Source organism: Drosophila montana, unplaced genomic scaffold, assembly GCF_035044405.1.
Source record: "Drosophila montana isolate Dmon_TW-CO22-7 unplaced genomic scaffold, ASM3504440v1 contig_3846_1, whole genome shotgun sequence".
Lineage (NCBI taxonomy): Eukaryota > Metazoa > Arthropoda > Insecta > Diptera > Drosophilidae > Drosophila > Drosophila montana.
Genome location: NW_026998718.1, coordinates 912,025 through 972,972, shown reverse-complemented (window position 1 = coordinate 972,972; position 60,948 = coordinate 912,025). Strand labels below are relative to the sequence as shown.

Below are 60,948 nucleotides of genomic sequence, written 5' to 3'. Positions count from 1 at the left end.
TGACACAAGCTCTAACTCCACCTTCGGTGATGGCAGTTATCAGAGCTGACTATCTGTGGAGAGGGGCGAGGGGCGAAGGGCGAGGGCAGGGTCTGCCTGAACCTAGCAAAGTAGTGCGTGCGGCAGGGCCATAAACAATGCCAACTACACTTTAAGCCAGCCAATTGCATTCGCATTCTCATGTCGCTGCTGGCATGTTTTTGATGGAAAATAATTAAGTTAATGTAAAATGCATTTTCAAATTGTATGCCGCAGCCTAATTATCATAGCGAGCCATGCTTAGAATTTTAATGCAGAACTTGCCAAATGATATATATACATACATTTACTCGCACAATATATATTATTAATAATGTGAAAGCTCGGATAATGATAGGCACCTCTTAAGGCGTTGCTCAAGTGAATGTTAACGTTGAAGACTTTCAGTAAACTGCAGGGCAACTAATTTAAGGGTATTTCGCCCCTTTAAACGATCAGAGTTTCGACCAACTTTCATCACCCTGCAGTTACCTTTATGATCTGCACAAAATGTTGTGTGCTTTCATCGCATTTGTTGGGGATATCTCCCCATAATCTGAAACTGGTTCGAGCTATTTATCGTTCGCATTGTTTGCCAGTGTGTCAGGCCATTAATTTCATTAAAATTGCATCAAAATTTATGGTAGAGTTGCGAGCAATTTGCTTGTAATCCATCAGCGTGTCGCATCGCGCTGCCAGCCCTAAAGCTCTTTTGTGTACTTTTCCGAACTGGCTCGAATATAAATTACAACGTGGCCCTTAACATGTTAATAAAATAAAATGCTACATGCAAAATACTGAACAGTCAACTCTGGACTTGACGCGTATTCGGCGCAAATTCAATTAAAGCCAACTCATACGATAAGTGGCAGTGGCCAAAAGCCACAAGCCACAAGCCCTAGATAAGCTGGGGCCATTATCAGTGAGGTCGGATCTGCGGCCAAGTGGCAGCTGCAACTGCTCCTACAGCCTGAACTAGCCACAATGGAAGATTTTCTGTCAGCCCTTTAATATTCATGCACGTGTGAGAAACGAGCTGAACGCGTAACGTAATAAGCAGGCGACTAGAAGGAGCCATTAAGAGTTGTGGTTCGCATTCGCAGCGGGATTAAAAGAGACGACTTTACACTGCTCATAAAATTGCAACTTAATTGTTAATTAAAGGGCGCGCAGTATGTGTTTCCTCGTTTGTCCAGTACCAAGTCCTGCTTCTGCTCTTGCTCTTGCTCCTGCCAGCCTGCGGCATGTCACGTCGCAGCGTTGGCAGCTGCCTCTTGTGCAACGTCTATCAAAATAATGACACTGAGTTACATGAAAAAATGATCAGCATACTGAATAGTTTTCAGCTTTCAAGTTCGACTCGCGTCTGAAGTGTGGAAATTATAATAAATTTTAACTTTGGGCACCGCAATTATGCAGACACCTTGCACTGGCCATATATTGCCATATTGACAGCTTGATTGATGCCCGGCCTGCCCGATCCCGACATCTGTTTAGCATTTTTACGCCTAATCGCAAAACCGATCGAATGATTTTGCATAAGTTCAGCGATCACAAACTACGAACTACAAACGACCAACGGGTGGTCCCAGCCCCAGCCCCAGCCCCAGTCTTAGTTAACCAACTGCCGTTGTTCATTGAATGCCATCAGAGACAATAAATTTCATAAATAGCTTATGCATAAAATACCAAGCCCGCCTTCCGTGCCCCACACCTTCATCAGCCGCCGCCCGCTGTGTTAATATTAATTGGACGACATAATTGCAGCGCACCGCTGCCCATAATAATCGACCCAGCCGAAGATGAGGAAGAAGTTTGGCCACCACTCTCTTTATTGGCCAGTCGAAAACACGTTTCGGGGCAATCTTCATAAAGCAGCAGCGCTGACCAGAGCCCAACTCAAGTCCGGTAGTTGGCAGTCGCCAGGCAATTGGAATTTGTGTAAATTTGGCAAACGTTGCATTGACGACACCAAGCTGGGCAGCCAACTGGACAGCGTACTGGGAGGAGTGCATGTTGTTCGCTTCCATACATAATTACCGGTTGCATTTTATATACACTGACGCGAAGGGTACAATATTTCTTGAGTTTTGCAGCAGTGAATACCCTTTACGGAACCACAAATCGTCAATAACGATAACTAACTTTGGAAACAATTCAATTTATTATTTATATAAACTCTAGAAACCTAGTACATGCCTATTACCAAGAGAAATTAGACAATGTATTTCTCACATTCAAATTAAGTAAGTGAAATGTAATTCATGTAAATTAATTATATTATACTTAAATCAAAGAGCATTTTAGTTTCGGTGCAAATAAAAGCAGATTCTAAATTTCTTTGTTTTTTGGGGGGCATATGCAACGAGTACGACCAGGCGCAGCATGTGTGCAATTATCGGTGTGTGTCCCGGCTAATTTATTGTCTTTGGCGCTGCCCTAAATCCAAATGTAATACAATACGCGCATTTATCATATTTAAGTACCGAGTCCAAAAACACATCCTGTATTTATGGCCTGCTAATATGCGGTTTTAGTTTAATGGGTGCAAGGATCGGGGCGCGATGCAGCCTAAATACGAACTCCAATGCGACTGGAAAGGGAAATTGGGAAAGGGCTAAGCTGGGGTGCCCAACTTGAGACTGGTGACGGGCTGTCGAGTGCAGTCTGATGCGCCACAGGAGTCGAGGACGAGCCCAGGGAAAAGTACAGCCTGTAACAGTTGTAAATTAAAATGCCTGCGCTTCAAGTTGTTTGCTCATCATCAGCAGGACGCACGCCCCCGCGACAGCACATTATTTTCTTTGTAAATATTTATTTTGTGCTCTGTTTTTTTTTACCCCTGAAATCAGTTAAATGGACTGTGCTGTTTGTTTTGTTTGGTGCGACAGTTTTACGCGCTGTCTCTTAATAAGCCCCATGAATAATGGCTGAGGCTTAGAGCCAGGCCAACAACTGCCCATGTGGGTGGGTGGTGTGTGTAAATCTCATGTGTGTGTAGACCAAAATGGTGAGACACATCGGCATACAATTGGCTACTGGCTACACATAGAGGGAGTGGTAAAATGAGAGTATGTGACAGGGAATCGCCCGCCAGCCAGAAGTACATACAACGCAGAAGGAAAACAGATAAAGCTGAAAAACAAAAATATTCGAAACAGAAGATGTTACAACTGCGGGCAAATGGGCAGCACAAACGCCACAAAAATTGCGCACAATTACGGGGCTAAAGCCCAGGCAACTCCTCCAGCCCTCCCGCACTCATTCCAATCGCACCTTATCCGAGCGGAAAAGAATTATTACGTTGAATTTTCTTTCATTTTTTTTGTTTTTGTTCTTTTTAAAGTAGAAAGAGAAGAGATTTTTCGTTTTTTGATAGCAGCAGACCAAGTGTGCCGTAAGGAGCAGCCAGGACACGGCGTTGTCCACGTCTCACGTGCACATGACAGTGGAGTAAACAATTTCATTTCGCGCGGCCAGCTCAGCAGGACCGAAAGATAACTGCTACAAACGAGGCACAAGATGCTGCCTGCAATAACAACAGCAACAACAAGAACAATGACAACAGCAGCCAGGACAAGGACAGTACTTGAGTTTCTTTATATTTTTTTTTTTGGGGCCAGCGAAAGCAATAACAACATCGCCAACCACCACAAAAGCATAAGAAGCTGCGTAAATATATTGTCCCGTCGGTTTTCGGAGTAGAATGGGGAAGGGGGTTACCTACAAACAGGGCACTATCCAGAAACAAGCCGTGGGCGTTGCGCAACTGAACAAGGACGTGGACGCGGATGAGTGCGACGCAGTTAGTCGAGCGTGCCTGGCGGCTTTTAATGCGTGCGTCTATAAATTTTGCACGCCTTTTGTGGCTGGGCGGACGGTGGGCGGTGCACGTGGCCTGGCCAGTTTTTGAAACTGTCAAATTGTTACTGCTTCTGCTCCTTTGGGGGTAGTCGAGCAGTGTTATTGCTACAGGAATTATTTATTTATTTCATTTCGGTTTGGTTACTTTTTTACAAAATCTCAACAGTTTAAAATGCGGTTCGAAATTAGAGCTTCATGTATTAAGGAATTGTGCTATTGGTGTTAATATATATCGCCCCTCTCTCCTAAGGTTAAGATAGTTTATACTTTTACCAATTCCACTCATTTTGATCGTTATTCACCAGCTCGGCCCCATTACTCGAATGTAGTTCTGCATCATCATCCAAAGCTTTAACTTTGGGATTCACAAATGTTTCAGAATTTTCCTTATTCTATTCCCAGCAGTTTTTTAACATTTTTGACCCTATATGATCCGAGGACTTAACATCAAAGTTCTTTAATTTTGCTTGCATATAAAAATTCGAAACACTTGATCTTCCATAGTTTTAACATCGGTCCTTGTTAACATTTCTAACCCTAAATGAAGGTTTTAAATGATTCTGACTCTTTATTATCCATTGTTTCAAGATCCAAATCAATCAATTTAGCTGGCCCTTTATCAGCTTTCAAGAAATTAAAAGATGTCGTCTTTTCTGTTTCTGATTTTTCTACAACATTTCAAACATTTTTGACTCTTCCATATCCCCAATGGATTGAACATCTATATATTTAACTTCGGGATTTCTAAATGTTTTTGATTCAATATCATCGTTTACAGATTGAACATGTAGATTATTTAGTGCTACGTGATTTTCATGCCATTCGTAAGATTCAACGGGATTGTGTAATATTTTTAGCTCTTCGGGACATCTTATTTCTGAATACTTAGTAGTTTGTTGGTCTTCATCTTTATCTAAGCATTCATAATCAATATTGTAGACGGGTTCAGCATTGGGTTTATTTAGTCGTTCTGTATATTTATTGTCGTTAAATGGTTCGACATGGACTTTCTTCAATGTTTTTGATTCCTCATCCACATTTAATTCATCATCATCATCCTTGACGAATAGCTTAACTTCTGTTCTTTCTTTGCCAAATATTCCAAAAAATTCCTCAATAAATTTAACATCAGGATCCTCTACTGCTCCTAAAACTTTTTCATCACTCTCCATGAACAAAACATTGGTCTTCTTTACTAATAATCTAATATAATACTAATTACTTCTTTAAGGAAATCAACATCGACATTGCTTAATGGATCTGTCCCGTCTATATCATCAAGGGATATAACATGGGAGGACAAGGGATGTCTCATGTCATCCTCCGTGAATTTAACATGGGGAATCACTTCCATTTCTAACTTATTTTCATCGTTCTTCAAGTACTCAACATCAGAATTCTTAACTATTTCTGTCTTCTTTTCATTTTCCTTAAGGGACACCGGTCCTTATTTTTTGCTCCTCTTTATCATCTCTCATCACCCTTTCATTTTCCTCCAAGGAATTCCTTGAGGATTCTGCCTCTTCAATATTAACATAATATAATTTAACATCGGCATTTTCAACAGTTATTAGCTTATCTTCATCATTCTCCTCTTCTTCACTTACATCGGAATTCTGTGCTTCTTCAGAGAATTCATCAGCGGAATTCCTTAACGGTTCCGTCACTTCTTTATAATCATCAATAGATTCAACATCAATTTTTGACTCTTCATTATCATCCATGTTGTCATCATCAAGATTCCTTATTATTCCAACATCATCAATTTCTTCTGTTCTTATCATCCCTTTCTCACCGTTCATAGTTAGCTTCTCGCCATAATCCATTTCTTCCTCTTTCTTATATTTGTTTTCTTCAAAGGATTCAATATCGGAATCCATTGAAGTTTCTGTTAAGACTCTATCATTATCAAAAGATTCAACATCGGTGTTCTCTTCTGATTTTAACTCTTCTTCGTCATTCTCCTTGTTCTTACCCTCATGACTCAATAATTTTTCTGACTGATCTTCATCTTCCTCAATGGTTTCAACGTCAGAATTCTGAAGCTCTACCGTCTCTTTATCTGCATCAAAGAATTCAACATCGAAATTATCTACCTTTTCAAACTCTTCATCATCGTGTGAGTTCTCAGCATCAGAATTATTTATAATTTCCAAGTTTTCTTCGCCTTCATCTACCTCTTCTTCATCTTCATGATCTTTTTCATCATCTTCACCTTCATCACCTTTACCATCTTCATCATCTTGGTCAGGTTCGTTATCTTCGTCAACTTCGTCATCATCATCATCCTCTTCCTCCTCATCATCTTCGTCTTCTTCTTCATCGGAATTCCTTAGGGATTCGGCATTTTTATCAGAATTAAATGATTCAACATTGATATTCTCTACCGTTTCGAACTCTTCTTCAATATTCTTTGATATTTTTGAGTCGTCCGCATTACCCCGATTAGTTAATGGTTCTGTGTCTTCTTCATCATTAAAGTCATCGGAAGTCTTTAGTGTTCCTAATTCCTCTTCGTTATCCTTATAGTCAACATTGCGATGCTTTAAAAGTGTCGTTTCTTCTTCATCATTATTTTGGGATCCAACATCGGGATTCTTCAATTCATTTGAATCTTCTTCATAATCCTCCTCTCCTTCATCATCGCCATCGGAACTCAATATTGGTTCTGTTATACCTTTTTCATCTTCCGAAGATCTAGCAGCCAGACTATTTACTGTTTCTGATTCTTTATCGTCTGCTACAGATTCAAGATCGTACTCTTCATCATTTTTAGAGCATTCTTCATTGGAAGTTTTTACTTTTTCTGATACTTTTTTATCATCTTTAAAACATTCAACACCCCGATTCCTTAGTGATTCTGAGCCTTCATTAACATCGCTATTCGGTATAATTTCGGATTCTTCATTATTATTCTCCAAGCGTTTAATATCGGGTTTGTTTAATTTTTCTCTTTCATCTTCATTTTTATCCAAATATTCAATATCGGAACCGCATAATGTTTTTGTGTTCTCTTGATGAATCTTAACAGATTCAACATCGGCGTTCCTTATTCTAACCTTAGGACTCTTTAGTTTCTCTGACTCTTGGTCATCATCCTCAGAATATGCAGGGTCGGAGTTCCGTGATAGCTCATGCTCTTTATTATCATGCTCAACATAAGAATCTTCTTCATTATTCTCATTACTGGGGTTTTCTAATGCTTCCAAGCATTCATCACTCTCAAAAGTTTCACCATCGGAATTCTTTTCAATATCGGAATCTTCTCTGTCATCGGAAACATATTCAGTATTGGAAATGCTTAATGTGTCCTCGAAATTATATTCCAAGGAATCTATATTATGTTCTATCGTTTCTGAATCTTCGTCATCATCCTCGAAGGATTCTACATCGGGACTACTTAATGTGTCTGAATCTTCATCATCCTCAAAATATTCATACTCAGAATACCTAAGTGACTCCATATCTTCTTCATTATCCTCAAAGAATTCTTCATGTCCATACTTTAATGAATCTTCAAGGTCATCATCAGAGGTTTCGACATCGAGATTTATTAAGTGTTCTGGCTCTCGCATCCGTTCGATTTCATTTGATTCCCCTTTGTTTGTCTGTGCAAAGATCGACTTCAGCTTTAGAATGTCCAAAAACTCGAGCCATTCTGTGTACTTATTATCGTTAGTAGATTTTTGCTTTGACTCCTTTAATGCATAATCAGCTCGTTTGACACAGAAACCTAGCAGGAGGTTTCTTCGTGTAATACATAATTTATAGAATGGGGTTCCCCTGCTGGCATATGCCTTGATCAAGAAATCTTCACTGCTTAGCTCTGCTCTATTGGGTTCTGTTGCCGCGACGCTGCCATTATGGCTGTTGGCCGTTTTTGGTTTCTCAGGATCATATTCCTGAATTAAGCGCTCAAAATCCCAAATGGTCATCTGGCAGTCATTGCCACCTACCATTAATAGTTTGTTATCCAGCGCAAACTCAATGCAGTTAATGGGTGCAGTGTGATGAGACAGACAGCGGACCAATTCCTCTTTATCAGCGTCCCAAACAATAACAAAGTTATCGTCAGCTCCGGAGGCCAAGTAGCGTCCACACATGGAGTAGGCCAGATCATTAATAGTACTTCTGTGACCACTGAAAACGCGTACCTGTACGGCTTTTACAATGTCCCACATGCGCACAGTGCAGTCGGCTGAGCCAGTGGCCAGGTAATGCCTGTTTGGATGGAATTGACAGCAGACAACCTCCGCCAAATGTCCGACGAGTATGCAGACTGACTTCTTGCTATCCTGCGTCCAAATGCGTGCCGTGCGATCATCCGAGGCGGTGGCGAAATAATAACCCAACGGTGCATAGCTAACGCTGTAGACGGCCCCACAGTGTCCCGGATAGACGACAACACAGCTCCATGAGAGCAGACACCAACAGCGCACAGTGCGATCCTGCGCGCAGCTGAGCAGGAAACGATCGTGTGGAGCAAATGTGCATCCGTACACGGCTCCTTGGTGACCATAGAGTGTGCGTCTCGTTTTTCTTTTGGTCGCGTCCAACATGCTCTCGTCTATGCCGGACATGCTTGTGTCAAGCCTCTTAAGGCACTTGGCCGACTTGATCTGCACCAGCTTTGAGGCTGTCAGCGCGAAAACGTGAATGGCGGAAGAGGAGGTGCCAATAGAGAGCATTGTGGTTTTGTTGGAGAATGTGGCACAGATTATAGTCTCAACACTTTCAAGTGCCGTGTATAGATAGGTCGATGGCAGGTTGTTGCGGCCAAGCGGCACCCGGCGTTCCTCGTCGTCTTTGTGTCGTTCCAGATCCCAACGCTTTGGAGTAGGAGTATAGAGACGATTGCCTGATGGCAAATGGACATTTCTAGTGGGAGAAGGTTTGTCCTTCTTAAAGCGCCTGCGCCGCATTGGTCGCGGACTGCTCTCTTTATTGTCTTTGACGGTCTCGGGAGTAGCCCAGAATATTTTATCCAAAATAGCAGAACCAATGCGACTGTGCTGACGAGGTTCGCCGTTGTTAAAGTCCGGATATAGGTCGAAATGTCTTATGAACGTCATCTGTAGGGAACGACTCCAGGACTCCATGCAGAGTAGCAATACATAATAGGTCTCTTCAAACATTGAGACTGGAACCTGTGCGTTTTCATCGCTGATCAACTTTCTAGCTTTATTCGGCATATCCCCCGGGGTTTGCAATACCATTAGCTTATCCACACGAGCCATATATGAATGATCAATATAGCGTAGAGAGCTTTCCACAAACGCCTTGCCCTTTCGGTACTTGCCGCTGGAAATCATTCGGAGATAGACCACTGCCAACGTTGGATACAGAAGATTGTATATTTCATACTTAAAGCGATTGGGTACTCTATCGATAATCTTGCGAATCTCATGAAAGAGTTGCTCGTAGTCGTTAAGCAGATTTGAATAGGGTAGATCCGAATTCGTATGGTCTTCATCATCGTCAGAGTTAAGCTTATCATCTTCAAATGTGCTATCATCTTCGTAAAAATCCCTGTGACCGTCATTTTTTGACGCTTGAGACTTACGTCGCCAAACCGAATCATCGCTGTCCGTTTCCTTAGCTGAACGTGGCGAAAACATATTACTGGCTGGTGATATGTTGTACTTCTCTTCTCTCTCCTTCGGAGTGCTTGACAATTTCGTTAATTTCTCTTCGAGGTGTCGTTTTTTCTCTGCGCAACTAACAGAAGAAGATTCTCTGCTTCCTGAATTTCCTGGGCTATTATTATCGCCACTTTGCGTGCGTGAATCAATGTTCTTTTTTTGTTCTTCAGCTGACTGACTTTTTGGAGATGCACTGGATTTGATTGGGGACTCACTTGTTTCCGTTAATTCCATAGGTTTTAAATTGGGAAATAATGGGTCTGTTGCTTGCATTGCCTCTGCGATAAACAAAAGCGGTTCTTGCGAAAGCGGTTGGCTGAATTATATGAGGTTAAAAATGAGTTATCTGAGGTACTAATTATAAATTCATATGTGAATCACCTCTTGTGAGTGGAGTTATTCTTTCTAGATGAAGTTTGTTGGTTCAATAATCGTTGCATCAGTTGAACTTTTGATGGTGTCGGAATCTTCGTTGATTTCGAACTCTGATTCGTAGCTTTCGGGGCAGTATCTATAAGGAGTTGGTTAATATTCGCGTATGACATGATATTATGGCAATGCCTCGTCACAAAAGGTTCTCACCAGTAGTGGGCCCAACGTCATCCAAATTCACAAGGCCTGAAAGAGCGGCCTCTATGTTTAAAATGTTTGGATTTTTATCACAGTTCGGGGACAAGTGTTTGCGACTTAATTTCTTCACTCTCCCACTAGACTCGCCCTCCTTTTCCAAATTATCGTCAGAATTTTCAAAGGAAATGGGTGAATATGATGAATGTGATTCGTCATTGGAATCTTCTATCTGTCCAATTCCCGAGGATATATCCGAATCGCTAAATTCGAAATCGGAATTATCGCAACTTCCAGCATTAGATTTGCTGCTTGCCACCTTATCGCTTGATTTTTGCAGGCGTGATTGTTTCCTATCCTTGAACAGCGCTTTTCGTGGGAGCTTTGCCAAAGCCTCTTGAAAATCATCAGAGGAACACAGTTCGTCTTTCCTCGACTTTGTTCTTGTTAGTGTTGCCAATAACTCTTCTTCAAAACTAGAAAATCGCTGAGCTGTTAGTTCTTTATTTTCGTTGTCCTCTCTGATCTTGAGAGCAATATCAGCTTGATTAGTTTTAGAACTGTATTTATTGACCTGTTCGTCCACCGAACCTTGGAATACTTCCATATCACTGAAACAAATGGGTTGTACGATTGTCTCTAGCTCAACATCTGCTTCTGAAGGCTTGAATGAATTATGCTGCTGATTATCAACGTTTTTCGACAGGTCAAATGATTCCACAAATTGCATATCGTCGTTGAACATAAATGGGAGTCCAAAAGTATCCCCAATGCCCACATCTGACGATAAGGGCTCTAGAATGCGTTCGGTTGTTGGCATTGAAAGGTTACTTAGATCTGGCTGATAGTCCTTGAAGCTACATATTTCAGATTCTTGGGATGACGTTGAATCTTTCGGGCTTGTTGTGTTCGACGATAACTGTAAACGGATATGTTAATTGTTGTCGATATTGTTCTTTACATTTTATTATATTTTCAGACTGTGATATCCTTGCCTTGGTGCACGTCGTGCAGATACAACAGAGCTCTTACTTACTGAACTTTCTGTGTCTGCTCTTTCGCCATCACCAATTGGATATTTCTCTGTTTTTGTTTTCTTTCGGGATTTATTTTCATCTTCGGTAACTGATCGCTTTTTAGCGCTTTGTTTTTTCATAATTGAAACACCTTTTTTATAGCTCTTGAGCAAAATTTCAGCGTCTGTATAAATTTACTGTAGAAAATAAGCAGGCTGTCAAATATAGTACATCGATTCACACTGCGACTAACTATCTAAAGTAACAGCTTTGGAATGATTACTATAAATATTACTATCGATTTAAAAAAGTATTATGAATGTGTCACGACTGCAATTTCTACAGTGATACTCAAATCACAATTTTGCTCATCTCTAGTTTTAGCACGTAGCCAATTGTTTCCACGTTCCACGTTTTTATTATACTGTTGATAGCCGCGGTCGGTAGATAAAAAAAATTAATATGAATAGCACATATATATTTAAATAGGTCTTATAATAGTTGAACGTTTTTATGGTATTTAAGATTCATTGATTAATTGCTTTACATGGTTACATGAGGAAATCTATACAATAAGTTAAGTCATATAATCCAATAAGAAACCTAGCAGCTCCCAGTAAACGGCTGCTGCACTTTGAATGTGATTCAGTGTGTATCATGACATGATTTAATTCAATGAAATATTACAGCATCGCGAAATGTGAAAACTGTGTTCGTGGAGGAAATAGATGCCATATGTGGATACTCCTAGTTTGGCAAGGCAGCTGGAGCTTGTCTTTTGGACAGTTTGAAGGAGAAATTATAATGCATATGTATTTAATTCTACGAGTACATATGTACATGCAAATTTCAAAACTCAAGGGCTATCATTAGATACGGACAATTAGAAACAAAGCCTCATTATTTGCAGCAGCAACAGCAAAAACAACAACAAAGGCAGCAGCAGCAGTTGAACCGCAAGCGAATCACTTGAAATGAAATGCAGCCCATAAATAAATCACATCACATTGGACCGCATCTGTTTGGATGGGATCGAATTTATGCAACTGCAAAATAATCCATTGTAAAGTGTCGAAAAAGTGCAATTGAAATGCAAATCAATGCAAATCGATACTTGAATCATCATCAACAGCAACAGCGATAAATGATTCATGCCCCGCACGCGAGCCACATTCAAATGCAAATGCGAATGCAAAAATTTGCAAGCAAACTCGATTTTGGGTGGGTCTTTTAGAAGCTGAGGCCGGCGGCTAAGGCTACCCGCTGATGTGCGAACAATCAAATCAAAAAAAATGCACCGCACCACAATAAAAACTGCAGTGCTAAATAAACACAACAAACAATGAGATACACACACAGGCACAAAGGTGAACGCGGTGGCAGATTTTTGCACTTCCGGTTAACTGTTGCTAATTCGATTAGAGAGTTAGAAACAAAGTTCTGAAAGGGCAGCCAAGGCAAGCGTGCACTCGTTGTACAAATTTGTTGGCGCCTATCTCATATTGGGCTGGCAACTTATGCAAATGTTGCTGTGTGATTCATGTACGAGGTCTGCCTGGCAAGTTTACTCCTTGGGGACAAATATATAGACAGTCGAGATTCTGTAAATTGAATTGAAGAATTTTTAGTTCGTTAATCGTTTCACACGCGTTGCGCTTTTGTACCTTTATTGCCAGCACAGACGGGTTCTCATATTTAAATTCAAACCCAATCATATCCTGTCATAAGGCTCAAGCCTCTTTTGTCTGCCCATCAGAACTTGTTTGTGCTTTAGCTTAACCCCTTTCAACATTATGCCCTCGCTTCCTGAACTTATCCCAGACATTGTCATGCTAATTGCCGGCCATGAGAAGGCTGAGATTCGAATCTGAGAGTTTTCTTTGCCAAGAGACAATCAGCAGTCAGGTAAGATTGTCGCTGATCGAGTTGAATTTGTTCAGGATGTGTTTATTCAGTTTGTTCTTACATGTCTTTGCGCGAAGTTCTTTGAAACTTTAACTTGTGAGTGTGTTCGAAAACTAAACAGCATAGCATAGTTTAACGAATTGTTTAAAAGAAATGCGGGGCTATTTTTAATTCTGCTTTAACGTTAATAAATTATAGTCTTAATAAAATGAGCCCAAAATCGTGTATTCAATATTCCACAAAAAATTTAGCATGTTCTGTTTTTATAAAAAATGTCGTAACCACGCCCCCGCAGCCTTATAAACGACAAGCAATAACACGGCCTCTGGCGCAATTTAACACCAATTACAATATCCGTTACATCTAATTATTGTAAGCGCGCCCACAAGCAAGCCACTTGGCCAGGAAGAAAATTAAAGAAAAACATCCAAGAGAGAAATACAGAAGGAAACCGCAAAAGACAAACCAAAGACCGGCCGTCGTCCGTTGTGCTGGTGGTTGGGCGCAGATTGGTCGCCATTTGTGGTTGCCAGGACATTAACAATGGTAACTACTCAACAAAAACAACAACAGCAAGGACAACAACAAGTCCAAATGGCGCCCATAAAACAACAGAGCAGAACCCGGAAAAGCCATGAAATATGACGATGATGGAACCTGAACCAGGGGGCATCAGAACTGCGGCTGAGACCTCAGTTGTGTAGTTGGTTAGTTGGGTGGGTGTGTTTGTGTGCGAGCGTGGAGTGTGGAGAAACATTTCTTAATTTCCAACAGTTTACGCTGAAAGCTTTCAGCGCTCAAATGACGCACACTGCTGAGCGTTCGTCCTTAGCCAGTGTCCTGGCCAGGGAGACGATGATCTAACGCCATTATTTCGCTGCCAAACGACAGGCAGTTGTTAATGGGGCTTACCACTTAAGCGCGACGGCATAAAATAAACACGCAGCTACAGTCCTGCCGCCCTCCTCCTTTCTCCCCCCCATTCTCGTCACGGATGTCCTGGCAAATTAATTAACATAGCGCGCGCTCGCCTGCAGCTTTCCTTCGGCATTGCTTGGGGTTTTTTTCTTTTTTTTTTGTACTTTTTACTTTTCTTGTCTTTTGGCGGTTTTGCTGGCGATGTTTAATTGTGTGGCACTTCGTGTCCTGTGCGCAAGGATGTCGGCCAGCGGCAGTTTGACAATTAGGAAACGTTTAAAGTTTGCCTAAGCTTGAGTTGGGGCGCGGTTTTCTCGGGTTTCGTTGATTACCGGACGGAGCCCACAAGCTCCGGCAGGACATTGTGCATACGCGGCACGTCTCTACATCCGTTTGACACCTTTGCGACCCGTGGCCAGGAAATGAGCTGCCCCGTACGTGACTGGCCTCAGCAAAACCTATCTATGAAAATATTCGGTTGATTTTTTCGATGCGAAGTTTTGGCAACATTTCTCAAGAAGTTGCCTGACTTGCAGTTCTCTGGTGTCTGAACACAACCAAACGAGTTATTCACGACAAGACATGCCACTTTAAAATATTTAAGCCCACTGTTTCCAATTGTCTCTGATGCCACTGTTTAAAATTCCAAATTTGTGCACTCGCTCAATTTCCTTGAGTCCATAAAGTAATTACCCCCAAACAAGTGAAAGATTCGGCATAAATTTGTTGCCGTGGCGGCTAGCCAGGTCCTGCCGGTATAATTAGTGGCCCATTGATGCTGCTACGTGCCAAGCACAACGCCTTGTGGCAAGGACAAGCCTTGAGTATCGCCGAAGCGTCGGCCTTCCATAATTGCAATTAAAATGTGCGCCGGGATGCCGCGCGTGCAGAGCAAACACTTTGGGGCAGTGCGCGAAAAATAAAAAAAATAAAAACGCACAAAAACTGACAAACAGAAACATTGTGCAAATTAAAATATAATTAGAGATAAACAAGCCAAAACAAGTGGCAACGAGCTGGCAATTAGTAGAGACGAGTTTATGTAGACGGTGGCGCCGCCTGTCGGCCAGCGGCAGTTGTACACGCACTTTCCACTGGAAATGTGTGACTGGAAATTAGCGTATCCTGAGGCTCAGGGCAGCAACCCTGCCCCTCAACCACCGTGAGGCCTGTGCGTGTGCGAGCGAGCAAGAAATAAACGCACATTGTGAGAGAGCATGTGAGACAGGAAGTCGCTGTCGTTGTCTCTGTCGCTGCGCTGCCGGCGTCGCTGCTACCTGGCAACTAACGAGCCAGCAATTTTGTGAGGCAGCTAATGCTGCCTCAAAGGCCTACGTCGAACTTCTGTGGCAGCTTCTTCTACGTCGCCTTGGCTACTTTAAGCCAGCCTCGTCATCGTCTTTCATATTAAGTATACGCCGTGCCTGGCTCATGTGGGCACAGGACTGGGCAGGGAGGGATTTGGGCTGGGAGCACGCACAGGCCAGGGCTTGTGAGGGTCGTTTTTTTCTGCTGTTTTGTTGTTGAGGCCACACCTTCCGCAGGGGTGATTGAAACTGAAATTTTCTGCAGGCGCCGTCGACGCTGCGACGTAGCTTTTACTTTTGTTTGCTTGGATTTTCGATAGAAAAAAAAAGGAAGAACATTTTCGTTGTGTATAAATAAAAATCTACATTGGGTGGGAAACGAAATCTGCTTTATGAAATGTCAAAACTTCAAAGCAAATTTTAAGTTAAATGCAAGAAAATGAGAAAATATACACTTGAGTGCGTATGAAGAATCATTCTCAACTCCGCTGCCAGCAACGCGTGCTGCTTCTTCTTCTTCTTCTTGCTGTTTGTTTTGCGCCAGTTTTCCATTGTCCATTGCACGTTGTTAGGACTTTGTTGTTGTTGTGGTTGTTGTTGGTGCTGTTTGAGCTGTTGTTGATAGCCTTTATTAGTTGTTGGGCCCAAGCTTAGGCGCTTTACATTTTCTTTTTCGCTTCCGGTTTGGGAGAACAAAATTTGATGCGAGATTTGGAAGCAGGCAGAAGTAGCAGGATTTGCCCCGGAACCGTGTGCCTTGTATAAATATATTGTAATATAAAAGCAGTTTTTAGCTAGACTTTGGCATACTTCTTGATGAAGGAAGGTAAACATATCTCTACCAAAAGTCGCATATTTTAAGTTGGGCTTAGATTATAAAATACCAACCAAAAAACAGTTTGACTATTCTCATAATTTTCTTAATTTGGTATGCCAACTAAACAAAATTCGCGAATCAACTCCTGATTAAGTATACTTTGAAATTCCAGATATTTTAGTTATGGTATATGGTGGTATATAATATAAATATTTTTTAAGGTATTTAAGCGTCGGTTTCACAACAAAAATTTGTCCAATTCATTTCTGTTTTTCTCGTTTTCTTTTGGCTTACATTTCTTTATTTCGACAACAGATTTTATTAAAAAATTGTATATTAAATCAATTGCGTGCAGCTTTTGTTTGGGGTGTTAAATGTGCTCATGTATAAAGCGGGTGGGCCCGAAAGCGCCCCACGTTAAATGGTATAAATCATATTATGGACAACAGAAAGCAGAGCATTTAGTGTGGTTCCTCTGCACCTTAAAACAATTACAACTATTACGGCTAAGGCAATTAAAACTTATTTAATTGACCCATTATATTGTTTAAGAAAAGAGAATCATTTTGGCCTATTAAGTTGTCAATATTTTGACATTTTATGTGAGGTTCTTGGAGCAATAAAAGGAATGTTCTTGGCGTATTGCTTCTCAGTCATTGGTTAACGCGTCTATTGTGGACTGTTTTATTTGATTATAATTTCTACAATGGCCAAAACGGCTGTATCCCGGTTCCGTGCGATCGTGAAAGTCATTCGCTTTTGTGCAAACTTCTGTGGCACAGATGTCTCCGATCCTAACTATCGTATGTGGGCACTGACTTATATTGTCATCACCTCCGTTATCTTCTTTTTTGCCTGCACCTTATATACGGTTTATGTGGGCGTGGTATTAAATAAGGACTGGACGATAATATTGCAGGCATTTGCCGTGGCTGCCTCAGCCATTCAGGGTTTAACGAAGCTGTTGTGCTGTGTGGCCAATGCGCCAGCAATGCGTCAGATACAGGGAACCTACGAGTACATTTACAAGGAGTACGAAGGAAGGGACGGCGAATATACAAAATATCTGCACAAGCACATCAATACTTTCTGGAACCTAATGGTGGCCTTCATATGGGTGTACACGAGCATAGTGACCGCTATGATCTGCTATCCCTTGTTCTACTTTGTCGTCTACAACCAGAAGTTGATGGTCTTACATTTCCTAGTGCCGGGTATCAATCACAATAGCGACAGCGGACATGTGATGCTGATCACACTGCACATCATGTGCTTGATGTTTGGTGCATTCGGTAACTTTGGTGGGGATATGTACCTCTTTTTGTTTATCACCAATGTGCCGCTACTAAAGGACATATTTAAAGTGAAATTCCAAGAGCTCAACGAGCTGGTCCTGCAGACCGATAAGTATGAGGAGATGCACAACATGTTTTGGGATCTGCTGGCCTGGCACCAAAAATATGCAAAGTAAATGGTCAACATTCACGTCCCCTATACGACCTCGTTAAAAGTTAAAATTTTTTAGAATTCTGCACGGAACGAAGAAAATCTTTAAAACTGTTATGTTCGTCCAGCTTTCAACGGCCTGCGTCAGCATATTGTGCACCATATCTTGCATTTTTATGAAGGTCTGGCCCACTGCTCCCGCCTATTTGATGTATTCGTTTATAGTAATGTACACTTTTTGCGGCCTGGGCACCATAGTAGAGACTACGGTAAGGCTGTGTTAGTTTCAATTATCAGCTGAACATTATCAAAAATTCCTCTATAGAATGAACATTTTACAAACGAAATCTACTCGACTTTGTTGTGGTACGAGCTGCCGGTTAAGGAGCAGAAGATCGTTATTCTCATGCTAGCCAAGTCGCAGAATGAACTGGTTCTAACTGCAGCTGATGTGCTCCCACTGTCGATGGCTACTGCCCTGCAGCTGACCAAGGGAATATATAGTTTTAGCATGATGCTACTTACCTACTTGTAGAGCGGGAATTTAACAAGAGCTACTCGATTTGCACATGATTAATCTGATTTATATAAAGCTGTAGATCAATACAAGTTTAAAGCTCTTAATAAATAAATATCTTTCTTATATATCATCAGAATAGTACTATAGAGAGTCACGTTTTAAGGTTGGATTATAAAATACCAACCATAAAATAGTTTGACTAGTATAATTATTTTCTCAATTTGTTATAGCATCTTAAATAAATTTGAGTATCAAAATCTGATTATTTAAACTTGAAATTCCAGATATTAAAGTTATCTTCAAGCGTCGGTTTCACAACAAAAATTTGTACAATTCATTTCTGTTTTTCTCGTTTTCTTTTGGCTTACTTTTCTTTATTTCGACAGCAGTTTTTATTAAAAAATTGTATATTAAATCAATTGCGTGAAGCTTTTGGTTAGGGTGTTAAATGTGCTCATGTATAAAGCGGGTGGGCCCGAAAGCGCCCCACGTTAAATGGTATAAATCATATTATGGACAACAGAAAACAGAGCATTTAGTGTGGTTCCTCTGCACCTTAAAACAATTACAACTATTACGGCTAAGGCAATTAAACTTATTTAATTGACCCATTATATTGTTTAAGAAAAGAGAATCATTTTGGCCTATTAAGTTGTCAATATTTTGACATTTTATGTGAGGTTCTTGGAGCAATAAAAGGAATGTTCTTGGCGTATTGCTTCTCAGTCATTGGTTAACGCTTCTATTGTTGACTGTTGTATTGTTTATATTTTCTTAAAATGGCCAAAACGGCTGTGTCTCGGTTCTGTGCGATCGTGAAAGTCATTCGCTTTTGTGCGAAATTCTGTGGCACAGATGTCGCCGATCCTAACTATCGTATGTGGGCGCTGACTTATGTTGTCATCACCTCCGTTATCTTCTTTTTTGCCTGCACCTTATATACGGTTTATGTGGGCGTGGTATTAAATAAGGACTGGACGATAATATTGCAGGCATTTGCCGTGGCTGCCTCAGCGATTCAAGGTTTAACGAAGTTGTTATGCTGTGTGGCCAATGCGTCGGTAATGCGGCACATACAGGGCACCTACGAGTCCATTTACAAGGAGTACGAGGGAATGGACGGCGAATATACAAAATATCTGCACAAGCGCATCAATACCTTCTGGAACCTAATGGTGGCGTTCATATGGGTTTACACGGTTCTCGTGACCTTTATGATCGGTTATCCCTTATTCCATTTTGTCATCTACAACCAGAAGTTGATGGTCTTACATTTCCTAGTGCCGGGTATCAATCACAATAGCGACAGCGGACATCTGATGCTGATCACACTGCACATCATGTGCTTGATGTTTGGTGCATTTGGTAACTTTGGTGCCGACATGTACCTCTTTTTGTTTATCACTAATGTGCCGCTACTAAAGGACATATTTAAAGTGAAATTCCAAGAGCTCAACGAGCTGGTCCTGCAGACCGATAACTATGAGGAGATGCACAACATGTTTTGGGATCTGCTGGCCTGGCACCAAAAATATGCAAAGTAAATGGTCAACATTCACGTCCCCTAAACGATCTCGATATAAGTTTTAATTTTTTAGAATTCTGCACGGAACGAAGAAAATATTCAACATTGTCATGTTCGTGCAGCTTTCAACGGCCTGCGTCAGCATATTGTGCACCATATCTTGCATTTTTATGAAGGTCTGGCCCACTGCTCCCGCCTATTTGATGTATTCGTTTATAGTAATGTACACCTTTTGCGGCCTGGGCACCATCGTGGTAACTACGGTAAGACTGAATTGATTTCAATTATAAGCTGGACATTATCAACGATTCTTCTATAGAATGAACACTTTACAAATGAAATCTACTCGACTTTGTTGTGGTACGAGCTGCCGGCTAAGGAGCAGAAGATCGTGATTCTCATGCTAGCCAAGTCGCAGAATGAACTGGTTCTAACTGCAGCTGATGTGCTCCCACTTTCGATGGCCACTGCCCTGCAGCTGACCAAGGGAATATATAGTTTTAGCATGATGCTTTTCACCTACTTGTAGAACGTGAAGTAAAAAAAAGTTGCTTGATTTGCACGATATTATAGAAAGCCGTAGATCAATAAAAGCTTACAGCTCTTTGTAATATAAATAAATATCTTTTTTATATCTCATCAGAAAATCAAAAATCCCTGGCGAGCGATCTCATATCTGATTCGAAATTAATACTACTAATATTATGGGTAACAAAGTATTTAAATTATTCCTTCTTGAAGGGCTACATATAGCCTATTCTCTAAATTAACATAAGTAATACTTCTATCCGAGCCGTGTTTTCTCCCTCTCCGTGGGCAATATTTTGCATTCTATGTCAGCACAGTGAGCTGCAGCTGACACTGGATGTCTACAGTATGGCCATGCGACTGCTAGCTTACAAGGAGCATGAATGTGACGGGGAGTGAGTCAGTCCTGCTCCGCTGATTAATTTCAGCTTTTTGTCTAATGAACTTGCCCGCAAGAATTTAATAAACATCGGTCTGCAGCTTTATTGGCCACAAAAAAAATGACGGACGTCTGCCACAAAGTGTGTAAAGTGAAATATAAAAAAATGTTTAACGACTCGACTACCAGATACCGCGTGCTTAATATATCCGCTTCCAACTGGTTTATGTCATGAAAAGAATATTGTGGCACAAAACAAGGTTTTATCCTTCAATTTTCTTTTAAACTCCGTTTTTTTTTTTCTCTTTTGAGAAGTTGAGTAAAAGCAGAGAATAAAGAGGCTTAATTGCATTTTATTTTAACGTATCAATCCAAGGCACAATTTTATAATACCCTACATCAGTTGTGGCCCCGGGGTATAAAATGAACAAGCAAAGAAAAATTCATCTCTGGTAAGTTGTAAAAATTGTCTTTTAATGCCACGAAAATCCAGCAGATTGCCACGTAGTGCTAATAAAATAAAGTTATGTCCAGGCGTAAAAAATCTACTGAAAATTGTGAGAAATAGTGTGCGCTGCGTTTTTATTTTCCTTTTTCTTTACTTAGAAAAAAAACATGGCGTAGAAAATTGTGTGCGCGCGCAAGTTGCCCCGCGCTGGGGCGCTAAACGCATCATTAATCAAATGTCCGGCGCCTAAGCACCGTTATTCATCATTGCCTCGGGATAAGGCGACCCCAAAGCTGTTCAAGCGCCGCCATATTTGTTCCTTCTGCGAGTATTTTTGTGGAGAAAAGTTGGAAATTTCCACTTTTGATGAGGCATATTAAACGATATTATACACACTCTTCGGAGGTGTTTGATTGGTGGCCGGAAAAAGGTATCAAGAATTTTTAAAACTCACTGTAAAAATTTGTATTATGTATAATCTTTCAGCTCTGGAATTGATTCAAATCTAAAGGGATTTCCACATAAATGCCATTTTCGATTATTTTAAATCGAAATATTTGTTTTTTATATTTTTCGTTATTACATGTCTTTATTTTCCGAATTACATTTACCTGAGAGTATATTAATTTTAAAAAAATTCCATGCTTTTTATTCAAATATAAAGACCTTTCAGATATCGGTTTTCTTTTTAACAACTGCTGTACAGATTAACGTAGCTCTCATAAAGTTCGCTGCAACCCCACAAATTGCCCATTTAAAAAGAGCTCGAGAAAAATCCAAGGAGCTACACGTGTGTCTGGAGCATTAAGCCGAGGAAAAATCAGCAAAAAAAAATATAAGAATTTTAGCCACCCTAATGGCCCATATCAATTTGACTCGAACGCATGCTGCGGCTGATGGTTTTCTTCTTTTTTTTGACTATTTTATCCGTATTTTTTTTTGTCAAGAGTGTGGCCACTTTTAATGTACTAGACGGCATTTGGGAAACGGCAACTTGTTTTTGTGGCCAGCCCGTAAATTTTTTGCATCATAAATCAGGCTTATATTTCAGTAAATCATCAAACATGCGACTACTTTTAGGGGCCACTGTTTACGCTGTTCCAATGCTGACTGCTAATGCTGCTAATGGAGTTTTTACATTAGAGATTGCTGCCCGTTGACTGTAGCTGATGTTTTTTTTTATTTTAACATTATTTTTTGTCGAGTTCGGTTATCACAACAACATCAAATGTTGCTTGAACACCCCTTCAAGTGTCAGTTACATATTGTCGAGACAACAAAATGCTTCACTCTTCATTCAATCGGGAAAGCGGGTCCCAAAATGAAAAAATGAAATAATACTCGTAAAAAGGTTGCTAACAAAACGAAAATGTTTCAGGAAAAAATTTGCATACGCAGCAGCCGATGAGGCAGCAGCTGAGCAGGATGCGGCTGCGGATGCGGTCCTTTTGCTATTTGAGTTGTTGTTGTTGTCGTAGTTTTTTGTCTATGCAGGAAGTGTGTGCACATTGGAAATGTTGTTGAAACTCAGGGAAAACAACGTCAAAGAAATGGCTACAAAAATGCCGCTAAACTTTGCCAGTCATTCGACAGCTGTCCAGCCAAAAAAAAGAAAAAAATCAAAAACCAAAAAAAAGTTCGACTTTCAACCCAACCTCCCCTCAACCTGGGTATACATATATTTTTTTTCGTAAATTAAATAGAAATCATATGCAAATTTAAATTGAATTTTCGATTAACCCTAAAATTCCAGTCGAACCAACGAACAGCGAAATCATATTTAGTTACACTTTGACAGGGTCTTGGCTCTCATTCGGTATTCGTTTTCACATCACGTCGACGTGTTTAAGTACGCATCATTTGCTGTTTGCTGTAATTTAATTGGTTTGCTTTTTGGCAGGTAACTTGCACCAGCCCCAGCCCCAGTATCTGCCCAACCTCTCTCTCTCTCAACCGCTGAGCGGCTGCCAATGAGGCAACTAATTTATGCGCTTCTGAGATGCCGGGCAGCCAAGGGGTTGAAGATTCGTGCATTACTTTGCTGCACGTGCAATCTACTCAAGAAGCTGCTTTATTAATTATTATTCTAATTAATAGGTAGAAGCAGACGATGTGACGGTGAAAAAAAAGCAGCCTGGCAATTTGCATATGAGTGACACAACAGGACATTTGCTTCCTGTCACGCAGGCTGCTGGCAGCCACTGACAAAGGCCAAGGCGACGATGAGACCGAAGTCAGGGCACGTTTTCTAAGAGTGGCTGCCTCCAGGAGCAGCGGGCCTCATGCATTATGCAAGCGAAGCCAAAGACGCGTGAGAAACTCCCAGGACGCTAATTGTCACGGCTACCTACGGCCGATCTATGTCTGCAGCTGCTACTACTGATGCCCAAACAGTTCCCCAAGAACACAACTAAGTATTAGCTAATTAGCAATGGAGCTCAACAGGTTCCAAGGAGCGGGCTCTATTTGCAATAATAGCAAAAACGCCCCGACAATTTGGCAAATCCTCTCATTTATCCCCTCGCTAAGGGAAAGGCATCAACCCTCGTTTGTTGCTGTTTGCCAATCGTTTATCGATCTCTTGCAGTTTTGCCAAATTGACAGCGTCAAATGTCAAAGCAATTAAGTCACAAAGTCGAATTGAGGGTCGCAATCCCTGTGTGTGTGTGTGTGTGTGTATGTGTGTGTTTGTCTTTTGTGTCATTTACATTGTCATGTTTGCTAATTCCCTTTGTTGTGTGTTGCCTTTTTGCGCCTATTTTCGCAATTTCACTTTCACCGCAAGCCGCTTTCTTTTGTTAACGGCCATCGAGGGTTGGCCTCTGAACAAAGTGTGCCAATTTTGGGTGTGCTAATTATGAAGTGCTTATGACAGCCACTGAAAGTCAGTTCATGTTTTGTTTGTTTGGTGTTAAATTAGAAAACAATACGGATCTGGGCTTCTCTCCGAAAGGGAAGTTGCACTTAAATAGGCTTAACATTATTTAAATGACATAATTTTTACTTCTTTTGTATATTTGTACAAGCAAAACTGCAATAACATTTACTATATGTCTGATCATATTATTGTTGCTTGGCTTCAATGAAATTCTTACAAATTCAGCACAAAACAATTTCATTTATGGCATTTTTTCTTCTATTTTTTTTTTTTTTTTGGTACCAACTCCTCTGCTTTGGCCAGCAGCTATGGCAGCTACTCGGCCCGCTTGTGGGGCGGCGGCTAAACGAAATTGGTTTTTAAAAATATTTCACATTTCAATTTTTCGCTTTCACTTTCCCCTAACCGCTACCGCCCTACCGGGTGTGTACAGGCCATGGCAGCTACCTTCGTGCAAGTTATGGGTGCGCATTATAATAAAAGCGACTGCCACTGTCAGTATCCTGTGTGCTGTATCCAGCGTCCTGTGAGAGCCTTGCTGGGCCGCAAACACGGCGTTGGGCCGGCCAAGCGATTTGGCTCTTACTGTCTCCACAAATAACAATCAAAATTTCCTGGCGTTGCTTTGGCAGCCGTTTCGTAATCCTGGAGCAGAGGATAAGCGAGGCTGTTGGCCTGGAAATTGCCATTGCGGTTGCCAGTGCCTATAGTCCTGCAGAAATTACAGGTGCCTAATGCAAATTTGTGTGTGGCATATTTTGGGCTGGTGTTTGTAAATTCAAATAAAAATAATTCGAAATTTTTTGTGCCACGTTTGCAGAAATCAATTTTTTGTTGTTGTGCACAACTAACTAAAAAATAAAGTCGCTGTCTGATGCTGATTCGATTTGTGTCAGTCTCAGTCGCAGTCTTCTGGCTGATTGTCATCATTCAGGCTGAAAAACAGATTTGGCTCCAATCAACGTGCACTTAATTTCGTTTATTTGATTGGATTTGTGTTTACATGGCTGCCTAAGCAGAGACGCACACACACACACACACAGCCAAAGGCTGAAACCCAAATTCAAATTCGTTTTAAGTTTTTTGGTCGCTGCGGCAAATTAGGAAATCAAATCAGTTGCCCACTTGCTCTCTGCGTTTATGCAACAAAATTTATGAATATTGAAAAATGTAATAGAAATATTTGCAAAAAGTCTCGAGCAGCCCCACAAGCAGCTACCCTCAAGCCCAGAGACTCAGACTTGCCAAAAAAAAAAAATAAAAAATAACATGGCCACGGAAGTTGTGCGCACATTTTTTTTCGACCATTTTTCCAATGATGGATTTTCGAAATTTTAATGGTTGCTCGCTGCTCGGCTGAGCAGGCGCCGCAGAGGCAGAGCCAAGTCCCGGCAAACAGTTCCCAGTGCTCACTAGCCAGTTCCCAATCCGACTCACAGTCAATGTCAGAATCCCCGGCGCCTTCGCGAGCGTCTGGCATTGTCAGGGGTGTGCCTGTGCCCGCCTGCCTGTGGGTGGTGTTTTTTTTCTCATTTTTTTTTTTTGGTTTTCCGTATTTTTTGCTTCGTTTTTTTCATTTCCTTTGTTTGGTAGCCATTGAGGGTAACGATATGGCTGTGCCACCACGCTGTGGGTGTAAACTTAAGGGATGGAATCGATATTTGTTTTCTATAACAAGCAGCAGCCACCCAACAGACGTCCGCCTAATCTAATGCGCCTCGTGCGCGTCTCAGGGGCACATGACACAGCCCATGCCCAGGACCAGGCCCAGGCCTCGAGGCCTGCTGATGTTTACTGTTGTAGCTGCCGACCCCAACCCGGCAGTCCACCTACTAGACACCACCCCCGCTCGGCTTCGGCCGCTTCGGTCCTAATCAATATGCGCAAATGATAATTTTTAATGGCTTCCGAACGCGTTTGTTTATCGGCAACATTGCTGATTTGGCCATATTTGATTTTGCGCGCCCAGCGCAAATTTAATTTTAATGCCGCCGTCGTCGTCGTCGTCGTCGTCGACGTCGACGCCTCGGCAACTAAACGGAAATTTAATTTCCAAGCAACTTTCGACGGCAACCTGAGCACTTCTCAACTCTGGGAGCCAGAGATCGCCCAGAGCCAGAGAGCTCCACTTAATGCCGCCCATATGCGGCGATTTTATGCTGACTGGTGGCGCCTCAATTCTGACTCCGCGTCTCTGGTAGCGCCCTTTGTCTTCGGTCTGTAGCCCGATATTTAAATGCTAATTGCTTTTTAATACGGTAATTTTGGCTGCTCGACTGCTGTTCGAGGCGAGCTTATTGCGGATTAATTTTACAAGCTAATTTCTTATGTAAATGCCGCATTGCATGTTGTTTTTCCACAGAGCTCGGCGGGGCAGCTTGTCTTTTTGGAGGTAGGGTTGGGTATCGGGCAGGTAGAAATGCTAATTTGAGGGCGTTCGCCGTAATTAGAAGGTAATTTAAGTTATAATAAATATTTCAGTTGCAGCTTAAGTTGCGTGTTGCAAGTGGTGGTTGGGCGGGCCGATTGTCCTTTAATGATATGCATTGACGGCGTCTGTTGTGCTTTAAGCTAGAGCTAAAGACACAAATCGTTTGCCATTGATAAGAAAATTGCGTGATTTGTTGCTAAGGATTTAATCTTGGCCATAATTTAATCAGTTCAGTTCATAGGGAGTATGCTGTCTATGTGGAATGTCCATTCGACTGTGACTTGACTCGTGAAATATATGTTTACTCATCGCTATAGATAAAGTGCTTAAGACTTTTGCTTCTCCCACTGGGAACTGGGCAATCCGCGAGGTTACAGTCTTAAAATATTGCAGGGGGACAGCTGCTGACCTATTTTGAAAGTCCTTGCTAATCACTTATCCCATAAGTACTCAAAATAAGTGCCTAGTACTAAATAAAATATTTAATAAAAGTTTAGCAAATCTAAAAATACTTTTACAAAGAACATGTTAATGCAGTTTTTCGGTATAGCCCTGACATCATCAGGCGCAAAGGTAAAGTTCTTTCTATAAACTGATTTTATAATCAAAATATGTACACATATATATTTACTCTTCTTACAAGCAGAGTGAGATCAACAATTCCCAGCGTTTAACTGACTGCCGCCTCACTTTTAGCTCAATGATATTTTATACAACTGCCAAACCGAACCTTAACAAAACAAAACAAAAAATCGCCGCTGATTATAAAAGTGAAATCGTATCCATGCTAATTTCGTGCCATCATTCAAAAAACAAAAACTGAAAACGAGCTGACAGGCCGAAAACTATGGGACAATCCCCCAAAAAGGCCCAGGCAGACGCAGACCGACAGATGCACGGCATATTAATCTCAAACAAACAGATAGCGTCGAGGCATTTCCTATCGCACAATCACACACACATAGACAAAACGCCACTGCATAATCGTTATACAAAAAAAAAGGAAATCTCGCTATAAAATCCTTTTTTTTTGGCCTGTCTCTGGCTCGTTTAATGCTAAGTTATATCCGTATGCAAATAAGTTTTTTCCCTTGATTTTTTTCATTAAATCATGACGATTTGACAGAAAATGCTGAAAAAACAAGCGACGAGAAAAAAAAAAAAGAGAGAGAGAACTGATTGCCATGCCCTCGATACGGGCACTGTGCAAAGAAAGGGTTGTCTAGCCTTTGTGCCCGAGGTCATAGGGCATAGGTACGGCAAAGGGCAAACGGGATAGGGGTAGCGCATTTAAAGCGACCTGAGACACATTTAGTGTGTTTGTTTGCTTGGCCCTGTTCGCTGTCATTTGTGCTGGGGGGCATTATCTGCAGGAAGAATGTCGTAGATGGATATGTCGATGGAAGCGAATGCGATAGATAACACAGTCTAATGGCTTTCGAAATTGGAGCTATTGTGAATACGGAGGAACGCTGCACTTAGATCTGCGTTAGTTTTTATAGGGTAAGACAAAGAATTTGAGATAGTTTGTGGAAATAGAATATCTTATTCTAATTAATTTGTATCCTTATGAACTCTTCATTAGCTTAAGCTTTGATCTCTGTCTTATCTCTCTCTCATCTCTCTCTGTCATCTTTCATTTTCCAAAAACCTGCCCAATGATTCTATAACTGCACTCCTCCCATTCGTTCATAGGTTTCCCACTCCAGCTTTGCACATTTCCAATACCTATTGATCTCCCAATCAACTAAAAGCAACCCCTAAATCAATATTCCATACACAATCTGGGCACTGCAGCGCCGCCTAGCGTTAAGCGGCATCCGGGCCAGTGCTTGTCGAACTGTAGACAACGCCTCCGGCTTGGTTTACCTTTCGATAATTTGGGCTTGCGCATGGTCTTATATAGGACAACGAGTGCAGTGTACTGCAGACTGTCATTACACTCAACTACAAACTCATTAATGCAAAATAAACAACTGCAACAGGGCAAAATGTGTGCATTGTAATTTGCATGGGTCTCGCTCTCTCTGTCTGTGTCTCTCTCATCATATACATAAACATATCGATCCATCATCAACGAACCGCCAACTGACCCATAATAAGCTCGAAATTCGTATGCGTGTGCAACTGAAACTTGCAACTGGACCTGGCAGCCAACTTTCGATCAGTGACACAGGTTGCAAGTGGCGAGTTGTGTAAGCGCAATTTACAATTTGCAGTTGCCATACTCAAGTTGCCGGTTTGCCCGTTGCTGGTTGCCGGTTGCCGTTACCCAAACCGCCCCACTTGGCGGCGAATGTCGCCTTGCAATTAACACAAGTGCCCAGCGACGATGTTCCCGTTCTGAGAAGTGCCTCCTCATCTCGTTGTCCTTCGCGTATTCAGCGGTTGCTGTTGTTGTTGTTGGAGTTGGGCGACGTCGTCGTCATTGTCGTTGTCGTTGCCGTTGCTATCCTCGTTGTCGTACTTAATATCTGAGGCGTGCGTCACAAGCAGCGTGCGCGGCACTGTCATTAAAATAATGCATGCACATGTGAAGTATGTGGGCAGTCGGGGTTGCAGGATGCATCGCAGACAAAGAGTGAGTGAGAGCGTGAGCGGGAGGTAGGTAGGAAGGTGTTTATTAACAGATCGTTTGCCCAGCGTTGTCCTCTGTACACTCTCGAGGGCTGAACGTCATTGAAATGAAGCTTCTGCTGTAGCTCCTCCTCCGTTCCCTTCTACAAATTCTGCAACCCATTCGACTTAATCAAGCATTCGAGCAGAAAATCATGCAAAGTGTCGACCAGCGCGCAATATGTTTAAAAATAAATATAATAACATGAATTATGAAATGTGTGTAAGTACTATAGACACACTCACACACACACACACCACACCACAGGCTATTATTATTAGTAGTTTAGGGCCAGGTTTTTTGGCCCAGTTTACATGGCCCGGTTGCAGCTTTTAGCCTGATTGTCATCTTTATGAAGACATAACGACTCACGCAGCCAATGAAGCTCCTCCAGAAACGGCATCTGGCCCGGAGTTGGACTTGGCTTCTTGCGTGTAAAGAACCCAAGCATTGTAATTAGAATGCACAACACCAATGCCTGGGCCATTAAGTATATGGCAAAATTGAATTATGCGCTTTTGATGTTAATTTTTTGGCGCTTGTTGTAATTTGTTTTTGACATGAAATACCTCACTAAGCTAACCAAGAAACAGGAAGGTTAATATAAATAAATATATGTAAATATTATGTGTATAAATACATAAAAATAGCGTCAAGCTTTTTGCTGTCAATTGTAAACTTCTGTTTTATACCCATATCCTGCTATTTCTTGAAACCCCACCTGCCTCACTCTTTTGAAATATATATATGATGTAGCTAAACAGAAGGTATTAATTTATATATGTTCATAGGAAATATATATATCAATATATATAAATATATATTTTCACTTAAGCTCTTGATACATGATTGTGAATAGAAAATTAATTCTTTTTGCGATTAAAATCGACGAACCTCAGTTAAATTAAAAATCTTCTTAAAGTTCAGACTTCCTGAACACAACATCAAAACCAGTTTTGAGCCTTTGCACCTTTTACCTTTGAGTGTATCAAATGAAGCGCCATGCAAAAAACAAGAGAGAGAGAAGGCGCAACATGATTCGCTTGCCACGCCCAAAAGCAAAAACTGGGGCTTTCCATGTGTCCATTCACTAGGTTTTCTGTGCTCAGCTCGTACCGATGTGCCTGGCACATCGCAAAGGTTACGATGATGGATGCATTGCATTTTGGACGGAACTCAGAAATAATTATATTTAATTTGATGCGAACGAATGTAAGGCGCGCTCGAGAATGCGTCCGACAGCATTTTGTGAATAGCCCCTGCTCCTTGCCTGAAGTCGATTTGTTTGCTTAACAGTGCGAATCCTAACGCCGGCCAGCCGGTTGCTCAGCTCCTGCGCCCGCACCCGCTGCGGCAGCCTCTGCTGCCTCTGCTGGCTGATTGAAGGGTTTCATGTCTTGTGGCATCGGCACGCAAAGTGATGCATGTTTACACTGGCGATTATCCCCGTGTGCTCTTGTTTGCACCCCAAAAACTGCCATAAAAAGAGGAGATAATTTGCTGGCCAAAACTGATCGATTGAACACCGATCCTGCGAGCTTTGTTGCTTAACGGCTTAAACATTTCTTGTTTGTTTTCCTTTAATTTCTGTTCCCTTCTTTTTATTTAGTTTTTTTTTTTTTTTGTATTTCAAGTCCCGATCGTTAACGCAAATTAACGAGCAATCATCAAATCGAAGTCGGTCGATCAGCTCTCTACTCATCAGACCCGTTCCATTGCGGTCTCCACTGCCCCCCATGGACAGCGTTTATTTTGAAATTAATGCGCAAATGCAGTAGCAGCTGCAGCAGTGCAGCAGTGCAACAGTGCAACAGTGCAACGGCATCAACCTGCTGTATTTTCATTAACCATCGAAATTGCAACGGCTCTGGCCAGTCGGCCAGTCGGGCTCGGGCTTAACCAGACTGGCCAGACTGTTAGTATGCGCGGCATTTACAACATAATTCATGGGGCGAGCTGCGCATCTCCATGCCCCATAATTACGAATAGGCATTTGGACGGTTTATTAATTGCTTTTTAATATTTTCAGTCTTCAGAAGAATTTTTACCATTTTGCTGTGGCATCTTGTTGAAAATTATTAAAATTAATTTTTGCATTAACAAGTTTTACGTACTCCTGTAAATTACAATTATAATTGTTTATTGCGAATCGTTTCGTAACATTTAAGCAGGTATATTTTATACTTTCCCCGCAGCTGCATTCATTAAAAAACAATTTTGAGAAATTTATTAATAAGTAAAACTTTATTTCGAGGCATTTTTCTTCATTCTTGGCGTGAGCAGCGCAGCGGCGCACTGCTTGCCGCCTGTAGCATCCTTGCACTGCTTGTTTGTTCAGCGTGTCCTTCGTGTTTTTAAGGCTAGGCAACAGATGGCGCCAGCAGCAAGATTAAGGGAGCTGACTGCTGCTCGGTGGTTGTTTGCTGGGAGTTTGTACAGACAATCTCTAAATGGATTTATAAAACTCAATATTTCTTAATATTCAATTCTTCGAATCCTTTCGAAAGCAAGGACAACAAGTCGGATTTGCCAAAACTATCCTAGATATCACGATCGAATTACTTATCACAGCAACTTTATAGCAGTCAGCTTTTACGCCGTAAATAAACAGGATTATTTTGCACAGCAGCTACCTCTGGCATGTTTTTCTCTCAGTGCATCATCCCTTTCTCCTTTGTGCACTAATTAAACAAAAGAAACCCCTTTCACACCTTACAACAGAAAAACTGTTACAACTTCCTTTGTGTGTCATGTAGTGACAAATTTGCATAAATTTTGCGCAATGTCAGAAATAGCAAAAACCAAAACGAGCCAAAATATTAATTTTCACAGTGTGACGCGTCCTGTATCCTTTCCATGGGCATTCGGCCGGCAATTCAAATGCAAATGCAAATGAGGAAACAATGACAACAACAGCGCCGTCATTTGATCGTTTTTTTTTCTGTTTTGTTGATCCTCGCTCAGGTTCGGCGCACAGACTTTTCCTTCGCGCAGATTTAGCATATAAATCATTTTTCTTTTTAGCTGAAAGGATTGCAACCCCGTGTGTCAAGGAATTTGCATAAGGGCTGCCCTTCGACTCAACTTACACATGTACATGTGGAAATAGTGAATGAACCATTAACTCGAGGCGTGTGAATTCGTGCAGTGATTCAATTAGAGCTGCTTGGACTTTGAGAATAAGGGTAAGAATCTAATGGAAATACAAAAACGCTGGCTGGCAACTTTGTTGATCTTTTATCTAAAGTTTTGCACTTGGCACAACTGTTTATGTATTGCATTTTGACTGGCTGCTAAAATGATTTATCGAATGTGGCGGGCGAGCCCAATCCGTAGCTCAATTCACCTGCCTAAAAAGTGCTCAACTACACGTGTGCCAAATTTATTTGCATGCCATCGGCGGCGACTATTGATGTGAGCTGCGCTGTTGTGGGTGTGTGTGTGTGTCTGTGTGTGTGTGTGTGCCTGTTTGCTAAAGGATAACAACAACAAGGACAGCTAATACACAATTTGCATATATTTATCCATCAAATTGATGGATGCTACTGCACACTGAGCCAGGATGAGGCAAGAGACATCCAAGCGTGGCGTTGTTGCTTTGACACGTCGCAATACCCCCAAAAGGATAATGACAAAGACAGCACCAGCCACGACAATACCGAACACACACACACACACTCATACAGCTAGATACACACACACACACACACACACACACACACACATACACATATGCACAAGACAAGCGTGAGCAATTTGCAAGGCGCTGGTGAAAGAGGGCAACAGGAAACTGCCGAGGCGAAGCGCAAGGAGCACGGAGCATCCTTTAAGTTTCCTTTTCGACTAGGTACCATGCCGGTACCAAGACAGACGCAGCCAACCAACCAACCGACCGACACTTCAATCGTGCGACGTTCGACGAGGATAACAACGACAACGAGGAACGAGGTTGACTGCCATGAGAAAATTACATTTTCTCCGGAAAAGCACTCAACCCGAAGACATTTTCCGTTGGCAGTGGCAACGCCAACTGAGAGCGGGCTCTGCATTTCGGTGCGGGAATGGGGCGGTAGCAGTGCGGTGAAAGCAGCTTCCAAGCAAGCACACCCACACACACACACGCTTACACCCATATGACTACAAAAGCGTGCATATGAGTGTGTTTCTCTCTGGGTGTGTGTGTGTGTGCTGCTTTATATCCTTTCGCCGTTGCTGCCTGATAACAAAATTTTCTATTTTATCTCATAAAAATATATGTATATGTTTGCATGTAGCACTGTACCCAGTGTGCTCGACGAGGCCGTGACAAAAAAAAAACACACTTTTACATATATTTTTTATGTTGCGATTTTCATGCCGTTGTCCTTTGGGTGTCCTCGCCGCTGCTGCTACTGCGACGGCTAAGGCTAAGGCTAAGGCTACTGTTCTTTTTGGGCAACAATCGATATATCTTATGCGCACAATTAAGCAGCGAAAGACTAAAGCGTGCCCCAAATCCGACCCATATAGACTCCTGTAAGCATTTGCGATGTTCCATTGCCTACTTTAAGGCGTAGGCCAACCCTTTTTCGGCTTTTCATTTGCAGATGTTTAATGAACAGCTGCTCGACTTGCGCGTGCGAAAATGGCGATAAAAATAAAGAAAGCTCGTAACAGAAGTCGCGGAAAAATTAAAAGAAAATGAGCAAACGACGACGTCATCAGCTGTTGCTGTTGCTGTAGCTGCGCTGTCGTCATTAGTGAGCGGCAGAAACGGAAGGGAGCGGGGGAAACCAAAGGGGGCACGGCCTCGAGTGGGCGAATGAATGAAAATGAAAAGCGCGCAAATGAAAATGAGCGCTGAAGCACGTGTTGCCGACTCCTAAACAGGAAAGAGAGAGTTTAGAGATGGCAAATTCTGGACGCGACTAATTGCGATGAAAGCTATGTGAACATAATCATAGATCCTTAACAACTATATATTTAGCTAAACCTTGAGGATCATTAAGTATGAATATTAAATATATTAATTTTAAACAAATTTTCCTGTACCCTTCATAAAATACACAATAATAATTTCAACATACATAATCGTGCTATCGCGTTTCTTTTATTTCTTTCTTATTTCTTTTATTATATATTATCGGATGTCATCTGCACGCTCGATGTATGTATATATATTTTCGTTTTAATAAATATCTAAATAAATGTTAAAGATCTTGTAATTCTTTGATGCATGTTTTTATTTATCTCGTTATCAACTCATAATATCCAAATACTTAAATACTTAAATGAATTTCAATATCTTCCATATTAAATTTCACACTTACGCTTTTTACTTTTCCCAATGTACTTGCTCTCCATCTATCTTTCCTTTTCTCTCTCTCTCTTAGTCTGTTTCTCCCCCTCGGGCTCTGATTCACAATTAAAAAACAACAACAACGAAGAGCAAACCAATTCCCATGACCCATTCCACAGCACCCACAAGAGCACAGGACCGTCAGCCTTCGCCGGGGCATCTGCTGTGCCGGCACGTCGTATTGTTGTTGTTGTTGTTGTTGGTGCGTGTCCTTGAACTAGAAACCCGTTTAATTTAACTGTTGCTTAATTGCTGACAGCGACGCTGACGCCACTTTACGTCATTTAATTTGGGTTTCCCGTGCTGCCAATGGCAAGGGCTCTGCCGCTGTCGCTGTCGCTGCGGCTTCTGCTGCTGCTGTTGAAAAACCTCATTTTTGGGTAATTTTCGGTAGTCTTTGTTTCTCATTTTCATTTTCATTCATTACATGCTGAGCTCCACGTCGCTTCGGTTGCGTGTTCGGGGCGTAGTGTTAATTTTCACGTACAGAATGCCAAAACGTTCCCCACAGCAATTATGCGGCACGAAACGGAATGGAACGTCGCTGCGCTGCTGCTACTGCTGCTGTTGCTGCTCCTGCTGCTGCCGATGGTGGTGTTGGTGGTGGTGGTAGTTGTAGTTGTTCTCACACTCACTTTGACAGAGCAGTGCGAGTGAGTGAGCAGTTGTTGGGCTCTGCAAGTGACAGGGATGGAGAGAATAACGATAGCGGCAGGACGCTTGCGCACTGGACGATGCTATTGCTGTTGCCGCCGCCCTGCTTCCCCTGACAGTCGTGAAGCCGGCGAAGCAGCGTGTGCAGCGCTAAAGGCGAATAATGGTGGCTCGGTCTGCTGCTGCTATTCTCGCAGCCCGAGGCAGAACGTCAGATGCGACAGCGGCAGCGGCAGCGGCAGTAGCAGAAGCAGCAGCAGCGACGCTGGTAGCCGCAGGGGCTGTACATGAAATTTGCATGCGCCCAAAATCGGGTTAACTATATGTGTGTATGTGTATACGAACAGAGACAGAGGCTGTGGCGCATTATCCACAGGCGGTTGGGGTGTTGGGGGGTTGGGAGGGGGCTGAGCAATACTGGAACTGGAGTGGGGCGCCACCGCTTCAACAATATTGCTGTATTTTTGAAATTCCAATTTGCATATTTTGATGTGCGTCATTGTCGTTCGACTCTACCGCCAACCAACCAACAGACTGACAGTCTCTCGTTCATTCATTCTGTCTCGCACAGAGCTAAATTTGATATTTTATAAATTTCATAAAACTGTCGATTGGCTGCGCCTGGAAGCAGGCTACGCTCTTCATGCAGCTTATGCCAGAGCTTAAATCAATTAATCCAAATATCTGCAACATTTGACTGAACAACCACCAGTTGCAGGGCTTTATTGAGTACAGTCCAGGTTATTCACCTTTCTTCATTATCCTGCGCTGTGCGTATAGTCAACAAAGCCCCAGATGATAATGACGACGCTGGCGTCGCTTAATGAATGCGAAGCGAAAGCAGAATGCAAAACAATAACTTCCAAGCGGAAGCGCCGGCATCACCTTGACCTTGAAACCCACATTTAAAATAATTCACTCGTTAGCGCAGGCAACAGCAACAGCAACAACTTCATCATCATCATTAGCATCATCGTCATCATCATCAGCAGCAGCAACGGAGGCTGCGTCGCAGCAGCCGGCGCAAAGGCAAAGTAAAAACACAGAGACACAACCATTATCTCATCAACGAAAATGAAAATGAGCGAAGCAGCGGCAGCACCAGCACCAACACCCTCACAGGATTCGCTGGCAGCGACGCCACTGATGCTCCCACGGCCGGCTCATCAGCTGCGAATGCTCTCATTATCATTTATTCATTTTCGTTTCATTCATTCCCATTCATTTGGCGGCGGCGGCGGCGGCATCGCCGACTGGCGCTCTCTTGTGGCTTGCGCCAAAACAAACTAACGAACGGAACGCAGGAAGAGGACGAGAACGACGCAACCCGACGGCTGCAGAGCCCACAGCAATGGCAGCAGCAGCAGCAGAAGCAGCGAGTGGGTTGTAAAGTAAATTTTTAATGGCTGAACGAAATTATAACGCTAGCAGCGCGGGCAGGTAGGTGCGGGGGCCAACAGCCTGAAATAAATGAAATGAAACAAGCGGAGCTCAGCGGCAACAGCAACAGCTGCAGCGCTAACGGCAATGGCAATGGCAACGGCAACGGCAACAGCAGCGAGGCGAAGTCGATGTCGACGTCGACCGATGCTCCCTGACTAACTACGAACTTGGCTCATTTTCACACAGCAGCAGCAATGACGTTGCCACTGCCGGCTGTTGCACTCCCGTTTTAATGCAACTTTTTTCTATTTTGTGTGTGTGTATGTGTGTGTTTCTGCCACACACCCACACCCCCTGCACCCTGCCCAAATGTGGGTGCATTTGGCCTTGCAAACGAAACATGAAAGCGAAAGCGAAATTAAAATGGCGATATAAATTAATGGCCAAAGCGCGTGGAAGCGTTCGCAATGTTCGGCTGAATGAAAAATGGTAGAACCAACCGGAAATTGCATTGGAATAGGGAACTGTTAAGCATTCAACTTCAAATGTGGGCATAAGTAAAGTATTTCAGGACTTACAATTCAAACTTTACTGTTAACAAAATGGTTTTTGATATGTAATAATTAAAGATCTTTTAATATGTGAAGGAACTGTACCGATTTGTATATATCATAAATTCTTTTTAATCCTCTTCAAAATAATTGTTAAAGTTTGCATTTTGATTAATATTGATATTGTTTTAATTATTATTGTGGTTTTTGTTTTTACGATTGACAATTTTATTATCATCTCGGACCTCGAGTCAGCTAATAAATATTTATTAACATTATTGTTATTATTTAATACCGATTTAAGCGACCTTTCAATTTCATTTATATAAGTTTGACATAATAAGCAAATAAGAAAACTATATGTAAATATAAAAAGGTATTTGAATATGTTAATAGGAATCCTTAACTTGGGTACAGACATTGCAACTCAACATTTTTATGTTTAAATACTTAAATCTCATTTTTGAGCTTTGTTTTCCTGTCCACCTGCTCGAATTATTACTCAAGTAACTCAACATTCATCATAGCTAATTGAAAGACCATAACAAACTTAAGTGAGCTTCGGCTGTGTGGAAGCAATTTCCCAAATCACGTTTGCCAATAAAGACAAGAACAACTTGATACTATCTGCACATGGCGCAATCATGCCCTTTTTTTTTGACCAATCTCTCATCCTTGCTCAACTCTTTTGTTTGGCCCAAAGGAAAGTCATTTCTGTGCTAATTCAAAGGAAAGCTGCTTCAATTCGCATCGAAAAAAAAACAAGCAGAGAAAAGAGCAAAAAGCAAGGAGAGTCTAAAAAAAGTCCAATTGACTGTCAACCAAAAAGAAACAGTACCTTAACTGACCTTTTTTGTTTGCTGGGGAGGACGCAGACGAAAAGGAAGGAAAAGGCACTATGTAAAACAGTTTCCACCGACGGATGTCACAGTTTCATTTTGCCTTTTGCTGCCTGGTTGAATTTCGCCAATGTTTGTGATTAGAATCAAGCGACACGCATCACTGCAACTGAATGGCTTATGGCTGCAGATATGTCGTTATATATTAAGATATTAAGATACGTAATATATATGCTAGCATGAATATATACTTATATATATATATATATTTGCACTGATATTTATGCCTAATGGCCTTTATTTGGCAATGCTCTTTATTGTAAATAAGATTAAAGAGCGGCGGCAGCTAAATGAAAAGCGCTTCCTTTGCAAAGGAAAATGGCAAATTTCCAGTACATTAATATGGCAGTCGATAAGGCAAGCCATGACAGGGGGTGAAGAGGGGCGTGGCAGCTACAGCTACATGTGTGACATATCACATGACATTTTGCGCGTTGTATTTTCAAAGAGTTTTTTTTTTGCAAATTTCGCTTGCCTCGAAATTGAATAAAACAACCTGAAATGACAAACGAACGAACAGAGTGGCAGAGGTTGTTGGCAACAGGGTGGGTGCGTTTTTTTCGCAATATATATGCGTGCTTGTGTGTGTGTGTGTGTGGTGCACGTGTGCACCCGTAATTTTCCATTTGTGAACTTTTCCCTTTGCGCTGAACGCTGTAGATTTTCACGCTTCCGGCGTGCGAGCAACATTGATGAAGCTGCTGCCGTCCCAGCCGCAGCTTGACAGCCAGATAGATACAGCAACAACAACAACAACAACAGCGAGTCAGGACTCACTAACAAGCTCTCTGCATATGAGTGTGTGTGTGTGTGTGTGTGGCTGCGTGAGGGTGTCAATTTGCAAAGAAAAAATTGGAAAATTTGCGTGAAGCAAAAATCGAAGTTTAAAAATAAATGGAAGACAACTGCCGAAGTTGTATGTTTGGCTCGTCCGAGTCCCGCTGCCGTGTCCTGTTTGTTTATGCAGCCTATGCGTGTGTGTGCCAAAAAATTAAAATGGCTGCCAAGCACCCATGTGTGTGTGTGAGTGTGTGTGTAATAAGATATTTTAGTGACTTGTGTCACAACGCGTGCAAATCCATCAAATGCGAACCCCACCGAACCCGGCTACGAGCTGGGTTCGCAGTGCTCGCTTATTTGTAATGGGATCACAAACACACTTCAATTTCATTTGTGACGCTTTACGCACAAACACACAGACAGACTGACACACGGACAGACAGTGCGTCAGACAAACAGCCAAGTGGGTGATGCTGGCATTGGATGGGTAGGGGATGGGGTGGCAGAGCGTATCAATCACAAATTAATGAGATGTGAGTGCCGCAGCTTTTGCCAGCTCCAACAGTCGGTTGCCAGCTTGACGCGTTCTGTTTTTGCCAACTTCAACTGTCGGTTGCCAGTTTGACGCGTTTTTTTTTTGGTGTCCTGGTTTTTATTTCGCCTTTTTGCGCTTTTAGTGCAGACCAAACAAATTTCGCTCACTTTGGCATGCCTCGCATGCAAATGCCATTTCTCAGTCAAAATTACACAATTCATCACATTTCATTTGACGCGACTCAAGTCAAACAGTCAAAGAGACCAACAGAGAATCCTCTCCGCCCCCAACTCTACTCGCACTCAACCTCAACCTTATCCTAATCCTGGTTCCCGTTGAGAATGTGTTTCCAATTCGGGGCTTTTCTTATTTTTTTTTACAAAATTGCCAGTCGGAGTTTCTAATGGGTTTTTGTGAAGAAAGCTTTTCATTGATGCTAACTGCAAGGGGATATTTTGTTGTTATTGTACGTGAAGTTAATTTTATTTGACGATCTCAACAATTCTATTTGCTCTACTTAATGGCAAGCACACGATGTGTGATGGCGAGCGAATGATTAAAAAATATTCAGCAAATAAAAAACAAGACGTGCTCTGGCCGAGACTGGGGAAAGAGGAGCACATAACACATATTGTGTATATATATTTAAAGGACTAGACAAGAAATTCTATTTCTCGCCGCTCGACACTACAAAAAGTTCACATATTAGCACCTGCTGTGTTTACTGCTCATCATTATGATATTAAAGAAGATTTTTTTTTAATTTGAGCACAGTTTAAATACAATAAGGTTGATTATTCAAGCTTCGGGACTTCTCATAATTTCTTTTATTTTGTTATTAAAAATTTTGTGATGTGCATATATAGCTTCCATCTGAATTTTATCATATTTTCAATGGGTGCAGGCTAACATTTTGTTATATATTGTGTGAATTATTTATGGCATATTTAATTTTTATTAAAATAATTTTTTTTTACTTTGATCGCTCGATAGTTGTTTAACGTATTACGTGCGTGTTCTAGACTTCGATTCCGATCAAGCTTTTCGGTATCGAAATGGATTGGTGTTATTAACGAAATAATTTTCATTTGATTATTTATTATATTGGAAAGCTATTTCAGATCGGAATGTTGGTTTTTATATATTATTATTATTCACAATATTATGAATAATATTATATTTACTATTATCATCATTATTATTATTTATTTATGTTATTTTTTATCGAGTAATTGATTTTTACAAAATTAATTTTGAAAAAACAATTACTTGAAGAAGAAAAATGATATCAGATATATTTTATATCAAAATATGCTTGACCTGTTCTCAACGGAGGCTAAAATAACTCATAAGTCAACTTGAGGACAAAAACAAATCATTGGCGCTGGCAATTAATGCGAAAAAGCTGTGCTGGCGGCAGCCAATTGGTATCGACAAGGAACAAAAACGAAAGCGGTTCGCACTCATTCGGAATCAAGAAAAGAAGAAGAAGAAATCTGGAAAAGTTTCTTATTTACAGCACCTTTTTAATGGAACGGCCCACCTTTAATTACTGCTTACTATTTCTCTCTCTTTTATATAATGTTTCGATACATGAACAATAGTCAGAAAATACCATTTTGAAATATGCCTCGATGACCAGTGAATTTACCTCCCTATCAGAACTATTGCATATTCCATCTACCTGGCAACGCCTACTCGACAAACTCAGCGAGCAATTTGCCAAGTCTGTAACGCTAAAAAGTTGAATAAAAACCAAGTAAGAGCGTTGCAGTCGACTCTGAAATACCCTGTATAATGAAGAACAAGTGGGCTAGTCGTGGGAGTGCTTCTTCTTGTCTTAGCCTCACATTAGTTCTGGAATAACTTCTGCAATTATTGTGCGATTGTTCAGCTTTAAGGAGCTTAAATATAGAATATAAGTGCACCAAGAAGAAAAAAGTATTTAGAAGTGAGAGTAGTCAAAAGAAGAATATTCTCAACTGTTGCTGGTGATTAAGAATTTATATCATTTATAATGCCTCCTTCCTCCAAGTTTAAAATCTTGAGCTTCTATAGCGTTGAATAAAGTGCTTTCACATCTTTCATCCAGCTGAGCGTACACAAAGCCAATATACTTCTTTTCACCTTGTGTACAGAGTATAAGAATCCAACCTCAGCCACCAAATTGCGCAGCGTCATAAAATGTAAAATTTTTCAATTGTCTACAATTTGTGTGGTGTGCGCTTGAACTCCTTCTTGAGGCGCCAACCAATCCAGAGAATGGGACTGAGCACACCAATAGCCAGCACATTTTCATAGCTGCTTGCTCAGTTTGGCAACGCGCTGGCCGCTTACTTTGTTCACATGCTGCCGTTGCGACTAACTTGGCTGAAAGGCAAAGTATTAGAAATACAATAAAGTGGAGTCAAAGTGAAAAGTTTTACGCAGCGGCTGCTCCTTCCTTGTCGACGTAGCAAAAAACTGATGCTGCTGCTGCGAAAAAAAAAACTTTGCAAACAGCAAAGTTTGCTGGCGCCCAATGTGCGGCAAGCAACTACCCACTGCCGAGTACCTTGTGCCCAGGCGCTGAAAGGGGACCACAAAAGCGCTACCACAAACAACTTTGTTTGCCACATGCGAGCTCCTCTTCCATTCTTTTTTTCTGCTTCTGCATATGCAGCGCGGCTGAGTCTGTTTGAGGCGCAGCTTAAAAACTTTTAACAATGCACAAAGCGGCAAAGTGATTTCTTTCATATTATTAACTTGACTTGAGTGTAGTATGTGCCATGGAGCTCACATGTGAAGAGAGCCGCCACAGCTGAAGAGCCGTCTGTGAAGTGGCCGCCCACAGAATGTGCCGCCTCTGAGGGTGCTCCTCATTGCCTTCGAGCTAATCGCAATGCTACTTGACCGGAAAGTTTACGCATGCGTAACCTCTTTTAATATTTCTATTACGACTGCATTACGATGTGTTGTTAATTAATAAGTGCTAGCCACGGATCAGACGCAACCAACACTTCCGAACTTCACGCACAAACTGAACGGGGCAGCGCTGAGGAGCTGCTGACTGGGCAGGATTGGCAGCTGTGCCGAGCGACTGTTTCAGTGATGCAAATCGCAATAAATTATAATTTATGCAGCAGAGCCCGCTGCGAGAGGGGTAGCCCATTTTCCCAGGTAGGCAGGCTCAGCTTCCGTGTGTCTGTCTCTTTTGAGGCGTTTACGCAGGCGCATAAATTACGCAAAAAAAAAACCCTTTGACTGCGTTGCATGCAACTATTGCGGCTGGCAGGTCACGTAATGCCCACATCAATCGTAGCTCAGCGAATTTGAATGGCCAACCGAGGCCTCGAAATGGTCCTGGCTGCCTTTAGAGGTTTCGTCCTTCTGGTCGGCTTATCAGCTGACAAATTTCCGTGCGTTTGGCTAGCTCCGTGGCGTTTGATTGATGAGCGGGCGTTTATTTCTTTTCGGAGGCATTAAATTTAAGCCACAGGATTTTATTTTGTTGATAGATTTTTTAACCGGTAAGCTTATAATATTTATTGATAGTTTTTGGCCATGCAAGTTACTTTTCACATTAAAATCACAAATTTAAATATTCCATAAATAATATTAACACTTGTATAAAACATGTCAGGCACTTGAGAGAACTCAGGGCCAATATATTGGCAACCCTTTAGGAACACAGTATGCTATCAAACTTTACCCGTGCCATCAAAATATATTACCAATAGGGAAAACTACCATGTAAATGTTTTGTTAAATGCGCGCAGGACATAAAGAAAAATTGGCATAAAATTCAAAGCGGCGCGCATAAATCAACAATTTTTTTATGCAATTGCAGAGATAACAGAACTCCGAATGCAGCCCCTGCCCTACCCCTGCTCCTACCCTGGCAATAGCTTAACATATGCTCGCCCATTAACAATTGTCAGTTGGCAGGGGGCAATATGAATATTCATAGTTCGATTTTTGATTCGACATTGTTTAGAATCGGCGTAACGTAAATTAAAAGGCAAATTTATAATAATGCGATGCACAACCGCACCCCCTACCCCTGGCAATAGCCCTAGCCCTGGCCCTGGCCCAACTGATAACATACCCCTTGCCCTTTGCGGGAATATCGATAAGCCACTTTCGATTTTCGGCGCAAATCGGCAATAAATCGCCTTCGGATGGCACACCAGACAATGGACCAGACAAAAGGGTTTCAAGAGCATCCTTTTTCCTTGTGTGTGCGTCTGTGTGATTGTTGGTTTTGCTGTCAAATGCTTTGCCAAAAGGGTTAGAGAATTCGAGCACAGGCATATGGGTATTGGCATTGTGGTACCTGACTTTCCACCGCTCGCTACGCACAAACACAGACTCGAGTGTCTGTGGTTGTATTTAATTAGAGTTTTATAAACAGCAAACAGACACACACACACACGCACACACACAGAGAGATGCCAAAGTTTCAGAGTAGATTTCATGCTCAAATTGCTGATGTGGGATGCGACGGTCTCTAGAATTCTTTGCATATGGTTAAACATCATCTGCATACATTGCCCCTATTTCTAAGGGTATCCTGGCATTTTCTTTGCTACCTGAGCCGCATGCTCTTCACGCATCATGAATTTGATTGAGGATTTTATGCTTTATTTTTCATAATTTTATGCAGCTTCTTTATGGCGCTTGAGCTGCCGCTGAACTCTGGCAAATCATTTGCAAACTGTTACCAAAAGAAAATTTTTCTCTGTGAGAAATTTTAAAACTGAAAGTCAAAACTTTACAAACTTTCTAGTTAGCAAGGCAGGAGCAAGGGACAAAAGCGGCATGTCAACTCCCACTTAAGCTTTCGTTGCGGTTAATAACAAAACAATCTAAAAGTTGAGTACTGTCCGTGCGCAGAAGAAAAGTAGATTAAATCTATAAAATATTTTTGGGTGAGACCTCGTCAAATGTCAATTATTTTATAGTCAAGACTTTGTGAAAATAATAATAATAATAATAATAATAATTATGTAAAAACTTATATTAAGCTGGATGGTTTGACATCTATGTTGGTTAATTTATATAAATATGTTTAAGAACCTACAAAAAAAAGGCGTAAGCCTAAAATGGTCAACGCATAAACTTCAAATAGACCTCCTAGTTCTATCAACAGCAGAGTTTGCATACGAATCTGTCGTAGCTTTAACCAGTTGCGAATTGTAAGCGTCGAGCAACGACAAAACTACAGTCTAGTTTCTGGCCAGGGGCTCACTTTGCTTCGCTCTTTGTCAATTATCATTGCATCATATTGTTGCTCACAGTTATACGCGCTGTACACCTCTCTACACATAATCCGGTAAGGACCAAAATGAAATTATGAATTAGACCCTTTTATATCTTGTCACTTTCAAATTTTTGTAAGATGAATTAAGAATTCAGTCAAATAATTAAAAGTATTGAATTAATTTTACTTTACAGTTATATTTACAGCTCAATACAGCTCTCAGTCCCAGCAAGGACCTGCATGAAGCGGCTTTTATGCTGGCTTGTATCTCTTGTGTGGCCAACACACTTAAAAGCCACCCAACCACCGTGGCAGGGCTAAAAATTTCAGTGGTTTGTGTACGTAAGAAAATGTGCTCTTAACTTTTTGTGCTCTGGCTCATTTTCATTTGCCATTCTGCTGCTGCTGTCTTGGCATCAGTGTGCTTGTCAATGTGTGTGTGCTTCGGTGTGTGTGATTGTGTGCGAGTTGAGCGCAATTAATTAAAACTTTGTTGGGGCTGGTTATGGTCGTGTCCTTGTGCGGGCGTCGTTTGCGTCGCCCTCGTCGTCTGGCTGGGAAATTATGTCAAAGTGTCTGGCGCTGCCTGCTCCTTCTGCTTGGCCTGCGTCTTCATCTACGTCCTTGGGCTGTCTGGAGCGTTCGTGGGAATTCCCTCAATTATTTCTCGACGTCGAGTCGACGCTGTCGACGGCTCATTTATTTGCAGCTTAATTTGTTTTTACTTTCAGCTGAAAGTTTTGCGGGGCGTGCGCCACTTGTTGCTGCTGATTCCCTGGAGTATATTTAATGAAATCAATTATGACAGCAACTGTTGGCGGGCGTCTGATGAAAATTAAATGCCACAAGCGACTGGCAACAATTTGTCAACGCACAAAGACGCAACATCATAGCAAGGATTGGTTCACTGAGTCCACGACCCGGGCTGTGGGCTGAGGTCTCTGGCAATGGGTATGGTTTTGTTGAGCTCGTTCGTACGCTCGTTCCGGGCACATCCTGCTTCAAGTGGCGCGTTCCGTTGCGCAAGCAGCACAGGCTGACACACACAATGGACATAGCTGTTACTGCTGTTACTGGTCCTGTGCTCGTTCAGCTTCAGCTGCTCCTGGCTGAAGTTGTTGGCATGGCATTTAAAATTCATGCAGCCCACGCAGCCTGCCGCTTTCTCCTTTCACATATGCAGATGATGTTAGTTGACGATCCAGTACAACCTTGGATACTTACACATAAACACACACACTCGCACACATGCTTATAAATGAAACACGCATCCTGTGCGACACATTCAATTCAACATACCCTACAGCTCCTGCTCCCTCTTCCCTCCCGAGCCCGGCCAGTACCCCTTTTACCTTTTCAACGAGCTTCACTCGTTGTTGTCGTTTGATTTTTATTCATTTCTCGCATGACAATGACGCTTATTATGAATTCTTTGTGATTTTGCGAGTATTTTTTTCATGCTTTTATTTCCTTTCATATTTTCAATATCTCTTCAGGACTACAGTTCCCTCCCTTCTTGGCCCGGCTCCCAATCGAAATAACTTGCATGCGGCATGATTGTTATTCAAATGTGATTTCTGTGTTCAGTTATTTTCTTCTTTTTTTCCATATATACATATGTCCTCGTCAAGCGTATCCTCGCATCCTTTGGCCGCTCCGGTTCGCGTTTCCATTGTGCCCGCTCCTTTAAGAGCCTTTGCTCATGTTGTTTGTTTAACATTTTGTATTCAAAAATAATTATTTAGATTGTTGCGTTCGGCATGTGAGGAATTTGATTTGTGATTTGCGATTCTAGGGTTTGGGTTCCATGCATATGTGTTAGTTGAGGCCCAAGTAGGAGAGCCTTGGGACGGATTGCTGGCTCTGACCTTTTTGATTTATGCACTCAAATGAACTTGCTTACAAATTCCATAATATTTTACAATATGGATTCTTCCTTAATATTAATAAGGTTTAAAAACCAACCAAACATGGCATGAATCTTCACATTAGGTACAACAAGCATGTAGGTATTCCTTTGAGTTATCATATACTAATTATAATTATTATTATTATTGTCTTTCCTATTAACAACTCGATCCATTTTATCTAGAGTTTGTCACTTTAGATTTCATAATTTGGATCTTTTAAGTGAACCCTGTCTGCCGCATATTTATGTATCAGTCGACTTTTGTCATTGCCTCTGGGGCAACTGTTGCAAGTGCGTCCCTTAGCTGTTTATGGGCCCTTTTCAAAAATTTCGTACAGCGCAAACATAAAATCCAAATTGATGACGCATCATGATGGTGTCATAAGAAAATTTTCACAATTTCCACTAAAACCCATTTAAAGTGTTGCCAGCCCCCGGCCCTGGCCCCAACCTTCTAGCCCCCTACAGCCGCTCTGCCCATCTCGTGGCTGCTCCGCTCGTGAAATGCGCGTCGATTAAACCTTTCTTTTATGCGCTGTCTTTTTGAAGGGCGCCTTTGTCGAGATCCTGAAACCGAAGCGCAACAAGAGCGTTGCGGCATGGGCGGAGCAGACCATAACAGGGGCTGGCCAACAACGTTGTGTTGGCGGCTGTCATCAAAAAATATTGTATTGTTATTATTTTATTTTTATGTGCCCTCGCTGTTATTTGCATAAGGATGGCCTGCTGGTCCGGGTCCGGGTCTGGGTCTGGGTCCAAGTCCGGGTGCCGCTTTGGGTTCGGTCCTTGGACCAGCAGCAAACAAAAAGCGTTTCGCTCGCTTATTTCGCATTGTAAATTTTTATGCCAGTTTGTGTGAGTGTGGGTGTGTGTGTGTGGGCGTTTCCCCGTCTTCTGACCCCGTGCTGGCTCCAGCAATCACACACATTGTAATTGAACACACACGCTCGAACGCATTTTGTTTAGATTTCATTTTTTTTTTGTCGTCCTTTCTGCAACTTCTGCTTTTGCTCCATCATTCTGAGTCGCCTCCTGTTCTCGTCATGTTTTGGCTGGTTTGGCTCTCGTTCCCATTCGGTTTCTGCTCCTGGGCCTGGTCCCGCTCCTCGTCCTGCTGCTTCTTTATGCTGTTGGCTTCGGAGTCGTCGACATAAAATGCAAAACAGAATTTCATTTTCGGCAGGAATGTTAAGGCGTTGTTTCTGTTGTTGTTGTTGCTGTTGTTATTGGGAATGCTACAACATTGTTGAAGCATGTAATATCCTGCCAAGGATAAGGGTTGGAATACACCCCATACACACACACTAAAATATACACACTCACATATTTCTTCACATCATGTATGGGTTTTGAGTTGTTGACGATTTCTGCTACGTTTCGTTTTCTTTTTCTGTTCTCGTTTTTTTTTTTCGCCCAACACATTTTTTCATGCGAATTTAGTTTATTGGTTTTGTGTGTGACTGTGGGAGGAGCTGAATCATGTGTGTGAGAGTGTGTGTGAGTGTGTGTGCCCGGTCTTTTTGGGGTGATTGATTGGCATTACGAGTTGCCATTTACATACACATTTCATTTATGCAAATACTCGCAATTCATATTCCACAAATACTTGCCGAATTACAATAAACATTTTGCAACAACAATGACACAGAATTGTGGCTAGGTTGTGGGACGGTGCGGGGGAATCAGAGAGAGGTTTTATAATAAGCTACGAATTCGCATTCGATTTCGCATTCGTTAAGCATTCTCGCAGCTAATTTCCCTTCAAGATTTGCGCCAGTTAGATATCCATTAGATTTAGATAGAGATCAGTCCAGCTCAATGTCCCTCCTCTCTCTCTCTCTCTTAATGTCTCTATATAGCTGCCTATCCGTCTATCTGCCGGTTCTGCCTGCTGTTTTTGCTTAATTTCCTGTTAAGCCATTTTCAATATTTCGTGTAATGAAGTTGTGCGCTCAGCAAAATGGCAGCGTAATGCATTAAAGGCGTGGCAAGTAAGTGACAGACCAGTTTCAGCTCACAGTATTCAGTACTATTCAGTCAGGCAGTCAGTGAGTCATTGAGTCAGTCAGTCAATCAGTCAATCAGTCAGCTAGCCATCCGGGGTCTGGTATATTTGTAGAAATGCGCCCCAGTGTGTGGCAGCTCGAGAGTTATGCATGACGAGTTATGCTGATGAGGGGGCGTTTACTTAACAGCACAGTGGAACCAATTGTATTCACGCTTGTAAAATCAAATGCAAAATTCGTTCTATAAGCTTAGGATTTTCGAAATACATAATTTGTCTATCAAGTCCGTAGTATAAGCCATTTTTTTCAACTATTTTTCTCTTTTTGAAATCAACACTGGGAATAAGGAATCAAGTAAACCAACTTTTTGAAAATATCACTTTCTTCTAACTATCTTAAGGCACTTGCTCAGGCTTAATTCTTAACGGGCAAATTTATCTCAATTATCTTTGTTCTTCAGCTTGAACAATTATACAACAAATTTTGTTATTCTTTTGTTAAATTCAACTAAAGTGTTCTTTGGACGTCGGACTGGGGCTTAAGACAGAAAGCATACAAAACGTTATGTAATAGTTTTTAAATACCTTAAGATTTGTTTTTTTTGGTGCAACTAAAAGCACAAAATGTCCTACTGTCGCAGTGCTTTCTCAACCGCACAAAAACAACAAGAGAGACAGCCTTGCTGGCCCTAACCGCACGAAGAACGCTTCTAATGTCTAGGACCTGGCTTAAAATTAGCATTTTACATAAATGTTTGGCATGTTATCATAAGGAACGAGCCACACACACGCACAAAATCCAGGCCGGTTGAAACATCAAACAGGCATAACGCAACACGCTGCGTATACGTAACGTGGAGACACACCATGGCGCACTTAAATGCCAGTTCTTCATAACCTGCTTGCGCAAAGCCTTCCTGCCCCCATTTCTCAGAAGGAATGCCACATAATCGTATTTAAACGCATTTGGTGTAAACGTTTAAAACTTTTGGCCCAAATACACGGGCATATTCGAGGCGCGGCTTCTGCGGCTGCACAGCAGATTCATTTGTGCAATCAGCTAAAGCTATCGGGTCTGGGAAATCGCTGCCTAGGTAATGCCTCTATCGACGGGCAGAGGAAATTAATGTGCCCTTTTGTGGATTGGGTAGCATATCATCTCTTTGACTGAGTCGATGCCTGCCGCTGACGTCTGCGCCGAGTGTGGCAGATTAATGATACTAAAAACGCAATTTGCCTGCCGCCACACACACACGCACACCCACACACACACAGCATAAATTCTGGATGCCCAAACCACTTATGATTAGCTTTTGCCAGCGGCTTTACGGTCATTAGTCGCTGCTCAGGAATTTGGCTTATTGGATGCCAAAGTTGAGTGCACAAAATCGCCAACTACTCAGTTGGATGTGGGGCATGCCCCATCACATACCCTTGACATGCCGGGCTAACGATACACAAATTATAATAAAATATTTTGTAAGCCAAATAACTCGAAATGCCTTTTAATGTTGTAGAAAATATTCATGCTGGCAACAACTACAAGTTTTCTGCATTCACATAAAGAAAAGAAAGGGATCTTATAATAAATTCCACTACAGGCAACAAGATGCCAACGATGAGTGGCTCCTTGTATTCGTTTTCATATGTGCAACCGAGTCCTGATGAGTTGCGCCAGGAGTTGCCAGAAGTTGCCTTCACACAGCTCTTTTCTAGCTTCCTTCTTTTTTTTGGCCAAATTGTTGCATGCAAATGTTGCTTGGAAGCAGACTTTAGTGCAATACAAGTATGTAATATGTGTTGTAGTTTCATTAGGATTACAGCTAGCTCGGCTAGCTGCTGCTGCTGCTGCTGCTGCTGCTGCAGTTGCTTTTGATGCTTGGCTTTGCTGCCTGCTTATTGAGTTATGACGCATGCGAATTGTAAGCAAAAGTATGAGATGGAAATAAAAATTTGCTGCTTATAAAAGTCGACAACAACACACAGTCCGGGACTATATAGTTAAAAAAAAGTCTCTTATCTGTGTGTGTGTGTGTGTGCGTGTGCTTAACAAAAGCTTCGCCTTTGGCTTTGGCATGGGAACGGGAACGGGAAGCGTTCACTGGGCAAATCACAGCTGAAAGTTAAACCTACCCCTAGGCGGGCTTGCTTTGCATTGAAGTTGCAGCTGATCCATAAAAGTATGTGCATGCAACAACAACAACATCAAACACATCAGCAACAACACAAAAGCATTGCTCGAGTGCTGCTACTTGCGAGTAGTTGCCGAGTGCCTCATAAAACGTAAGGCATATAACAAATTGTGGCACAGCCGAGTGGGTTGACTGAATGCAGCATGCAACATGATTTCAACGTCAAGTATTGGTTGCAATCAAAATCACTTTTGCAGAGATTACACAAGCAATGCAATTCAAAGGCTAAACACTACACTCAATTATCAAGGTCACAGAACGCATTTTTTATTTTTGTCAATTTAATCTTACTTAAAAAAACAAAAAAAATCTTTAAAATATATCAATGCGTTCCACTAGGCAATTAAGGTTCGAGATTTCATTTTAAATTTGGATATCGTAACAATATTCCCATTTAATTCAAAGCTTTTAAGCGTCAAAATTGTTATCTATGGCTGTCAGCTGCTTGTCATTTTCGAGAATATTATTTATGGAAATCTTATCGTCAAATTGAATGCAGGTAATTCATAGTTTTTTTTTTCAGGAATTTTACGTTTCTTTGCTTAAATTCCATTTTCAGTCAAACCAATCAGTTTATTAAAGCTTCAAGTCAGCTTGCTTTAGTTATTTATTTTTGGTTCTGGAGCAGCCTTCACATCGATTTGAGGCTGTTGCCTGCATTTGCTGCTGCTGCTCCGGGCATGTTGAATACGGTTGTTGTTGTTGTTGTTGTCGCTGTTGCATTTTACATTTTTACTTCGTTAACTTGATTTCCGCTGGCAAACGAATGCAGCTATCGAAAAAGTTGACAGCTTGAAGCGGCTGAAAGCTTAACTTAAAATTTTAGTTTTTCCTTCTTTTTTTTTTGTGCTTTAAATATTTACGCTGTCTAAATATTTTTGCCTCTGCTTAGGGCAATGGGAGCCGCTTGTAAAGCGTAAAAAATATGCGAAATTCAATTTACGCCAAACAAAATCATAATCCATCTATCATTCATCAACTGCAGTGAACACTTGGCGCAAATGTCTGCGGCAAACGGAAGGAGCTTCATAGATACGCGAGGCTATACAACGCACACACACACACACACACACACACATAGACCATCAATTGTATATATATGTGTGTGTATTTGTGTGTGCTCTCATGCCAGGGCTCTACTTTATTTCTTTTTACATATTTTGTTACGCTTGTAAAGCTCAAATCCCCAGCGTATAAGCATTTCTACTTCAGCTGCTCAGTTTAGCGCCGCCTCATCCCGTTCTTGTACCCATGCCCCTTCACCTCCCCCCGCGTACAACCAATACCCAGCGCTTGGCCCCATTTGGGCCTCATCGTGGCGCCTCTGTTTGCCTTTGTTGCGTGCGCAAAACCAAAAAATGACAAAATGCGTGGCCTGGCAGCTGCCTGATAAGGCGCCAGCTCTTCTAACTATTGATGGGCCTGACTGCTCCGCTCCTTAAAGCTGCGCCGGCTGCGCAACTTGAACAGCTCCAGAACGGCAATGGCAACGACAGCGGCAGCGAATAGTCGCCAACATGATTTCAAAACTGTGGTGGATTTGCCAGGTCCACAACAGAGGGGTAGCACGCACCACGCACCACGCACTGCGTTTTCCATGGTCGGCTTGGTCTGGCATCAAAGCCTGGAAGCGTGCTGCAGTTACTTCCTTAGCAGCGCGGAGGAGAAATATCCACCTGAGGGGGTTGCTGCTGCTGCCGAGAGAATGAAGGGACATCAAGTGCGCCTGCGCAGAACTCAAACCTCATGGCCGACGCTGACGGCAGCGCAGCACTTGCCAGCCATTCGGGGGTGGCAATTCGACTGCTTGAGTGCTTCCAGCGGCAACGTCGTCGTCGTCGTCGTCGTCGTCGTAGTCCACGCTGAAAACAAATGCCAGGCAGCATTGCTGTGGGCAGTAGCAGTTGGGCCTTGTGCCCGGCTGGTGCGTCCTCTCCTGGTCCTGTCCTGGTCTGGCCAGTGCCGTGCTGTGCTGTCTCCTGTGTTCTCTTGGCTCGTCGCCGGCTTAGACTCGAGTTCAGAGACGCGACTCTTCAAGACACTCGCTCGAGCTTTGGCGGCTTTGTGTCTGTGAATTCGTCTGAATTTCATCTTTGGCAGCGACGTCGCTGCCGACGACGACGTCTGCTCCATGTACGCCTGCTTCTTACGTGATTACTCCAATTCCAATCCATGTGTGTGTGTGTGATAAGAAAGCGAAACGCGACGAGACGCCAACTGAACCCAACTGAACTGAGCGCCAAAGTATTTTTTTGGAGTCAAAGTCGAAATCATTTCTTAACGCGACGCGTATCGGTTCGGTTGTGTGCGTAGCTACTAAGAGCTTAGTTTCTAGTGCCAAGGATAATACAAGATATTTAATAGTAAAACATTATGATTTAAACTGTGAAACTTTGCAACACAAACTATTTTTATAAACGTTATAAAAATTATTTAAAATGTTAACTACAAATTAAGTGCTCTTTGAAATGAATAGCACAACAAAATTGTTGTTAAATAATTAACTAAAGTAAGTTCAGGTAAGCACAAAATTAAGTTATTTTGAATTATTTTCCGAACAATACTAATTATTGTAAAGTAAAGTGAATAAATATTTTACTATGGTTTTTAATTTAACGTGTCTGTAGCAAACGATCAGTTATAATTTTATATTTAATTTATTTGTGGATTCTTGATTTAAAAAATTTGCATTGCAATTCTTGAACTCGTATATTTTATCCAAGATATTTTGATTTAATTAAGATTCAAAGTTGATTCAATTCTAGGCTGTGTTTTTAGAAAATTAAATTCGATTATACGAGTGTTTCTTAGATGTGTTGGTTAACAAAAAAAGTTTATAACAAAAATTTAAAAATATGTGAAGATAATAAAATCATTTTCGACACATAATTTTCATTCGTATTTTTTTTTAAATTTAAAGTATTTAGATTGAAATAAACTTGGTTAATTTCACGAGCACAATTTAATAAACGTTCACGTGGGATATATTGGGAGTTATTTTTTATAATTTGAATTTAGTCACATTCACATGTTGCGCAAGAGAACACGTTTTAAATGTTGTATTTATTTTAATGTTTAATATCTAATGTTGTTACTAAGTACGTAAGGAGCTCAAATAAAAACTCAACCGCACCCAACGAAACAACGCACCGAAATAACTTCACATCCCAAAAAAACACACAACAAAAAACCAAAACAAGGCGAAACCTTTTGGCCTACATTTGAGCAGGCGAATGGGAGTAAAAAGGACTCTCACAGCCGGTAAAATAATTGCATAAATTAAAATCTTAATTATGCGAAGGCAGCGCTCGCTGCTGGAAGCAGAGGCTTTGGCAGCGGCAGCAAGCATGAGACCGAGGCAGAGGCAGAAGCCGAGCCTCTGAAAGAGACAGCAGAAGAGAACGAGAGCGAGTGAGAGAGACAAGCTGTGACGTCACCAAATGAGCGCGGTACAAAATGAAAAATGAAACACAAAAATTAAGCACGAGGAGAAATTCGTTGCGGAAATGGAGGGCAACGTAGATAGATGTGAAAACGCGACGGCGACGGCAAAATTAATGAGCGCCGTCTGTAACAGGAGCAGCCAGGACCAAAGCCAAAATAACAGCACGACGACGCCTCATCACAGTCGCCGTCGTCGTCGTCGTTGCCGTCGCAGTCGCGCGCTCATTAGGCAAAATGAAAAGCACAGGACGAAAAAACGTTGCCGTCGTCCTTGGCCGTGATTTGACTGCCGGCTCTCTGCCGGGCTTCTCTCATTCATTAACATAATTTTAATTTGGGTTAGTGAGACAGCTTGGCGCAGTTCGTTGAACTTGGCAGCACTGGATGTGATGGAAGATTGAAGAGGCAACAAGGATGCAGGCACAGCCAGCTGCCAGAGAGCATCAGAATTTCTCGTTTGGATTGTTTTTTTTTTTGTGTTTCGTTTAATTTTATGTTAATGAGCTACGGCTGGGTCAGGGTTGAGGGGTAAGCTAGCTAACCCCTTTCACTTTCTACGCACTCTCGTTTTTTATTTCGTCGGTTTTTATGCAAATGAGCTTTTTTTTTGTTGTCTACCTGGGAGGAATACGGGTCTGATTACTTTGCCCCTCGGCTAGCTGTGCAGCTGTCTCTGCATTGCCTGGGCTGGGTTTGAGATTTAATTGCAAAGCGCTGCAGCTAATTTGCATAAATTGTTTGGCAGTTTTTTTTTTTTTTTGCAAACCTTATGCAAATTCAAGTGCATTATTGGCAAATCATGTTCCCGGCGCGACTCCGCTGTCAAATATTGATTGGGATTTTTGCACAACCCAATGTACGAGCACTTGAGTGCTTGTCGAGCGCCAGGGGTTAGCCGCTAGCAATTATGGACTTAGTAGCTGGGCAAAGAATTTACTAACAAGTTCAAAGGGATAAATGTCCGGGTCCCAAGCGGATAGAAATCGTGATAAAAGGCAGCTGATATAGTTAATAGAGCAGCGTTGAAGGAAAGGGGAACGGAGGAAACAATCTTTTTCATACCTAAGAGAATTTCGACAATTCAGCAATGACATGAATTCTTTGATGCTTTTACACATCTGAACATAGTTGACCATTAGAGAGTTATAAAATAGTAATTACAGCGTGTTGTAAAAACTACTTCCTCTAATCAATCATTTATAATTTTTCATATTTTTGAAGAGCAAACTTTAGATTGAGCTCACAATATAAGCAGCAGCTGCTTAAATAATATAATTGTTAAGCTATTAGTTTAGATTTAAAATATGACTTAAACAAATGCATATACTTTGCTATATTCCTATTTGTATGCTTATTTGCTTTACATATAATAAGAAAATCAATATTGTCTCGTCCATATTTGTGAATCACATCTACCCTGTTTTTATGGTTATGCCCGCTTTGTGTGTATTGCCATCAATCTGCACTTAAGCCGTTTTAGATATGCCATGAAAAGCCATTTATGACAGCCATAGTTCAATCTAAAACGTTTCAACCCGCTAACTAAAGTCGAAATTGCCGCCCACAAGCACCCCGTTCAGACTACCCCGCGCGACAACAACAACCATTTTCTTTTGGCTTGTGCAAATTTGATGCTCACACACAAACACACGCACATTCGAGCTTACAATTTAACGTTTTTCTTGTACAAGAGACATAAGCAAATGTTTGATGGTTGCTGTACAAATACAAACAACAGCCACACACACACGGATACACACATATCTATAGATACACACAAACGCGCACACATGGCGGCGGGGGTGATTGCGTTGGCGAACAAAGCGAAGAGCGACGTCGACAGAAAGAAGAAAACAAAATTGAGAAAAATGCGACAAAAGCGTGGAACACACATGAAAATCCGAGACTGGTTCGGTCGAGGGAATTGCGAGGTGGGTGGTGGGTGGGTGTTTGTGCGTTTCTTACTGGGCGGGTCTGCGTTTCATATTGGCATGTGCAAAAATCCAAATATTCTATATATGTTTTCCACTCAGTCTCTATCTCTGTCTGTCTGTCTGTCTGTCTGTCTCGGCGGCTGTCTCTATCTGTCTGTCCCAGCTACTCTGCCGCTTGCCGTCCCTGTCTGCGCAACTGCTTTGTGTTAGCGTAATCCTTTTTAGCAGGCAAACGAAAAATACGAGTACATATCAAAATGTAGAAAATGCCTGACAGGATTGCCAAGTGCCTCACTCTCCTCACGCCCGCAACGCCACATCGCATCCTGTGCAGCTGTCTTCTTGCTGTCGCGCATCTTGAAGTGAATTGAATTTATATCTATGCATACATGAGACTCCTCTGTGGCGTTGTCCTTGCAAAAGTCAAATAGTTATGACTGCACGGCGAATGGCAAGCTGCCATGCTCCGAGCAGGGCATTCAATATTCGACTAGCTGCTGTGGCAAGTTATCTGTATTTGTATTTGCACGGATTTCGTTGCTGTTTTCCTTTGTCAGGTGCGCCGCCAAAACCAATTTTCAAATATTTTCACTTAGGTTTTCTTGCCAAATGTCTGACTGCTGCTGTCAGTTGCTGTCAGGCTACTCAAAGCTAAAATATTTGCCTAACCAAATGCACACACACCCACACACACACACACACACACACACACACAAACACACACACGTACAGCAAGTCAACAATGCAATCAATTTGCTTATTAGAGAGAACGATAGAAAGTAAAATTTTATTTTCGCAAATCCTTTAACAAGGCAGACTGCAAACAGGCTGCGCAATCCGTCGCCCTGGCGATTATGCAAATTAACAGGGTATCTTTTTTATTTTATTTTTGTCCTCTGCTGCCGCTGCTGCCAGCGTGGCAAATCAATAACAGACCCGAGTCAGTACGATCGAGTTCTGTGTGCTGTCGCATGTGCTCGATCGCAAAAATTTGCATAAATTTCTGCAAACGTCAGTAGTCAGTCAGTCAGACAGAGGACACCCTGCCCGGTTGCCTGGTTGCCCGGCACTTTCCACAGTTTTACTGTCACCTACGTACAAATTTTTATTAGTTTTGCATTCGACTCTTTACATTTTGCGATGTGCGTGTTCGCAGTGTTGGCAAATATGCAAATTAACTTCAAGTTGTGTTTTGCGTTTTATTGAAAGGCACCCCAACCCCGCCCGCTGTCAGGCTCTGGGTGTTTTTTTTTTTTTGTAGGGTTGACGCTTGAGGGTTGCTACGGCGGGCAACGGCAGCGCCAGCTTGATAAGCAAATTGTGTTTGCGAAAAATTGTTATCGATTTTATTTAAAGGTTACAGCAGAGAACTTTGCGTTTTGCAAGCATTAAAACTTAGAGGAACCCGTGCCAAGTGTTAGAATTTATATAGAACTGAATTAATAAGCTACAAGTATTTGTCAATATTTCGAAAAATGTAAAATTAAATTCAGCCAGCTTTTGACAGCATTTTGATTACATTTTTGAAGCGATTCCCCGTAGAGCACAAACAACTCTCAAGTTCAGCTGTCAGAGCTGAAGAGCCTCAGCTATAATTTGGTTTTATCTGCGTGCTTTGCGTTTGCAGTTCAAGCTAAATACAACACAATCAGTTGTTGTTGGCTAGAGCAAATTTTCAATTTCCTTTGCTTCAGACACACAAAAAGGCAACGGAACAACTACAACTGTAGCTGAAGTACAGTTGGCTGTTAAAAGTTTCCTTTTCTCTAGATGCCATAAAGGCCTTTGCCTTTTCCTCTGCGTTTGCGTTTGCCGTTGCCGTTGCCTGACTCCTTCAGTCTCAGTTTTGCATTCGCGCATCAGCGAAATAAAATGTTAAATATTAAGCATAAAATATGTAACCCATTTCAAAGAGAGCGACCAGGCAGCAATCACAGGCAGGGCGGCATGCAGGCACATGCTTCTCCTCCTGCTCCTGCTGCTGCTGCTGCTACTGCTGTGTTGCCAAATCTAGAGGCACATTCTGGCAGATTTACTGCATATTGGCCTGGCGTCAAAAGCAGCCAAAAAATTGCGCGGCACAGTCGAGTAAGTCGAGTCTGACCTCCCGCCCCACACTCAACACCCCCCAGGAGTCAGCCCGCAGCCCCATATAAATATATATATATATATTTCTTTTTGGCTGCTGCTGGCAGTTGGCAGCTGAAAGTCAGCTGCTGTCGTCCTTCGGCGCGGCAACCGTGAATTTATTTCCATCATTAGTTGCGGCACTTGAAGCCGAACATAAATGTGATTTATACAGCTTTTTGCGGCTACTGTCCAGCCATTAATATCAGCATCATCTACGCATACGCATTAAATATTTATCTGAAAATCAAACTGTAGAAGTCTTCTCTACAGATAGATAGATGGAAATGTGTGCATGTATATAAGAATTTTGGTATACATATCTGGCGTACATAAAATCGAAGCTCCCACATCATCGAATATGCATTATTTAGACATTAGCATAATTTACTCTGCGCGCATCGCAACTTGGGAGCTCATCTCCTTCCATTTATTACAATCCTCCCATTCAAAATGACACACACCCGTCAACCCCTCAGCCCGACGACACACAGCGACACGTCTCGCCTGTCATTGGCACTGGCAGCTATGTTCGCTTTGCCATTTGCCTTGTAACAAATGGGATTCCATCATAATAATGTCTTCCTTGGCGGAGTCTACAATCTAAATACTAGTATACACACACACACACACACACACAAGATTATAAGTATGTGTGTGTGTATCTTGTGACAAATACGTCAGGATTCGCAATTGCGAATATTTCAAACTCAAACACACGATGTCAAAGTCTCTGCTTAAGCTTTAAGTGGGAGGTTTTCATTTTTTACTTGAGTTTTTTTTGGTACAATTTGGTTGCGTTTTTCGGGGATTTGGCTTCAGCCAGCATCACACTCAAGTCAGCAAAATTGATGACTATAGTGCGTGATGCCATTTGCATGACAGTTGCCAAAAGGGACAGCGGCACCAGCGAATGCGACAAAGTATCTGGTCGATGTGTATCTCTTTTTTGGCGTCTAAGCGCTGGACAAATGATATTTTTCTAGCTACCAAGATGGTTTAACAGCTCCGAGAACTTCTTTCTAGGGCGTGTCCAGTGCATTTCAGTTTAATTCTAAATATTACGTATACGCCACGTGTCGTCAAATAAACATGTTTTCTCCCTCTAATAACACCCACTAATTACATGGTGTATATTCGTACGCCTTTAGGCATCACTGCTGCAGCTTTTATGACAGCCACGCCCACTTCGCACCCATATTCAATTGTCAGTCACGCAAATGACGAGCTTCAATGTCATCAACAGAATCTCAACGCTGCCAATGGCAGTCGCCGAACAAGTCACAAAGCCGGTAAAGTTCTTGACCTAGAAACAAAGCAAGGCAGGCAAATGATGACGACATAAACCACGGCCATAAGAAGAGCGAAGAAGAGGAAGCACCATCGACGACGTCACCAAATTGGCAACAGGAGAAGCGGGCGAAGGCAGCAGGCAAAAAAACGAACCGTAGACCAGACAAAAATTAAAATTAAAACAAGGACACAAAAAATAAACACCACAACCCACACAATTGAGCGAGAGAGATAGAAAGAGTGAAAAAAGCTGGTAAAGGAGAGAGAGAGAGAGAGAGGGCGAGAGGGACAGAGCAAGACATAGCCGGCAGCTCTGTGGCAACAGCCAAGCCGAAACACTGAAACTGGGTTAATAAGCAAACGAGCAAAATAATAATGACGATAATGCCGATGATTATGATGATGATGATGATGATGCTGACGTAGGCAGCGACGAGAATGCTGTGAAAGTGCATATAATCAAGAAGAAGCGCTCTCCAGAGCTGCCTGCTGGCCTCTCCTACTTCCTACATTTTCTGTGGGTGCGAAAAACGCAAACTTTACTCATTTTCATTTAGTCCTGTGGGCTGTGGCAAGGCGCTCGACAAACTTGAAAGCTGCAAAGCGGCGCCCAAACGTCTGCCAGGCATCCCAATGCCTTGTGTCATTGCCTGGCAACGTCTCCCTCTGTGTGTGTGTGTGTGTGCAACGACTCCTTGCTGTTTTTAATTTCATTGCAAGAAAATGAACGAACAGCGACAAGGACGAAAGAGCAGAGAATGCCAGGATGGCTTGCCTTGCCGCAGAGGCAAAACGCGCAAATGAAGCCAACACACCAAAAGACACTGCCTGGCAAAGTCTGCGCGCCAAGTCGAGGCACACGCCCACCCGTGCCCCACGAAGCCCACCCACCGAGCCACCCACATGCCGGCTAAATTAGCTGCAGCAGCCGCGCGACATTAAAAAGTTTGCCGGCAACGTCGTCATCGTCGACATTGGGTAAAATAAAAGAAAGGCAAAGAAAAGTAAAGGAAAATATTGCCGCGAAAAGTGAAATTAAAATGCGAGGGGAGCACAAAAACACAAAAAAGAAGCCAGACTTAAAATAAAGAAAAAAGCAAACGGAAAATTGCCGGCAAATTAAGCATTGGAAAATGAGCAAAACAAAGAAAGAAACGCATTAAATGAAAATTAAATTCAGTTTTTTTACAGCCTGTTGCTATTCCTAAACAAACCAAATTATTCATTCTGTTTATGTGTATTTTTTTCTTGATTAATTTTCCGAGTTTTTTGAACTGGAACCGCATCCAGCAATTAATCAATAATTTTATCTTACAAAATATTTGTTATTTCCTTTTTCTTTTGCAGCTAATTGGCTCCGACAACATGGTAAGTCGTACGCCACGTTCCCAGTGCTTCAATAATGATTCAGCTTCGTACCGCCGGACTGGCCAGCTTTTTCCTGGTGCATGTGCGTCAAACTAGTTTCGGTATTAATTTGGTCAACATAAAACGTAAATTGATTAAAGCCATTAAACAACATCAACGATGGGGCGAGGCGGGCAAAAAAAAAAGCAAAACGCAAACGAAAAACATTTGCAAATTAACAAATGACGCTAATTAAATGTACTGTTAGTTAATGCCAGGCTAGTCAAGAAGTTTGCCAATAGAAATACAAATATTTATATTTATTTCTTAGAATTTAACTGAGCGCAAATAATTGGCAGACAGGTGCAATTATGGTAGACCACAGTGGGGCTAGATTGGGATAGTTTATCAATATTATATATATACTATATTCAAAAATATGTAATAATAAGATTTTAAAGATATTCCATTCTATTAAAAATTCAAATT

At 41.8% G+C, this 60,948-nt stretch overlaps 3 protein-coding genes across 3 annotated transcripts; 2 read left to right on the top strand and 1 right to left on the bottom strand.

Annotated features, from left to right (window-relative positions):
• Positions 1 to 4,358: 4,358 nt before the first annotated feature.
• Positions 4,359 to 11,362, bottom strand: can (cannonball). The gene is made up of 4 exons (XM_064696320.1): positions 11,128 to 11,362; positions 10,107 to 11,010; positions 9,906 to 10,035; positions 4,359 to 9,840 (listed from the first exon to the last, which is right to left on the bottom strand). Exons 1-4 carry the CDS (start codon positions 11,245 to 11,247, stop codon positions 5,313 to 5,315), a joined length of 5,682 nt encoding a protein of 1,893 aa, XP_064552390.1. The 5' UTR covers positions 11,248 to 11,362; the 3' UTR covers positions 4,359 to 5,312.
• A 5,398-nt stretch (positions 11,363 to 16,760) lies between these two features.
• LOC135438078 (odorant receptor 67d-like) lies at positions 16,761 to 18,035 on the top strand. Its single transcript, XM_064696228.1, has 3 exons — positions 16,761 to 17,521; positions 17,580 to 17,769; positions 17,826 to 18,035. Exons 1-3 carry the CDS (start codon positions 16,761 to 16,763, stop codon positions 18,033 to 18,035), a joined length of 1,161 nt encoding a protein of 386 aa, XP_064552298.1.
• Positions 18,036 to 18,796: 761 nt separating this feature from the next.
• On the top strand, positions 18,797 to 20,074 carry LOC135438077 (odorant receptor 67d-like; the record flags this gene model as incomplete). Its single annotated transcript, XM_064696227.1, has 3 exons — positions 18,797 to 19,560; positions 19,619 to 19,808; positions 19,865 to 20,074. Coding segments are annotated over 3 exons (1,164 nt in total), but the record flags the coding sequence as incomplete, so codon positions are not given.
• Between the last annotated feature and the right edge of the window lie 40,874 nt (positions 20,075 to 60,948).

Excerpts from the sequence above, each read along its gene's own strand:
- can (XM_064696320.1), bottom strand. The coding sequence starts at position 11,247 with ATGAAAAAACAAAGCGCTAAAAAGCGATCAGTTACCGAAGATGAAAAT. Across the intron at positions 11,011-11,127 it reads GAGCAGACACAGAAAGTTCA|TTATCGTCGAACACAACAAG; the intron begins GTAAGTAAGAGC and ends ATCCGTTTACAG. Across the intron at positions 9,841-9,905 it reads AATAACTCCACTCACAAGAG|CCAACCGCTTTCGCAAGAAC; the intron begins GTGATTCACATA and ends CATATAATTCAG.
- LOC135438078 (XM_064696228.1), top strand. The coding sequence starts at position 16,761 with ATGGCCAAAACGGCTGTATCCCGGTTCCGTGCGATCGTGAAAGTCATT. Across the intron at positions 17,522-17,579 it reads TGGCACCAAAAATATGCAAA|AATTCTGCACGGAACGAAGA; the intron begins GTAAATGGTCAA and ends AAAATTTTTTAG. Across the intron at positions 17,770-17,825 it reads GCACCATAGTAGAGACTACG|AATGAACATTTTACAAACGA; the intron begins GTAAGGCTGTGT and ends ATTCCTCTATAG.